The sequence below is a fragment of the Arachis ipaensis genome, chromosome B6 (genome assembly GCF_059453495.1).
Source record: "Arachis ipaensis isolate K30076 ecotype BB chromosome B6, ASM5945349v1, whole genome shotgun sequence".
Lineage (NCBI taxonomy): Eukaryota > Viridiplantae > Streptophyta > Magnoliopsida > Fabales > Fabaceae > Arachis > Arachis ipaensis.
Window position 1 is genome coordinate 139,796,819 of NC_142441.1, and position 72,089 is coordinate 139,868,907.

A 72,089-nucleotide genomic window follows, 5' to 3' on the forward strand; every position below is an offset into this window, starting at 1 on the left:
ATTTGATGCCATTTCAATAGAAAGTCCACATATTATTTGGGTACTGCATGCATTGCTAAGTGTGTCTTTGGTGTAAGTCAGCTTCATTGGTGGATTGTTATTTTCCTTATTCTCTTGTGTACTACATCTTGGTGTCTAGTTATGTCCTATACTCATGCCTACACCAGAGTTTGTATTAATCGAGACTTTATGTATACTCAGTGGTAAAATAATAATCCATAAACATGTAGACTCACCTGAATATTGACTATCCTGGTTAGGCTAGTCATCAGTTGCTCTGCTTTGCATATTTCTCTGAAATAGATTTGGTGGACGACCTTGCTCTTCATTGTAACAATAATCCTCAACATCCCTTTTATTTTTAGCACATTTCCATCCGTGGTGACCTGTGACCAAAGAAAGAAGCATCGATTTTATAGACTTTTTTTTAGTGTAATGCGTTCTTTTATGCTTTAAACATTGACTTAGACCAATGTTTCTTCTAATGCTAATTCTTTCAATGAATATATAGCTTGTTGTCAAACACTTACCTGTAGTTATAGAGTATGAGTTGGGGTCAATCTGAATCAGCGATGCTCGTTCAGACGCGGAACTACTCATTTCATCATTTGAGTTTGTAACCTTTTTCCTCTTTTGGTCTAAAATGAGTTTTCTTTGACTTCTTGCAAAAAATGCTCTATCTTGGTCCATTTCTTGAAGAGTTTTGGTAATGTTGGCTTGACTAAGGCAGTAGATCAATATAAACATCTTTCATAAACTTTTTTTCATTGGCAAAAAACTTGTAGCAATTTGTGTATTTTTTTTTATAAGAGAACTTATTATTTTTATATTTCATACCAACACATTATTCTTTCATTAACTCTACTTTTAGAAGATGAATATATTTTAATCATTGTATTACTTTCCACGTCATATAAGCTCCTTAGTTTTAAGTAATATATATTTTTATTACTTTAATCTCATAGATTATTTTTCTTACAAATAATTTACTTGTAAAAGGCATCATTATCAACTCTTTTTTTATGGATTACTTCTTTTATTAAGACCTACTGCCATATATAACCTTGTTTTAATTTACATCACCATTAATATTACTTATCTTAATAGCTTTTATTGTGGTTTTTTATTTAATTATGCAACAAAACTATCTATGTGTACATTGCACAATGACTCATGTACTCTCCCTCTTATCATTTCAGATTTGCTCTCCATGTTTAGCCATTTAAATTTCCTTCACTCATGATATTGTAACTCTTGTTAATAATTGGATAATCACACTAAATATTACTTTAAAGATATCAGTCGGTCTATTATGAATATTGGCTTCCCACCCATTATTTATAATTTGTTATCTAATCCATGGTTTTGAATTTGTATCTTATATCAGAAATAACTACATTCTAAAAGCATAAATATTCATTTTTCTGAGCTTATTCACATATTAACATAAGATGTTCTATCTAGAAATTCTGATTCTTTTTTATCGCTTATTGGTATAAATATTCATTCTATCTTCTGCTTTTTATATAAAATCTATACATCTCATGTTTTACCTAAATATATTTGTTCATTTCGTTCTATAGTTCATATGTTTGGCTATAATTGTTATCCTTGAATAACTTCTATCACAACAAACATACTCACATATATTCCATAAACAAACCATAACATACAACTAAACTTGGACTTTAGTTCCCTACATAGACTTTCAAAAAATATTTAGTTGATAGTAGATACTATCCTACTATGACATTTCCTACATTGAACATTAGACACCACACTAATCAGTACTCAACATAAACTGATACATGCTAGTATAAACAACTTGGCCCTAAACATTATAATAATGCAAAACAAACATACTAAAAAACAACAATTATCCTGAAAACAGACCAACAATCATTAGAAGCTAATTTCTTAGCAAAACAAAAGAATCCTAAACTCCCACTGAATGCTTCAAATCTTCACACCATATAGAGCCCTTCAGAATGCAAAGTTACTATTTTGACATAGACATTGTCATCCCAGGCATGGTGCAACAGGTTTTTCCTCCTAATTACCTTGTATTTCAGCCTTGAGACCAAGACATCTATTTGATCAGGTTCATTTGCATCCCTGCAACTACTCCTAGATTCTATGACAGAAATGATATCCCTTCCAACTAACATTGTAGGTTGTACGGGATCCCGAGACCCGATAGTTTAATCATTTTGTCCCTTGTTAAATCCGTCGCGGCTAAACTCCCAAACGACAACCTCACGTGTTAATCCAAAGTCCTAATAGAATATGAATCCAACACCATCCTGATAATGTGTTAGTGAGTGGTACGTTGATTCAACTTTCGTTGGAATTTTTCCCACATAAAACAACTTCTCCCACATATTGAATGCAACAATTGATGTTAAATTCTGATAATTGTCTCCTCCCCAGCCAACCCAATACACAACCCTATTGTGAACCATGGATTTGGGTCCTAACTTTTGAACAGTGCTTCCAAACATTTCAGAGTCACTCTAATCCTTATCCTATGAAGTGTAGAGACTCCACAACATGGACCTATTGGCGTAATGCTTCTTGTAGACATGTATTTGATACTCCATAGTATCTTACACATATCCAAATGCATAGAGAGACCCAACATGACAACAATGTTTTCTAGCCTCATCGGAGACAAAATTCATCTTCTTGGTGAGTGTGTTTCATATGAGAAGTATAGAGTTAAGACCCCATTTAGAGAACCTTAAACAAACTAAGCCATTTTCAGAACCTATCAGTGTATAGAATCCGAAATGGTTGATATTAATGGGTATATTGAGTTGAGACTGCCCACCATCATCTAAATTGGTCATTAGAAACCAATGACATCTCTCGTCATTTGGGGGATACCCAGTTCCAACAATGATACCCTTGTGCTTATTCTTATTCACTTGAAAATTCTGCTTGATAAACAATGGCGTTGAGAGTCGGTGGCACCATATCTTGCTCAAAGTTCTGCACTTGCCAACTGTTTTAGGGTCTGTCTTGACAAAAAATTTTCAGACAATGTCATCATTGAGGTGTGGGAGAGGAATTCTTTTGAGAGATATGTCACTCATTTTTGAATGCAACACGCAACAACTTTCCTTAAGTGTTTGAGAAATGAAGGTTTATGTTTTGGGTCTAATGCTTGCATAATATGTTTTTATAAATTTCTTTACATGTTTTGACAATGTTCTCTACCTTTATAGAATTAGTTTGTTGATAACTTGCACATTACCAAATAATATAATTGTTTATTTACTATACAATAAAAGAACTATGATGTGTATTTGACTATTGAATAACTTAAAATATTTGTATGGTCTATCATAATTAACTATTGAATTAGCTGTAAGTTAAAGGCCTATTTTGCCATTGGTTACCATGCATGTTTATTTTGGTTGTTCCTATCTTGATCGTCGTGTAGATTTTTAAAATTGTAGTATGATATTGGTAATACTCCCCCATTTTATGTTAACTGTATGCTCTTATATTAGTGAGATATTGCTACTTTTCCTGACATGACACAAAACTTGTTGAAACAATAGTTTCAGAACACCAATATTTCTCATTAGCATTTCTATCTTACATGTCAATTTCATTAGAGTTGTATCAGACCTATTATATTTCTATATATGCATCCCTCTTAAAACCATTAGTGGTAAAGTCTCTACATAGTATTTCCTTCTGTAATCAAAATATTAGCTTTTTTCTTGCACAACTATCCACGTTCTACATTATGATATATAAGATTTATTTGTTTTTAATAATCAATGTAAAGTTCTATCTTTATAATACTATTCATACTTTTTGCAGAGTTTCACGCTTGATGGACAACATATTAAAAAATCTGGTATATCTCACACTCATATATATCATATAAATATCACTTGTAAAAACAATGTTTTGATCTGGTGGAATTCTTTTGTCTTATTAATTCTGATATATTTCAAAAGCACTCCTTAATTTATCAAATAAAAAATACACTTACCTTACTAATCAAATGCTTGTTTAATCTAACCATATCTTAAAGAATACAGACCATTGTATAACATGAAGTTAATAGATTTAAATACGTTGTTGAATGATGGACAATTATAAAATTGTTAACATTACATTCTTTAGATGGTGAAACCTATCTTGGAGAGGTATATCTAATTATATGCCAAATATCTTTACAAAAACTATCTTTTTATTAGATGCTGAATTTCAGTCACTCAGCATAACTATTCTATTCGAAGTTTTATTTACGAATGGTAATATATACTTAGTCACTTAAAATATACATTTGGTCCAGTGGAATTGTTTTAATTAGTTTTTTTATTTTTGCCAATATTCCATATATGTATATCATATCTATGTCATAGTATAGACTTAGTTCTATTTCTTTGAGATATATAAAATTTTCTACATATATATCGGCTATATATAACATTTTTAAAGGGATTTAAAATGACAATGACCATTATAACCAATTTATAGTTGTACTACACCAACTTCTATTTTTGTATTCTTATTGTCTTATTAAGTTTCAGCTGCTAGGCTCCCATAATGAGATCCTTTCTATTTCTTAGAAGTATCCTGCCCAGCTCTATTATTAGCTTTTTTATTTATCACTTGTATCTAAAATTTATTCAACTTAATCCTTAGAGTTTATTGACATACTTGACTAGACACAAATTCATACGTATGACCATCAAATCAATTCCAATAATTCTAATGGAAAACACCAACTTTTTCTTTTTGTTCGTCACATTGTTTCCATTATAAGCTAATATCCTATAGGCCTATACAATACCCCAAAACTGTATCTATAATAATGTAAAGTCTTGAATAGCTTTGCAAGTAATGCCTATCTTCAAATCATTGTGATATAACAAATTTCGACAGGATCCTCCTGGCTCATGTTGTCTTCAGTTGATATCTTCCCTATTATAGTAGTTCAACTTTGAATTAAACAAAATTAATAGAGTAACCATAATGTAACAATACCTAAGTTTATCTTTTGGCGTGGCGAAAAAGTCTTTAAATATTTTTTAAGTATTTTTTAATTATTTGACATAAAATTTTGATGGTATGAAAATTATATAGTAACTATAAAATGAAAATAGTTAAGTATAACTTTAGTTAATTATAAATATTTTCAATAATTTTTTCACAGTTATTTAAATTTTTTTAAGTATTTGCCTGTACACTCATAAATATATTGGCATTATATAATGTCAACGTTTCATATTTAAACTTCTAATTTTATATATCACCTAATTTTCAAAAACATATTTATTTGGTTTGGTTTGACTTTTTCATTTCTTATCTAATGTTTTTAAATTAGTTTAAATATTTATTTTGATATTGTCTTTTATTGCTGGTCATCAAACAATTCCCATACTTCTATTGGGACACACATTATACGTCTTTATGTGATTATATAGTTTCTATTATAAGCCATTGAAAAAAATTTATGTACAATAACCCAAAATGTGCACCTTCACTCATATATATTTTGTTCAAAATTAATCAATTTTTCTCTCATAAAAATGTAACATGTTTCCACAATGGCATTGTTAAGTTCAATCTTTTTCATTTCAGAACTGTCCGGTTTTCAATATAAGCTTTCTTTTTACCTTTCTCTTGACTTTAGGATTTATGTCTCCTATAATTTAAGTTGAAAAAAAATTTCAAAATCATATTTAGAGGATCAGCTTGTTGGTAATATTTTGACCAAATTTATTTGAATCGTTTTTGAGTCTCTCAACATGTGCGGTATTTTTTCCTAATGTTTAGACCTTAATTCTCCCATTGTTTTTTAATTTACCAATAATGACAAAAATACCCTTCTGATCTGGCCCAGTCTATGTTATCACATTTGGCTCTATATTAATAACTAAACGCGACCATGATCATTTCAAAAGACAGACAATCTGTAACACCTCAATTAACCCAAGCCTTACCTCTAGCCATAAGGCAAGGGTTAATCAAAAGTTACGACAATTCTAAGGATTATACATATTTATATAGAAAGAATAATATAATGTAGAAGCCCGATGAAGGAATAAAGCTCAAAAACAGGATTTGAAAAGCGCAAAACGCGTAAACAGAGCAACTAACTTAAAGCACAAGAAATAGATACAATTTATATCAAAATATCATAGTATAATAGCATAAGGATCTAGCCACGACTCGCGGAGTTTAAGCCGGCTAGCCGTATACAGACCATACATGAAACCAGACAGTAAAAACAGCTTATACAAATTTTGTTCTCTCAAATAAAAGCCTCTAGGCAAAACAAAATACAAAAGTGAGAGTACAAGTTAAAAATAACCAAGATGACAACAAAATAGAATAAGATCCTCCGCTCTGCTACCATCACCCAACTCACTGCGGTGGGTCGCGACCTGCATCTGAAAAACAACAACGTATGGAATGAGAACCGGAGGTTCTTAGTATGGTAACAGTACCCAATGATGTAAGATGTAAGGCTCCGGGACGCCGAAGGCAATCCTAGAACTTCACATCACATACTGATATTCAAGCTTAGAACAAAATACATACAAGAACTTAAACCATAAAACAGGGTTATCTAATCTTAAGGGAATTCTAACTAAACTAGTCACACCGCTGTATCCCACAACCCTCGTCAACCTACCCTCCGCGTGATCCCATCGTCACCGCCTACCTAACCTCCTCAGCACCAGACAATCACAATATAAATGCAAGCAAGCTAAGTAAAACACAAGTAGAAGCATATAGAGCAAGTAGTTTAAGTAAGCAAATAGGCATGTTATTCATTTAGGCATACAATTACAAGTCGGCAAAGCATACAAACAGATAGAAAATGCACATGATGAATGTCTATCCTATTGGCTCGTGATATCACTTGTCGGTCCATAAATGCCAACCCGACACATCCTTTCAGATGTTGCTTTTCTGCCGCACCCACGAATATAGTGTCGGGCACACTCTATTGACCCACGGATATAGTGCCGAGCACACGCTATTCACCCACGGATACAGTGCCAGGCACACTTGCATGCATAACCCAAGGATATAGTGCATGGCACACTCTTGCAGCAGAAAAGATTATCAATCATAAGTTAATCTCAGGGACATAATTCCCTGCACACTGTCATTAGGGGTGGCAAAGCGGGCCGGCCCGCCCCAATCCGCCCCGCCCCGCCTAGGCCCGCCACATAAACGGGGCGGACCGGCCCGCCCCGCCAACTAAAATGGGTTCAAAATGCTAGCCCGCCCCGCTTTATGGCAAATTGGCGGGCTAGCCCGCTTGACTCTTTTTTTTTTTTTTGAAAAATAAAATTTATTAAAATTAACCAAAAAATAATAATTAAAAATCAAATACAAATAAAAAATAGTCAAATTATAATATAATTTTTTTACTATTTTTTTTAATTTTTAACTTCAATAAAATTGTTCAAAATAATATTTGTCAATAGAATCATCTTTATTTTAAAAAATAAGTCACATAATTTGAGCATATATACGAAATTGTAAAATAAAATAAATAAAGTTAATAACTCAAAAAAGAATAAAAACAAAAAATGAAAAAAAGTGTTTAAAAATTCTATAATTATTAATTTTATAATAGTAATCACTCTTTTATTTAATTAAAAAAAGAAAAGTAAAAATCTTCGACCCGGCGGACCAGCCCGCCCCGCCCCGCCAAAACCCACCAATTTGGTGGTGCGGGTTTGGCGGGTTTTTTTAATTTGGCGGGCTCCAATTCCTAGCCCGACCCGTCTTTTTTAGCGGATTTAGCGGATCGGCCCGACGGGCTCAACCCGTTTTGCCACCCCTAACTGTCATATTCAACCTAAGGATATAGTGTCTGGCACACTCTCATTATTCAACAAGATCATCATCCCAAGGATATAGTGTCTGGCACACTTTCCACATTCAACAAATCCATCAACAACCCCAAATCATCACCAGTCATTACCATTCCTCATCTCACATCTCCTTCAATTATCCATTTTCAACATTCCAAGGATATAGTGCCTGGCATACTTTACCTCAATAAACATCAAGCTCATAATACCCATCATCAGTTCTTAATTCCATTCCGAACTCATTAGTTCCTCAATTTCTCAATTCATTGTCAGTACTCGTCAAGTTCACTACTCTTCCTTCTCTCGCAACCACACTCATCATCCATACCCCAGAAACCTAGACCTCCATCTGCTAACTTTTCAAAATAATCACCAACTAAAACCCTTAGCTTATCTTTCATACTCCCATACTCAAAATTATACCCAAAAGCCTTAAAATGGTGTTATATAAGATTACAACCTTGTTGGAAAGGTGAAATAGTTGAAAACAAAGTTTAAAATTATGAAACAGGATGTGTGCGTGCGCACAGAGGTGTGCGTGCACACGCCCAGGAAGATTTTGAAAGTGTGCGTACGCATAGGGGTGTGCGTACGCACAGGTACGAAATTCACAAGCCTGTTCACTCGCACAAGCTGTGCGAGCGCCCCCAACAGACGACCCTTCCCGACTTGTGCGTGCGCACAGGGTTATGCGTCCGCACAGGTCGTAATTCTTCATTGATGTGCGCGTGCACAACCTAGGCTAGCGCTGCCACCAGAGCCCTTTTTCCTGCCTGTGCGTACGCACAGGTCTGTACGTCCGCACAGAATAACATTTTTACAGGGTTGTGCGAGCGCACAAGGCTGTGCGTGCGCACATATCAGAAAATCTTAAAATTCTGCAACTTAGCAGAATTTCAGATTTTCTACACCAACTTCGAATGTTCATAACTTCCTCTACAAAATTCCAAATTTCACAAACTTTATATCGATTAAAAGGATTTTCAAAGATCTTTAATTCTAGATTAGTTTCATCAGATTTTGAAAACCGAGGCAAAAGTTATTATCAGACAAAGTTCACCAAAAACCCACTTTTATCAAGAATCTCAAAACCTCAACATTACCAACATTTCCAACCAAAACCACTTAAAAAACCTAATTTCTATCATCACCTACCCTTTATAGCATATTATACCATTTCCAACCGCCAAACCTCAACTATATGATACCAAAGTCAATCCTCCACCAACACTTTCCTCAATCATAATTCAATCATTATCCAATATCAAAATCAACCCCATTTCATCCCAATTTCAATCTCTCACACCATCCTTACCAATTTCAACATCATAAATTCATCAACATATTCCAAACTCATCAACTCATCATAATTTACATCATGTATCAACAATCTTAACACTCACCTTCATTATACCAACAACATCACTAATCACCATCAATTACCAACCACATCAACAACAATAAATTACATATCCAATATCAAATATCATAATCCCTCAATACCACCCATCATTATCAAATTCACATATTTCTCATCAACTTTCATAATCATTAAATACCAACAACCTCATCAAATCATATAATTAATATTACTAGTATTTGAATTCGTTTCACACAACACCACCACTTCATTTATCAATCCTCATTAACAGCACCAATCATCAACACTCAATAACACCAACAATTTCCAATAATCATCATCAACCACAATAATCCAATACAACCCACAATTATCATCCATTCACATATAAATATTCATACACCAACAATATTCAATCCTATCTTAGGGTCAACTAACCTAAGTGTCCATGAACATTACATATTACATAAAGGAAACTGAAACCATACCTTGGCGATTTCCAAACGCACTAAACACCAAATAGAAGCCACCAAGCTTGATCCAAGGCCTCAACCAACACCAAAGCTCAAACTAACAATACATATATATACCAACATCAAAATCTAAGATACATAAAACAACTAAACACAAGGGTTTAGTGAAACCTTATCTTATCCAATGTAAGTAGGGGTAAAATCCAACAATTACCCGCTACTAGAGATCACCTAAACAACCAAAACTACAAAATCTACTCAAAATCATAACCCCAAAACGCAGAATTCTAGGGCTGGAAACTAGAAAGTGAGACGCGATTTCTTACCAGGTTTGATTATAGAGAAACGTAGAGCTCGACGAGAGCTTCGCGTGGCCATAAACGGTTCGTCAATCGGAGCTCCGTAGCTCAAGTTATGACTTCCGGAAGTGGAGGATGAATAGTGCTCACATGGCTTCTCTTCTCTCTTCTCTCATAACCGAACTCTCTCTCTCTCTCTTTAATGAAAATGAGCTGAAAGCTCATTAAAGGAGACTTATATAAGTTGGACTTGGGCCCAACTTCAGCCCGGTCCAATCTGTTAGCGTTTTTAGCCCGTTTGACCCAACTTTAGGCCAAACCTTTAACACTAACGCCCGGTTTTCCATTCCTAATATTTTTTTAAGGTTTTCGACTGTTTTTCACTTTTTCTCGCACAGTACCGGGCAGACTTGAATCGGTTCAACCGATTTAACTGCCGATTTGCAGTTTTTTACGGTTTTCGCAGAAAACACATTTTCTGACTCGGAAAGACCTACTGAGTCCAAAAATCATATTTAAATCCCCAAATTCTCATTTAACTTTCCGGAACTTAATTTGGGTATTTAAATTATTTTATTCGTGAAAAACCCGATTCTTACACAATCCATCCTTTCGCACATTAGACACAACAAAATTACTTTTTCAACTGGTCATTTGACGGTTTTCATTGCACTCTGATTGAGTATTTTCACATAAAACAACCCCAATACACCCTTTTAATCATCTATGCTACTACTTTTATTTTGCAAGTAATCCCTGCTCCAATACTATTATAGTATAAAAGTTGTATAGCCTCCTTAGACCATATCCAGTAGGAAACTCGTCCCAATTTCTATTTATGGCCCACATGTCATAAAAAGTAACTACACATCAGTTTTTGCATCATAAACAGTAAATAGGAACTCAAAGTATCTCTCTTTTTTTCATGACGAGAAACTAATTTTAGTCCCTATTATGACTCTACTTAATTAATTAATTAAAATAATTAAAATGAATGTAGTTACTATTTTTTTATAATAATATTATTAAAATTTATAAATTCAAAAATAATTTACTATTAAAAAAATATTAATATTAAAAAAAATTAATAACTTCGTATATAACAATAATACACAACATATAACTCGAGATTAAACGAATTTATAAAATTACTTACTATAAAAAAATATAATGGAGATCTATAGTTGACGACAAATATTATGAAATTAACATATGCGTTCAATCAAGTCTTTTTTTATGTAAACAAAAATAATTAATTATAATTTAATATAACAATATAAATAATATTTAATATTAATTTATCATAATTATTTATATTAATTATAATTTAAATAATTAAATTATATTTAATTAAATAAAGATATAATTATCTAATATAATTTAATTATTATTTTAATATATATGTTATATATTTTAATTTATTTCTTTAATTAATTTGTCATGTGTCAAAGCTCAATTAGATTGCAAGAATTCCTCTGAAGAGGGACTTTCCTCCTTGAACTCAATTCCTTTCTACTCAAATGCTTCAAAGTCCTTGTATGTTAGAAAAGGGACTACACTTTTACACTATTAGAATTGCTCTTAGGACTCATCCTTGCTTTAGCTTTTATCTTTCCTAGGTTGAATACTTCTTACTTATACTAAATAAGAAAATTTGTCTTGTATCCATAATGACATTGTTAATTTCAACCTTTTTGAACTAAAAAATGTCTAGATTTTAAAATAAGTTTTCTCTCTCGTACCTTCTCTTGCACTCAGCGATTATCTCTCCTATGATTTAAAATATTATACAATTCAAATGCATCTATAGAGATTCGATTATGATCCATATTTTTTCAATAACTCAATTATTTCTTACCTCTCCTGCATCTTGTCTTACACATTCTTGTTTGCTTTTTTTTTTTTTTATCACCTTTGCTTATCTACATAGACATTTATGTGAGAGTAGACTCTCTTTAAGGAACTTCATATTTAGACCCTAATTCTCATTGTTTTTCAATTTGTCAATAATGACAAAAGTATCCCTTTGATCTAGCTCAATATATATTATTACATTTGGTTCTATATTAATAACCAAACGTGATAATGATCTTTTTAAAGATAGATAATCCATCTTTTCACATTAGACAACAAAATGAGTTTTTTAATTGGTCATTTGATAGTTTTCATTGCAATCTAGTTAAGTATTTTCATATAAAACAACCCCAAATGTACACATCTAATCATTTATAGTATTTACTCGTATTTCAGAAGTAATTCTTGCTCCAATAATATAAATGTATAACCAATTTTATAGCCTCCTTAGAACTCATCCTTGCTTTAGACTTTATCTTTCCCAGGTTGAATACTCCTTGCTTATATTGAATAAAAAAATTTGTCTTGTATCCATAATGACATTGTCAACTTCAACCTTTTTAAAATCTGAAATTTTAAGATTTCAAAATAAGCTTTCTCTGTTGCATTTAGCGATTATATCTCCTATAATTCAAACTATTATACAATTCAAACATATCTTTAAAGGCTCAATAATGATCCACTTTTTTCAATAACTCTCTTAAATATATATTTCTTTCCTCTTCTGCACTATGTCTTGCATACTCTTGTTTGCTTTTTTTTTTTTTATCACTTTTGTTTATCTATACAAACATCTAATAAAACATTTTTTTTTATTGTTAGCAAATGTAATCCATATTTAGACCTATAATCATATTTTATTTTGTTTTACAACATTTGCAAGTAATGCCCACTCCCACGCTATTATGATACACCGAATTCTCTAGTCTCTTCACGACTCGTTTTGGCTATTGAAATTTTTCCTCCAACGTAACATTTCTTCATCACCAAATACAGTCACTATCGTATCCTAGATGTCAAAGTTTCTATTACATATCTGTCTCTTATACACTCTGTTGTTTTGAGGTCTCATAAAATTTTTTCAGGATAATATTTGATTTTTTTCTAACTCTCTAACATATCCAATATAATTTGTCAATGCATATCATCAGAATAATTAGCTAGGATTGGCTTAGAAGAAGTTAGAGCTCCATAACGACTCAAGACATACTTTCTTCCACTCATATTTAAACTTTTTTATATATAAATGCACATTGATTTTAATCTTTAGCTGATCCCATGCAACTGTATATCACCCTGAGTTCATAACATAGAAAGAAGTGTATAAAACATATTTTAATTTAATGCAAATTGAATTCATTCCTTTCAAAGTGATTTTACCTCTTCTATGTTCGTGAATAATATCAGTTCACTACCAAAATATCACAATCATATAATTAGTTGTTCATGTAATAATCAATAGGGATGATATTCCAAGGCAACACGTTTAATACCAAAACACTAATCCGAAACATAGACAATATGCAAAGCTTTCTAGCCTTAGTAGCTAACAAATGAAATCCAAATACATACCATAAACATCAACAAATTTGTTGCTTCCATCGCTTCTTGCTGAATTTGTTAATTGATAACTGACCATCTTCATCAATCTCATTCCCAGATTGGGAGCCACACTTTAAGCCATTGGAAGGTCTTTTCGCTGGTGTTTTACATTTGAGGCTTGAAATAAATTTATCCATAGCATCCTAGATAAAGATAGATAAAATAGAGCATAGACATTAACAAATACATGCATACTTTTTATGCAAACATATCATGAAAGCATAAGCTATTTTTGAAAAACGACGAATAATCCACCACATACCAGATTATACTTAGGATCACAATCATTCTTGAGATTAACAACATTCCCTGAAACATGCACCGAGTTGCTACACCCACCTTCCTACACAATATCCATCATATTTTTTGGTTATAGATTATAAGCATCATCTTAAATGGAAAGCAATATAAATTAGTTTAGCAAATAAACAATAATTGGACATACAATGTTGTTAGTGGATGGTTCAGTTGATAGCACACTTTACATGTTCTTTTCAATAATCTCTTCATCATCACATATTTTCATCATGGTATAAATCTGATTAAACTGTTTTATATTCGCAGACTTTACATTTAGCTTAAGTAGCAATTTCCTGTCCATTATGTTATTGAGAGTGGATGGATACTCATCATCAACCTCGGGTTGCACAAATATACATTACTCAGCCAAACTTGTTATATACTATTTTGACTAACTATTTTGAATTAAGCAAAACGTACCTCTTGCTCCTTAATCTGCTCTGCTCGCTTACCGCACAACTGTACAATTTTTCTATCCCAAAGTAGTAGACTGATGCTTCCAGTACCATTATACACCATCACTTCAACCTTGAACCTGTTATTCAACAAGAAAGAAACAAATAATATATGATTTAAGTTAGCCATCATTTGCTTGAATCTGATTATATATTCATAATTAATTAAATACTGTTAGGCTGAGAATGGTTTGTAGGAATATAGCCGTAAATGTCACCTGAGTGCAGCACTTTCATGAGTATGGCCATACCTGCCACACTCATATCTATCCCCAATGGGAGTATCTACTTTCTTCGGATAGTTTTTACATGACTTGTAATACCAGTCTTTTTTATTAGTGTTAATAGTAATAATGGTTCCAACAATTCAAACAGGTCCTTCCTACAAAAGATTAATTTATTAAAAAAAAAAACTATCTTTCTAAATCTTGAAATTTGCATCACATGGTGAAAGTGTTTACCTTTTCACAGTGAATCACTTGTTCAATAGTTTTCACTGCTACATTACCTTGTGTTAGTTCATCAATAATAGTCCATCCGCTTTGTGATGAGATCTGGCTAATCCTGACTGAAGAAGTTGCTGGTGCATCACTAGAAACCTAGAACAGATTTAAAAAATTAGTTTTCTTGATTTAATTATTTTATTATAAGAAATTGAATATTCCAGTAACTAATTATTATATGTATATGCATATAATTTTTAACATTGATGGAACTTTTTAATTCACTTTATCTATCTATCAATCGATCCACAAATGTATATACAAACCCTTTTGGTACAATTCATGCTTATAAACTTGCAGATAGTTTCTTTTTTTTTTATGAGCATCAAGCACTACAAAAAAATGCCAATCACTATAAATACATAATAGAATTATGTCTCTACCAACTTGCTTCTAAAAGCCTCAATCTCTTTTAGATGTGAATCTTTGACACCTCAAAGTGACTCTGTGAAGAAGTTTTTCCTACATTTTGACATTATGATATGTTGGTCAAAAACATACTTGAACAAATATTTCATAACACAGATTAATGAAAAACAATCATGCAGGATATACCATTCTATCGTATAGCCTTGACGAATTGTAGCAGAACAATCATAGGTTCCCTAGTTCCATCCTCAAGGTGTGGGAGTATTTGATCAACCATCTTTTCAAACAAAATGCAGTCAATTTTATTGTGCCTACAAAAATTACCAAATCAGGTGAGAGATGCGTCCCAAGTGTTTTGCAGATAGAAAAAATCACCAAAAAAATTGTAATAAGAAAATATTAAAGTTAATGTATTGAATACATACTCTAAGTCTTCTAAAACAACTGCCAAACGTTTAGTCTCTTTTCCCTTAGTGGTAACTAAGTCTCTGGGGTCCTCCTTACCAACCACCTCCGCAATCACATCTTCAGAAAAAAAAAAAGGAACATTAAAATGTACCCTAAACATCCCAGCTGTATAAATAGAAAGATTATTTATATCGATTAGGAGTGGAACATACCAAACAAATCACTCGGGTGATTCTTATCAACGTTGAGAAGCTCAACTATGGTTCTAAATCTAAAGGCTTCCAGTGGAAAGCTTGGTTCTTGAATATAATTTACTGTTGTCCTATGTGAAAATGTCAGTATCCACTGACTTGGAATTGTTTGTGTTATTCTGGTGTTCTTCACAACAATAAAATTGCTCATGGCATACATTTGGAAATGAACAATCAAACTACTCCACTTTTGGACCAGTGCCTTAGGTATTGAAGCAATCATCCTATTTCATTGGCATTTTACAAAAATACAAAAATTGTACGAGTAAGACATTATAGGTAAATGATTTTTATCCTTTTTAAATGCTCTACATATGTAAAATGCTCACCTTACTATCTTGTGGGATCATCTCAATGCTTTGCACTTCTTTCTCATTAAACTTGCTTAGAAGTTCCCATATCCTAATGATATAAACTTTGAAACTCCACCAAAACTTCTTTGTATTAATATCACCTAGATAGTTATAAGATTTTGCCATCTTAATGAGATTTTTGTTTTTAGATCACCAAATGATATACTCTCTCTTACTCCGACAGGAGATCTAATTTTTTTGTGAACAAATCAAAGTAGATGTATGCCTGTGTATATATAAGCACATTTGAAAGAAAATGTTGTTAACAGCAGGTAATTTTTTATCCATTAGGTTCTGTGTTAGTTGTCCTTATTTAGGTATATTTGAGATATAAAGAAAAAGTATAGGTAGACAATGAGAATACTAAATAATGTAAATAATGTTCAATTCAATAGGTATGCAGATAATTATGTTCATTATTTTTAATTGGATGGTTATTTTTTTTTATTCGATTTACTCATGCACAGTTAATAATGACTTGATGTTCAATTCACTAGGTGTGCAGATGGTTACCTTAATGTTAAGGTTTAGGAGGTAATTTGAGGGTAGAGTAGTTTTTTACTTTATTGGATCAATTCTAGAGCTCTTTGTTCACATTGTTTACAAAAGTCATTATCTACCTAGCAAAACCATAGGTAGACAATGAGAATATTAAACAATGTGAACAATGGATATGTCGGATGTTCAATTTAATAGGTTTGCAGATGATTATGTTTATTATTTTTAATTAGATGGTTATTTCTTTTGATTCGATTTACTCATGTACAGTTAACAATGACTGGATGTTTAATTTATTAAGTGTGCATATGGTTATCCTAATGTTAAGATTTAGGAAATAATTTGGAGTATAATATTTTTTTACTTTATTAGATTAATTTTAGAATTTATTATTCATATTATTTACAAAAGTCATTATCTACTTAATAAAACTGAAAAAAAAAAAATTTGTACACGTATCAACCATGGCACTTGTCGATTATTGGGATTCCAACCGTTATCCTTTTATATATTTATTATATATTTATATATAAAGGAGATTTGTTTTTGTGGTTATAGACTAAACGACGACGCCGTTTCAACAAACGACCGACTCAAATGATTAACTGTAGTCTTACTATCCCCTTGGCACGGCATCAGTAAAGAAAAAAAAAATTTGATAGTTGAGACTTTTGACACAAATTAATCACAGCAGAGGGAATTTGAGACTAAGCACAGCAGTAAGCAGAAGCAGAAGCGTCTGCCGCAAGACAATGGGTGTCCACGGTCTCTGGGAACTACTCGCCCCCGTCGGCCGCCGCGTCTCCGTCGAGACCCTCGCCGGAAAAACCCTTGCAGTCGGTACGTCCTCGTAAAACCCTGTCTCCTATTTTTCGCTACTTCTTTTTCCCGTTGTTCGCTCCATTATTGAACGAATAAACAACGCCACGACCCTTCGCTCTTTCTTCTGCAGATGCGAGCATATGGATGGTGCAATTTATGAAGGCGATGCGCGATGAGAAGGGCGAAATGGTTCGAAACGCTCACTTGCTGGGCTTCTTTCGTCGAATTTGCAAGCTCTTGTTCCTCAGGACAAAGCCAGTGTTATGGCAAGGATTCCTTGCTCCCACTTTTGTGTGGGAGTATGATTAACCTACAGTAAAATAATTACAAAATGTACCCCATTTTTTTTTTTTAAAAATTTATTAATTAAATTTTGATCCCTTAACTTTTGTTATTTACACTTTTTCCCTTTATCTCTTAGTTTCAGATTCAGTTTCACATTCAACGAAGAAGAGAGGTCTGCTAGGGTAACGCCATTTTCTCATCTTCTTCTCTCTTCTCTCTGGTTCGCCTATCCTCGCCGCCACAACACGCATCGTCCGCCGCCCCTCCCTGCGTCCGCCGCCAAGAGAGATCTGCTAGGGTAACGCCATTTTCTGATCTTCTTCTCTCTGGTTCGCCTACCCTCGCCGCCACAACACGCATCGTCCTCCGCCGCTCCCTGCGTCCGCCGCCACTCCCTGCGTCCGCCGCCAAGAGAGGTCTGCTAGGGTAACGCCATTTTATCATCTTCTTCTCTCTGGTTCGCCTACCCTCGCCGCCACAACACGCATCGTCCGCCGCCGCTCCCTGCGTCCGCCGCCGCTCCCTGATGACACTGAAATAGGACAACTTTCCTCAACCCCACTTCTTGTTGAGGACGACAAACCCAACAAGGTATACTTTTTCCTCTGCCTTCTTCTCAGTTCGGTTTGATTCTTTTAGAATAGTCAAGATGATGAATTTTGAATCCTTAGGTTAGATTCATCAAAGCCTCCATAAATGCCTAGAATGTTACCATTTTGGTTCTCAAAAGAATGGCTTCTGCCATTGGTGCCATGTTCATAAGAAATACTGCCCCCTTCTGGTTTACTAATATTGTCACTGTCTATGGAAGAAATTAGTTTCTTTCTTTCTGAAATCTGCAATTGATGAGTTGAGATTGGCCATGTAAACATTTGCTATGAAGCACAACATAAGCATAGTTACAGTAGCCTTCTAGATGAACAAACAAGCATATATAGTACTCTTGGTACATCCATACTAAATATATCTAGATACATTGAATTGTGAGTGTACTGAGTTTTCAAGGTGACAGATATTTTGAAACGGATAGAGTAAATACAACACTACTTTAGGATAAAGCAGAATATACCTGTTGATGTAGGTCCCTTTGCAAAGCAAGAACCTTCTTCCTCTTTTTCAAATAGATCAAGCATCATGCATTGCTATTGTTGTTATTATTTTGCAGGAAAAAGCTATCACGGTGATTTCTCTTCACTTATTTTTATGAATGTTAAATAAGGGAAAACTTCAGATGTTGAGTAATAGAATTACCAAGAAATAGTGTGACAAAAAAGGAAGTAAACAGAATATACTTTCATAAATTTTATTTTGTAGCAGTGGAAACTCAAGTTTCTCTCTTTTTTGTTTCTTTTGCAGGAAAAAGTTTCAGGCCCTTCTTCTCGCCTTGCTGCTGCTCCATCCGATGTTGCCTCATCAGTGCCAGGAATGCCTTACAAAGGTCAGTTTCCATATCATTTTTCATTTTATTTACCTCTAAAAATATTGTGTATCTGCATTTCCTTGCTTTAGTGTTCAAGCATAAAGAACCTCCTCTGAACTTTGCAGTGTGTTTTTTTGCAGCAATTGGAGGTCTAATAGGTACACTCATGGAGCAAAATGCACAGGCCTTCAACCAAATCTAAAAAAATCTTGCTTCTCATATGGTGAGTCAAGAGTGTTTGTAACTTGTTGAACAATCAGATTCCTTTTATAAGTTTATTATTATTATTATCATCTAATCAAGCTTTCTCATCATTTGCCTCCTGTAATGGGTGACAGATATCTGAGGTTGTCAATACTCAATTCCACGAAAGATCTGATAGATATCTGTCGGAAGCACAAAATTGGGGCAATTGGTAAATTTTAAATTGCTTTTGTTACTATATTACCCTATTGGGACCAAATGGATGGATCGTTTGTGCCTAGAAACAACATTGAAGAGGCTATACTTCTTTTAATGATTTTGCTAAGAAAAGTCACTCTAAATAGAATTGAGTGGGATCCTTCAATTTTGGTTTCTGGAGATTTGATGATTTTAGCCAATCAATTGGAAGAATTGCTTCCTGGAACTATCCATCGAAAGGAGAGGTTCTATGCTTTAGCTCTTTGTTATTACGGAGCAGGGAAGAACGTGGAAGCGCTGGATCTTCTTAGAAAACTGCTGAGTAATAGAGAGGACCCAAGACATGTTCCAAGTTTGTTAATGGCTTCTAAGATTTGTTGCGAGAACTTCAGTGTTACAAAAGACCCTGGGGTAAGCTTTGCTCGGATGGCACTTGAGAACTTGGATGGAAGATGTAATCAGTTAGAAAATATGGCCAATTTCTTACTTGGTGTTACACTTTCTGCATACTCGAAATTGGCCATTTCTGATGCTGAGAGGGTTAAGAGACAATCTGAGGCACTTCATACCCTTGAAACTGCCTGCAAATTGAGCAGAATGGAAGACCCTGTTGTATTATACCATCTGAGTTTAGAATACGCTGAGCAACGGAAGTTGGATGCTACACTTCATTATGCTAAGTGCATTGTAAAACTTGAAGTTGGCTCTAATGTTAAAGGTTGGTTACTGTTATCTAGGGTATTATCCGCACAAAAGCGGTTCTTAGATGCTGAATCTATTATCAATGCTGCTTTGGATCAGACTGGGAAATGGGATCAAGGTGATTTGTTACGAACAAAGGCGAAACTTCAGATCGCTCAGGGCCAGTTAAAGAGTGCCATTGAGACATACACTCAGCTTCTTGCTGTTCTTCAAGTTCATAGTAAAAGTTTTGGTTCTCGGAATAAGCTATTTAAGGTTTGTTTTCTTAATTTTTCCAGTCCCAAAATACTTTTTCATAGTCATATTGCTTTAAGGTCCTTACCCTTTTCCATACCATTGGTGACAGGACAAAAGAGATCAGATTAGGAATTTGGAAGTTGAAGTATGGCATGATCTTGCTTATGTATACATCAGCCTTTCACAGTGGCGTGACGCAGAGGCCTGCCTTTCAAAATCTCGGGCCATCAAACTATACTCTTCTACTAGATGTTATGCAATAGGGTAATATAGTAACAAAAGCTTATTTGGGACAAGGATTCTGAACTTGGGTAGGATAATATTTATGCAGATGATGCCACTTTCATTGTCTTGTAATGGTCGAATTGCTTATTAATATACAGATCAAACCTGTTCTCACTTCTCATTTCACTTTTTTATATATTGCACTCACCTTCTCTGTTTTTTAATAAGAAAATAGAAACACATTTTCTTCTCTGTATATATCATCGTTATTTACAGAAATAAAATATATAGGTTATGAATAATTTATATTAACCGATAAAGTAAAAGAAATTAGTAATATAGAATTGTAATATATAGAAAGATAAATTAGTGTAAAAACTAATAAACATAGCTTAATAATTTGTCTTTCAAAAAAAAATATTAAAAATATTTAAAAAGATAATTCCTCATTTCTAAATGTCTTCATGCTCTGCTTCCACCTTGGTCCTATATTGCCAAGCATTTTCTTGTATTATGCGACACAAATCGTTGTACTCCTCTAAAACCAGATCCACGGCAAGTCTCATTCGTGTGGAGTCGTTAATCTACTTAGAGCACCAACAATATAATTCTAATTAGAAGTGTGTTGAAAAAATTATGTTAAAAATATTTTGTTATAAATCTGACCTGAATATTGAAGTCATCTGGTAAAGTACATTCTCTCATCCAACTAGTCACCCAAACTCCGCTATCATTCCTAAGATATAAAGCATTCCACAAATAGTTATTATATCCATATAAGATATAAACTATTGAACGTAATGATATTTAAAAGAAAAAATTAAATAGTAGACTTACGATCTATTTTTTTGAGTGGGTAGGCCAAAAGGTGTGATAGGCCAAAAGGTGGAGCAATCTATAACTTTAGACTTATCATCATTAAAAATATGATTATCTAACATCGCTTCTAAATAAGTTGCCTGTACAAGAGTAAATTCATGACAAAAAAAAAAGTGAATTGTAAAACAGTTAAATTGACTAAGAGTATTAGTTATAACAAATGGTTATTTAAATTGTTAAGTTGTTAAGTGATTCTAAATCATTGAGTACTGATTTAGAACAAATAATTACCACTTTAATTGCGTTCCTTTTGCGTTGTTGATGTTTTTCGACAGAAGGCAGTGAATCCAATATGATTAGGCGACGACTCGTAAAGTCAACAATAACCAAATACCAATGTAGTTCCTCACAGATAGGGATAAACACCTGCGATAAACCTTAAACCATTATAAACACTAAAAAAATATTGATAGTACATTAATGGAAAACAAATTGGTCACTCGTACCCTCTTGACGTGACTAATTTTCAGTGACATATATGCTCCAAGGAAATCAAAAATAACCTCTGACGGTGTATATTTGTCGCTTAAAGCATATCGCTGCATACAAATAAATATTGTTAAATGAAAATATGCTTTCAATTTAACAACTATTTTTGAACTGCTAATTTAATTATACACTTTAACGTGTGAGTACATAGCATGGTTTAGTCTAGAAAAAAGAACTTCTTTTAAATTAGTATATCCACTCAAAGACCAAAATATTAACTAAGAATTTAGAAATATTATAGGGATAACTTTACTGCAAAATGTGCAGGCATGAACCAGCAAATTGGATCTTCATTCCTACGTCGAAATATACTTGTCATCATAAGTGCCACCAGGTTTATAACCTACAATATGTTAGAATTATATGTAAAACATGTTTATAGGTAAATAGAGGCTTAAAAATATAATTACAAGAAAAAGAATAATATGCATTTACTCGTGATTCGACACATCTCTCTGGCACAAGACATCTAAATGTACTTCTGTAACCCTTTTCATCTGAGATTACCAACTCTTCAGAACTGCCAAATTCATAAAGTGGTTAGCTGGGAGAAGCATAGAATTTTTACACCATTACATTATACACATAATCATTAACCACACGTACGGATCTAATGTATCCGAAAAAATATAGGCTGCAATAGCTACTTGAGAATCGGTTAACATCATCGAAGCAGTAGGCTCAAATGCAATAAGTGTCCACCACTGCAGATGAAAAAATAGTTTCAATGTTACACTAAAAAATAAAGAAAAAAGAATAAATAAACGAAAGAAGAAAAAAATTAAAGTTACCTTTGGCAGTACAGCTCCTACTCTAACATGTGATTGTCCATTAGGTGGAGTTGTAGCTTCACGAGTAATATCCAAGTGGAATAAATTCTTGGGTTGAATTGGCATGATACCAGTAAGATCACTAGTTTTTGTACTTTCCGAAGAATGAGTAGGATCCAACATCGAACTATTTGTGGAAGTTTTCTGTTGTGCCATGATCAAATCAATTTTTTGTTGTAGAACATGAATGACCGATTCTAAATTTTCTATCCTTTTTGTTATATCGTTAAACATACTCTTGAACTGCATATTTTTCGGTGGAGCCATCTTCTACTACTCACTCAGATAGTAGTATATTGTCTTGTACGGTATCATATAACCCCTTGAGAAGAATATATAGCAAATTCGGTTACAAAAGATAAGCCAAGATAAAAATAATACAAATTTTAAGATATTTTATTTTCATCATTTTTTTTAAAACTTATATAACTAGAGTAAGAAGATAAGAAGTTAAGAATAATAAGATTGCATAAAAAAATCTAATATTATCTTTTTTCAAAAAGATAATATTAGAATTATGAAACAAAAATTTATTATTAATTTAATACAAGATAAAGGCTGGGTAATTTATGCCGTGGAAACTATTTTAATTTTGGGTATATATTTTTTTTAATTTAAAGTATAATGACAATTTTTTGTTATCAAATTTAATTTTAAATTTTAAAAGAGAATTAGATGTGTTAAACATAATCTTGTTCCTATATATAAACGCTCAAGCATAGAACACTATTAACTTTCTCTACTAAAACTAAAATTACAATCTAATAGAGCAATGGAAGAAAAAGTAGTAGACGATCACATTGGATCTTCTTCGATGGAAATTATTGAAAATTCTCCGTTGAAACAAATACTACATGCCATAGAGGTAATATATCCAACTCATGATAATATTGCAATGTTATTTATACATACCAATGCTAATTTTCTATTTTATACTGTAGTCTTTATCCAAGAGAGTTGATGAGATGGAGAAGGCAATGTGGATGGCGAAGAAGTCACTTGATAAATTAACCGCCCTTCAATGTAAAACCGATGAGAAGCATGAGAAATTCGACAATACGGACCTATATGAGATGAAGAATAAACCCTGTGATGATGTAACGAAGAAAAACTCTAGCCCGTTGCAAGTAAAGTCCGAAAATTGTGTGTTTACGGATTTATCCGACGAGAATAAGGACGTTGAGATTTTGCACAATCTGCCATCATCGTTCTACAAAGGCATGCAAACATGCTTGGATGGAGAAGAAAAATCGAAGCCAAAGTCAAGATTCGGTATTCATAGAAATAGCAAAACTAATAAAACTGTGCAAGAACTTCCGAGTACGTGTCTAAGGCAAAAGGACAAATTGGCAAGATTTAATAATCCATCATCTATCCAAAATATGGCGTTTGCACGACCAGCTAAAATGCCAAAAATTGAGCACAAAGGTCAACTATCAAGCAAGATGGCAGAAACTAGAGTACGCAAAGGGCCTTTAACTTTCACCATAGACAAAGAACGGTTAACGACCACTGCGAAACAAAAAAAAATGGCTTTCAAGAACACTTCTATCCCAAAGGTATTTGATTTAGATAAAAAAATTTACTGGCATAGTATTTAAATATGTATATTGTGGATAACCTTTACGTTTTGTGCAGAATCTTAACTGTTCATTCAAACCACCACAAGATATGAGGTTGAGTGAGGATTTGGTCAACATGGCTATATACATCTTTGCTGCTGATAATGATATAGCGTGAGCATTTTTTTTAATCTTTTATTTTTAATTTTAGTTCTCTCTGTGGCTAACGTGTTGGCTTTGTGTTAGAGAGGATTTGGTTCATATTCACGATACAACTGTAACTAGAGAAGATCTGTTCTGTCTCGTACCTGGAAAGCAAGTGTCTGAACTGGTAATAAAGCTGATGGCATTGAAGATAACATCAAATATCAGCATGTCCAAATTAAAAAATGTTTGGTCCCTTCCACCATCATTTGCAGTAAGTCAAAATCTTGATTTTCTGGATATTAACTAAGTAAAATAAATAACCATTGTGCTCAAACATTCCCAGGATGACATTACGTTACATATGGAAGATCATGACCTACTAGAAAAATATGCACATTATATGCCACCAACCCGTGACCTTCAATTTGTAAGTTTTCATTAATTATTGGAATATTTTTATTATAATAAAAAGTACTCAAACTTGGACTTATACATATTACATCGTATTTGTTATACAGATATATGTCCCAATCAAGGATAATGATCACTGGTATCTAATGGTAATGAGCATCCCTGACAAAATACTTTATCATTTAGACTCTCACTGTAAGGTTGAAGATGATGAACCACGCAAGCATCATATTAGAAATATAGTAAGTTCTCCTACTATAGAAACAAAGTTAATAATAACATTACCTCGAATAATAAAGCACACTATTCTTATTTCAGGGAGTGGCTCTTTCTGAGATAATATTTTCAGAAAAGTATGCAAAATGTGGTATACAAGAAATAGTGAGTTTTGAGGGTTGGGAAGTCCGTAAAGCAATAGGTATTCCTAGGTGCTCAAATAGGTAATTATTCAAATTGTTGGTTATTTAATTTAATATTATATATATACTGTTTTTGACTTCCTTATGTTGTTCTGCATGATACGTTTTCACACAGCAATGATTCAGCTGTATGGGTTATGCAGTGGATGGATTTACAACAGGAATTCACTCCTGTGGTCCCTCCAAAGGTAACTTTTAACATAGACAATTTTCATCTTTAATTACACTAATACATGTGTTAACGTTTGGTAAAATAAATTACAGCTGCATGAAGAAAGGAGTAGAATGTATTTAGCATTAGATTTCGTCACCGGAGATTGGAATAAGATACGGTCAGATGTTAACGAGAGGTTTCAGTTATGGTGGCTTATGATACACCCATAACATCTTTATTTAAATTGAAAAGAATTATTTATATCTTCTTCTTAGACTTACTAAAATAGACGAATTTATTTATTAGATATTTTTTATCACTCTTGTTGTGTACTACCTTTTCCTTCTCCTGTTAAGAACTTAAAAAAAAATTTGGAATACTTTAGCTATTTTTTTTCTTTTTTATATTTATCTCCCAGCATTAATTTTATTGAAAGCACCTTTAGACATGCACCGAATTCATTGGGCTTGTTTACTTGTTATAGGATTTGAGAATAATAAAAACTATTAGATAAATTTCTCTTATCAAAGTTGTTAACACTTTAATGAGTTGCATCGTAACACTGGTACTTGATTGTGTATTAAGAGAATGATGCAATTGCTTTCAAGTGCGCGGTTGTACTTATAATGCAAGAAGAACTAAATCTTTTTATAAAGAAATAAATATATTTTTAATTATTTTTTTATTTAACTTTTATAATCTTTATCTTGATAAATTTTATTTCTCTTAAAATTTTATTAATTTTTATTAATTATTTATTTATTTATATTTATTTTTTATTTTTGTAATTTTTACCCAATGAAAAAAAAGACAAAAGATTGGAAAAGTAAAAAAATAAATAAATAAATAATATAAATTACTATAATTTTATTTTGTTAATATAAAAATTATAAAAAGTAAATAAAAAATAATTAAAGATATATTTGTTTTTTATAAAAAAATTCAGTTCTTCTTTTTAAATATTATAAAGAAATTTAGTCCTTTTTAATAATTTTAATATTAAAGGTCTTTTTTAATAATTGAATCTTTCTAACGATCCTTTACAATAATTTTTCTTAACTTTTTTAATGTGAAATATAAAAATATTTGATTATTTTAGTGTTTTATATGGTTGTGATAGTAGCACAAAACATCATTGACGTTTTATAATAAAAAAATTAATTATAAAAAGCAAAACATCACTGACAATTTGTAACAACAAATATTATTTTATAAATGAAAGTAGCAATGTTTAACATATAGTTTGGTTTATTATAAAGAATTTCACACCTAATAATACAATATAAAAAAGAAAAAATTCAGTATAATTCATCAAGTCCGAAAAAATAAAAAAGTGGTATAATTCATAAATAAATGTTATGAAACAACATTTTTCAAATTTATTTATGATTAGACTATTTTTGACAAAGGTTATTTATCATTTTAAAATTTCTTTTTAGAATTTGTTTTTGGTGGTTAACTCTATTTTGTTTAGTGTAAAGAATAAAAAATTGTTTTCAAAGTTATTTGATGTCATAAAAAAATGGTCAAATAGATTAGAGGTGTCACATTTTTTATGAACTGATTTCATGCCATAAATATGTTTGGAAATTAGGGTGATGTTACTTATAATATTTGATGGATTGAGTTGATATTACAAATTTTTCGAGAATTAAACTGACATTACATATATTTTTGAGAAACTAAATACTTTAGATTATAATTTATTAATCTATGGAATAAACATAATTTCATTTTTTGACATAGATTTACAAAGGGAGCGTAAATCTTAATTAACAATGTAGCTAAAAAAATAATTAAACTTTTAAAAAAATGCAAACCTATACTAGCCAGTGACGCCAGTGTTTGGTTCAGTTTTTTTTTTTTAATTTATTTATCAAAGACAGAAGTTTACTCATTGAGAAGAAAATTAATAATCAAAGGTTTTTGGTTGACAGCCAACTGAGCTGGTAGTTGGTGATTTGTGTTTTTATCTTTCATGAATGCCTTGCAATATCCATGTTTAAAATTTTAGGGTTCTGGGTCTTTAATGCTGCTTAGATGTATATTTCATATAATATTATATTATATGAACTATTATTTTAAAGTTATATCAGTGTTGTTCACTTGTTTGATCCTAATTATACAATACCTTATAAAAACTTTTTGAAATGTTAAAATTGCATTAAGTTACTACCAAAACAAAAGATTACATGAAATCAATTAAAATACCCAAAAAAAAAAAATTACATCACTCTCCGAAATTACCCATTCAAGTCCCCCAGTTACCCATTCTAAGTTGGCTATCTTAAGAATCAGCAGTTGAAAAAAGGTAAATGTTCAAAAGGGTGAGCTCCCCTGTACTCCTGTTCTGCTAAGAGCAAAGAAAATAACAAATGAGAATAAGAATGTAGAAACAAGTCTCAACTTAGATAATTGACAAGCATTATAGATTAATATTTTAAATACTATGACAAGCATTATAGATTAAACAATACTATGACAAGCGCAGAAGTGTAAAGTGAAAATCATATCATCAGAGATGAAAACATCCTAGCCTAGAAATAGTAAAAGCATATAATTTTCCTCAAGCATATGGTTCACCTTGGATCAACAGAAACAACAGTTACTTTTAAGTCATCATTTACTAGAAAACACAAAATCCAACAGCAAATCAAGTTCCATTTATTTTGACAGATCATCGGAGATATGATCTCCACATATATCAACCAAGATACCTTTTTCTTTTTTCATTTCTATGATGGAATAAAAAAGCAAATGCTTCACATTTCTATGATGCCATAACAAGAGTACGAACCTCAGCCTTTAGTTATAAACACGAACAACATCAACCATCGCAAAAGCTGAATTCGAATAAGATTAAATATAACAGAAATAAATTAAAAATTACACCAATCCCAAATCAACTAAAAATTAGAGGATACCATAAAATTAAAGCATTAACCATACCTTATTACAGCACCTCATTGCTACTGTAGGAAGCACTCTCATCATATACCTATAATATCAGCAATATAATATCATTAGTACTAGCTAATAAGCAGCAAATAAAACTTTGTCATACCTCATTGGTAAAGATACTTACAAATGAGTCATCTTCAATGTTCATGTGGTCATCCGAGTCATTATCAAATGTGTCATTTCCAAGGCCTTCTGACTGTGAGATGCCACGACGAACACGACAAGTTGTTCGATTGTGGCCCTCCATGCCACAATGTCCACATCGATGTTTTCTTTTATTGGACTGTGAAGCCCCCCCTTTTGTCCTACATTTTCTTGGGTCCCTTGGCATGCTATGTCCGAGATCATTGGTTGCGAGCCCAGCTCCAGAAGCATCCACTTGCACACCATCTCTTACACTATCTGCATCATTGACCCCCCCTTTTTGTGCAGCATCTTCCTCCTTAAATTGTTTCAACAAATTCATAGCCATTTCCCGTGTAAAGATAAATCTCTCGTTATCTCGGCAAGCAAAGTTGGCTAGTTGTCTAAACCAATCCATCAAACAACCGTACTGACTTAGCATCAAAGAATCCCAATGAAGCCCAACCGCATTTTGCAAACCCACTTTGGCAGTCTTGGTCCACCGAGGCAAGACTAATGACCTTGGCAACTCCTCTATATCTTCATGCACCAAGACGCAAACTATGTGTTCACAAGGTATGCCAAATGATTCCATTCTCATACATGAACAATTGAATTCCATCTCAATGTCACAACAGAATACACGCCACATCTCATTTGGCGTTTGGTCCAAACCGACAGAGTAAATCACATAAGAGCCAGTTTGCCTCATATTTATTACCTTCATTGATGCAGCCCGTACAAGGATTGGTTGGAACATATGAAATATTGATAGGGTGTAAACATTCGCAGCACTCCTCTCTAACTGTTGAAAACAGGTTTGCATAATGGGTCTCCCATTCACAGAGGCGAGGTCAGCCTGGACCTCTTTCCACCTTATATGGTCGACACAACGATTAAAGTGTTGTAGGAACTCAACCAGATTGTACCTTGAGTTGACATACTTTGCAATGATCGAGTTTAATCCCTCGCACCGAGAAGTAGTCCGAAAACCAGCAAAAAACTTCCCTCTTATATGTGCAGTTGCCCATGAATGTCTCTTTTTATACATATCTAGGACCCAATTCTTGTTTTCGACACCAAATCTCTCAACCATTTCAAACCACTTTTGACGAAATACATCAATTTCATAGTCGCCTAGCATACACTTTCTAAACATGGATGTAAACTGGGGCTTGCCAATGTTACTTGTTGCGTTGCGAATCAGATGCCATGCACATAATCTATGATGTGCATTAGGAAACTCTTTCTCAATGGCGAACTTCATTGATAGATCACCATCCGTGATCACCGAAACAGGTGCTTTCCCATTCATTGCTACCTTCAGTTGTTGTAGCAACCACCTGTATGTGTCTTTTTCCTCATCGCAAATTAAAGCAGCAGCAAAGATAATTGTTTGATTGTGATGATTGACACCAGAAAATACCACCAGTGGACACATATATTTATTCCTCTTATAGGTAGCATCAAACGCCAGCACATCGCCAAATAATGAGTAGTCGGCCCTGCTGAGACCATCGCACCAGAATAAATTGCGCAAAGTACCATCGGCATCCATGTGATGATTAAAATAGAGAGAAGGGTCATTTGTTGCTTGATCTTCTAAATACTTCAAAGCTGCATATGCATCACCGGGTAATTGGCGCCTCTGCTTTGCTATTTTATTGTACATGTCCCTTTGCGTGAAAGAGAGATACTCGTAGCCACCTGCCTGATTTGCTAATGCCCGATATATCTGCCCAACACTAATCCCACCCTTTTTCATGTTAACCATGTGGCCAATATCAGCCTCGGACATGAATCTATGCCCAGGGAGCAATCCAGTCAACCAAGGATCCAGAAGCGGATGATTGTGTTCATCAGAAAAATAAGAAATAAACCAACGACCGCTAGGTGCATCTACACGAATCTCCATCATTGCACTGCAGCCACACCTTGTCTCGGGTGTAGGTTTTCTCTTAAGGTTTCCGATGCCGTAATTATTTGGCGGTCTAAATCCTTCACGATGACATACAAAATTCTTCAACTTAAGTGCGCCCGCACGACTCTTCCTAGTCCTGTTCTTCCGAGCACTAAAGCCTCTTGTCCTTGCATATCTATTGTAGAACTCAAATGCAATGTCGACATCAGAAAAGTGAAAATGACATACATCTTCATCCCTGATGTTCCAAAATTCAATCATCCCAATGTCTTCGAGTGAGTCAATGTTATACCCTTCATCGAAGCCGTGATAATCGAACATTGGTTCCACATTTGTGTCGTCCTCATCCATATAATCCACATCAACTTCCTCATGTTTTCCTTCCTCCTGCTCATACTGATCATATGATGTATGCTCGCTATTAACCCCTTCATGAGAAAATTCCTGACCCATAACTTCCTAAACACCAATACACAATTCAAAATGAAACTTAAGTTTGTAAATAAATTGCCAAACACCGAGTACCAGCCATCACAAATCACAATCTTTTAAAATTGAAATCAATCCAATAGTGTCAATCTTAGGAATCATGGAATTGGACACGAGTTTCATTTATTGTATTAAGGGAAAATGAAGAAGCGTGAATCCAAAATCTAATGGTGAAACTATAAGAAAAAAAACAGAAAGACAAGAACAATTGGCAATGCCAGCTATGCATGCGGTGGGTGCAAAGGACAACAAAATATTAAAGAGTATATATCCTCTATCTATAATCTATCTATATTTCTGATCCCATGTCACAAAATCCCCGCCGCTCGTGGCCACTGAAGAACACATTGTTTTCCCTTTGAGAACCCCGCAAAGTTTGCTTGGCTGCCACCTCAATCCATAGAAATAGATTGTTCGCAAGATTAGATATGCATATGCCATTCCTGCTGAAATAATGACTTGGAACAACATGACAACTAACTTGGACAAACCATGTTCAGTGGCACCATTAAATACAACAACAGTACAATCCTTATAATAATTAATAACTATTCATTATTTCAGTCCTTTCATTCAAACTGTAAAATCTGCATATGTTTTAAGTTTTCAAACTTGTATCATGTCATTAAGATAGAAGGCCAGAGGACCATTTTGTGACACATGATTTTCTCTATAAGCATACGTATGGATTTAGATAGGTTGTTTGTAACTATACATTTTAAGAATACTGGGCCAAGTTGAATGAATAATATAAAACAATGGTGAGGTCAATTTTACATTAATCTACATATATGCTTACAAATTACAAGAACATAAGAAAAACACCTACTTGTAACATAGGATGGTATTGAAGTCACAAGATATGGAAGCTGTGATATGTTTAAGAACTAATAACCAGAGCAGAAATGAACTAGATATGTCACATATATGGTATACAATAAATCAAGTGCTACTTCATCCTAACCTTTTGATGTTATCAAATAGTGATATGCTAGAGTGAAGACTCAAAGAATCCAGATGAAGTATGATTGGCCCTGATTCATCACCTTTATCCGGGATACAAATAATGATCAAGCTCTAATTAAGACTGAATACATGAAACACTACAAGAAAAAAAAAATCCAGAAATGAGAGAATAGACAAGAGAGATTAAAATATAACAATAAAAATGACCCTGCTGCCAATATAAAATTGAGCATGAAGTGCATTCATAGGAGCACAGAAAACATAACTATAAAAATTTACAGTTAAATAACCCATTCTTCATTTGTTTTTTCTTACCAGTTTTTCTTCTCCCACTATTTCTTCTAATATGGAAAACTCATAAGGCAGAAGAGACTTAAAATATATCAAAGAAAAAAACTTTTTCGAAAATGGAATTAAGAGTCTGACAATTTTAAATAGCCATATATTAACAGATGAAAAATCAGTACAAATTTTGAAAAATAATATTCATCATTTAGAAGGTATTAAAGGATAAAACATGCACGCACGCACACACACACACTCACATCTTACACTAAAGTCTAAGCTGGGATAAAAGTAATAATATCAAAATTTAAAACACTCATGGAAGAGAAAGCTGTCGAAACTATTCCATTTGATTGACCAACAGATTCAATGTGGTTAGAATATGGGGGAATTTAGGACAACTTTCACAAACCAAAGAAATTTCAATTATAAGATAGCATTAACAGCTTTCACTAACCAATTACTAGAACGCGTGAACCAGAAAAAAGGGATAATAAACAAAAATTCAGTATCAGCATAGGAACTGAACAGGAAAGACATCAACATCTTGTCAAATGAGGAATGACTAGCATTTTTTTTAGGATAAGACATGAAAACAATGACATGCAGCCAAATAGGGTAATATAGTAACAAAAGCAATTTAAAATTTACCAATTGCCCCAATTTTGTGCTCCCGACAGATATCTATCAGATTTTTCATGGAATCACGCACACACACTCACATCTTACACTAAAGTCTAAGCTGGGATAAAAGTAATAATATCAAAATTTAAAACACTCATGGAAGAGAAAGCTGTCGAAACTATTCCATTTGATTGACCAACAGATTCAATGTGGTTAGAATATGGGGGAATTTAGGACAACTTTCACAAACCAAAGAAATTTCAATTATAAGATAGCATTAACAGCTTTCACTAACCAATTACTAGAACGCGTGAACCAGAAAAAAGGGATAATAAACAAAAATTCAGTATCAGCATAGGAACTGAACAGGAAAGACATCAACATCTTGTCAAATGAGGAATGACTAGCATTTTTTTAGGATAAGACATGAAAACAATGACATGCAGCCAAATAGGGTAATATAGTAACAAAAGCAATTTAAAATTTACCAATTGCCCCAATTTTGTGCTTCCGACAGATATCTATCAGATCTTTCGTGGAATTGAGTATTGACAACCTCAGATATCTGTCACCCATTACAGGAGGCAAATGATGAGAAAGCTTGATTAGATGATAATAATAATAATAAACTTATAAAAGGAATCTGATTGTTCAACAAGTTACAAACACTCTTGACTCACCATATGAGAAGCAAGATTTTTTTAGATTTGGTTGAAGGCCTGTGCATTTTGCTCCATGAGTGTACCTATTAGACCTCCAATTGCTGCAAAAAAACACACTGCAAAGTTCAGAGGAGGTTCTTTATGCTTGAACACTAAAGCAAGGAAATGCAGATACACAATATTTTTAGAGGTAAATAAAATGAAAAATGATATGGAAACTGACCTTTGTAAGGCATTCCTAGCACTGATGAGGCAACATCGGATGGAGCAGCAGCAAGGCGAGAAGAAGGGCCTGAAACTTTTTCCTGCAAAAGAAACAAAAAAGAGAGAAACTTGAGTTTCCACTGCTACAAAATAAAATTTATGAAAGTATATTCTGTTTACTTCCTTTTTTGTCACACTATTTCTTGGTAATTCTATTACTCAACATCTGAAGTTTTCCCTTATTTAACATTCATAAAAATAAGTGAAGAGAAATCACCGTGATAGCTTTTTCCTGCAAAATAATAACAACAATAGCAATGCATGATGCTTGATCTATTTGAAAAAGAGGAAGAAGGTTCTTGCTTTGCAAAGGGACCTACATCAACAGGTATATTCTGCTTTATCCTAAAGTAGTGTTGTATTTACTCTATCCGTTTCAAAATATCTGTCACCTTGAAAACTCAGTACACTCACAATTCAATGTATCTAGATATATTTAGTATGGATGTACCAAGAGTACTATATATGCTTGTTTGTTCATCTAGAAGGCTACTGTAACTATGCTTATGTTGTGCTTCATAGCAAATGTTTACATGGCCAATCTCAACTCATCAATTGCAGATTTCAGAAAGAAAGAAACTAATTTCTTCCATAGACAGTGACAATATTAGTAAACCAGAAGGGGGCAGTATTTCTTATGAACATGGCACCAATGGCAGAAGCCATTCTTTTGAGAACCAAAATGGTAACATTCTAGGCATTTATGGAGGCTTTGATGAATCTAACCTAAGGATTCAAAATTCATCATCTTGACTATTCTAAAAGAATCAAACCGAACTGAGAAGAAGGCAGAGGAAAAAGTATACCTTGCTGGGTTTGTCGTCCTCAACAAGAAGTGGGGTTGAGGAAAGTTGTCCTATTTCAGTGTCATCAGGGAGCGGCGGCGGACGCAGGGAGCGGCGGCGGACGATGCGTGTTGTGGCGGCGAGGGTAGGCGAACCAGAGAGAAGAAGATGATAAAATGGCGTTACCCTAGCAGACCTCTCTTGGCGGCGGACGCAGGGAGTGGCGGCGGACGCAGGGAGCGGCGGAGGACGATGCGTGTTGTGGCGGCGAGGGTAGGCGAACCAGAGAGAAGAAGATCAGAAAATGGCGTTACCCTAGCAGATCTCTCTTGGCGGCGGACGCAGGGAGGGGCGGCGGACGATGCGTGTTGTGGCGGCGAGGATAGGCGAACCAGAGAGAAGAGAGAAGAAGATGAGAAAATGGCGTTACCCTAGCAGACCTCTCTTCTTCGTTGAATGTGAAACTGAATCTGAAACTAAGAGATAAAGGGAAAAAGTGTAAATAACAAAAGTTAAGGGATCAAAATTTAATTAATAAATTTTTTAAAAAAAAAAAAACGGGGTACATTTTGTAATTATTTTACTGTAGGTTAATCATACTCCCACACAAAAGTGGGAGCAAGGAATCCTTCGCCTATATTTATATATAAAGGAGATTTGTTTTTGTGGTTATAGACTAAACGACGACGCCGTTTCAACAAACGACCGACTCAAATGATTAACTGTAGTCTTACTATCCCCTTGGCACGGCATCAGTAAAGAAAAAAAAAAAAAAAATTTGATAGTTGAGACTTTTGACACAAATTAATCACGGCAGAGGGAATTTGAGACTAAGCACAGCAGTAAGCAGAAGCAGAAGCGTCTGCCGCAAGACAATGGGTGTCCACGGTCTCTGGGAACTACTCGCCCCCGTCGGCCGCCGCGTCTCCGTCGAGACCCTCGCCGGAAAAACCCTTGCAGTCGGTACGTCCTCGTAAAACCCTGTCTCCTATTTTTCGCTACTTCTTTTTCCCGTTGTTCGCTCCATTATTGAACGAATAAACAACGCCACGACCCTTCGCTCTTTCTTCTGCAGATGCGAGCATATGGATGGTGCAATTTATGAAGGCGATGCGCGATGAGAAGGGCGAAATGGTTCGAAACGCTCACTTGCTGGGCTTCTTTCGTCGAATTTGCAAGCTCTTGTTCCTCAGGACAAAGCCAGTGTTTGTCTTCGACGGCGGAACCCCCGCCCTAAAGCGCCGCACCGTCATCGCCCGCCGCAGGCAGCGTGAGAACGCCCAGGCCAAAGTCCGCAAGACTGCAGAGAAATTACTTCTCAATCACGTAAGGCTTCTAAAAAATTATAATAAAATGCGAGCTTTGATAGTGAAGTCAATTTTTGTTTCCACCCTTGGGCTAAACCACTTTTACTCCCTGCTGTGTAGTGTCGAAGTTATTTGGATCTTGACAGTGATTGTTTTCAGGCTTTGCTATGCCTCAGTTATTGAATCAAATGCTTTTCACCTTGATCCTTTACGGCGTCCTGTATACATTGAGTTTTGTTAGGACACTTGAACTCAATTATGTCTCGGCTAGCAAAGTATTGAAATTGAAAATTTAATTACGTTGAAAAAGTTGAAAATATGTAAATTTTTACTTCAAAAAGGTTAAAAATAAGTCATCTCTAATTCTATACAGATGGGGTCCTAGTGTTGGATTGAAATTTTTCCTGATTTTATGCATTACGAATGTCTGAGAATTGTGGGCTGAGTCTTGCTGTGTGCTGTGCTTGTAGTTAGTTTAAAATTTAGACACATAAATACAGGTCATTTGTTCTAATGGCTGAGTAGGTAAAGAATTAATGGTGCATTTTGTCTAAGTTACTGGCTTCATGTATTCCGTCAGCCTCACCTTCTGTTTTTTCGTTTTTCCTTTTCAACTTTGCTCTATAGTTAAAGGCATTGAGGTTGAAAGAAGTTGCTGATGACATTAAGAACCAGAGGCTGCAGCAGAAGAGTGATGCCAAGGGATGCAAAAAACCTGATCGGATGGACTTTGTCGATAGTGATCCAGGAAAAAGTAACATGAAAGAGATAAATGAAATGTAAGCAACATCTGTTGTTGTAAATCGTTAAAGCTTTCTTTTGTGTGAGGTATGCTTGCCTCATTATTTAAAATTATTCATTTAGGTCTTCAGCTAAACTTGCAGCTACAGAGGCAGGAAATTTCTTGCAAGAAGTTGTGTCAAGAAGTCGCAACCAGGAGGAACTTGATGAAATGTAATCCATGTATATAACATATTTACTGAAATGAAGGGGGCAAATCGTGAATGCCACTGTTAAACGTTTTGATATTTGCATGACTTAATTTAGGTTGGCAGCATCTATATCTGCAGAGGAGAATGGAATGCTAGCCGGGAAAGAAGTGCCATCTACTGTACCTAATACTTCAGAGGAGAAATTTGACACAGATGGAGAAATGATACTGGTAAATTTTGCAAATTTAGAAGATGGATTGATTAGAAGTAGCCCTTACTATCATATGGCCCATTCTTGATTGTAGCTTGTATTGTACCTTTCGTAGTGTTAGACACTGGAATAAGAAGACAATTTAAAGAAAAGGTACTGCATTATTATTGGTGGGGCCCAACAATGTGTTTGAGAAACCCATGAATCATTTGTATGACACGGGACTTTTAATAGTTCCTTGACCTCTTCCAAAACTCATGAAGTGACTAGACCTTCCCTCTTCTGTTTCCAGCCGAATGTAATGACGAAACTTACTTCCCAACATGCTCTATAATAACCTCTAATTGACTATTTGAATTCCCAATCTTCTACTCTCTAGCTACCTCCTTCTCTGATCCTATTTACAGTTGCCCTTGGGGATTATGTTTTATTGTGGCCCTCTTTGTTTTCTCCTGGCATGAACTTGCTTCACTCCTAAACACCTTTAAAGTAAATATCAGAGCTATAATGGGTAATAAGGCCATATTTGTTCTTCTATATTAGTTGTGACATCCTAAAGTGGTATATTTGTCAATGTTTATCCTTTTGCACTTCTTGCTGTCTGATCTATATTGTTTTTTTCTTCTCCTGCAGCCTTGTGACAATGAAGTAGATTTAGCTGTTTTAGCTGCTTTACCAGAGTCAATGCAACTTGATATTCTTGCACAGGTCAGTTTTTTACATATATATAGGATGATGATACAAGGAAGGAGGGAAAATGATCCTCCCAACAAAAAATTAAAACAAAAGATTAGTGAAGTGTAGCTTTCCAATCTCTCAACATGTTTGAGGGAAGTCCTCTAAAGAGATCATGAGCTTTACACCATATAGAGGCCAGTGTCTAATTGTATCCTTAAAAATGAATTATCTGAAAATCTAAAATTAGAAGTGCGAGAATTGCACATGCTCAAATACTCCTGAAAGTGGCATATACTGCCCAATGCCACAAAGATTTGCTTCTTACCTGCCACCAAAACTTGTGAACCTTGTTAATAGAACTTATCTAAGGATGCTCACCCAAGAATCTTTGAAGATGCTAATAGGGGTGCACATAACCCGGCCCGGCCCGGTCCCGAACACTTTAGGAACTAATTTGGTGTGATTTCATCGGGTTTAGGACCGGGTAAGGGTCTCAAAAATAGACCCGGTCATTATTTCGGGTCGGGTCCGGGCCATAACTCGGGTCACCCGAAGTCGGCCCGGTGGTCCGGTCATCATACACAATTAATATTTTGTGTTATTAGTGATGAATCATGACTATTCTTATGTGAAATTTAAGTATTGTAAACCTTAATATTTTGTGTTATTAGTCATTATAAGACTATAAGTTAATGTTTTATGTTTAGAATGCATAAGACTTTAGACAAATGCATAATATTGTGTTATTTGTATTGATTTAAATATTTGGTATTATTAGACAATATTAGTATTGATTGTGGTTATGCTTTAGTATTGATTGTGGTTATGCTTTAATTTTGAAGAAGGGTTGGTTCTTGTTATATTTTTTTAAGTGAATTTTACCATGTTAAATAATGGTTGAAGTCTTGGAAATTTGGATATTTTTACATGCTAGCTTACAAGAAGGTATCAACGTAATGTAATGTTAACAGTCCGGTTTTCACCCTGTTTTTACCCGGTATAATTGTGGCCCGAAAGTGTATTGGTTTCATCGGGTCTAGGGTCGGGTTCGGGTCTAATAAATAGACCATGTGTATATTTCGGGTCGGGTCTGGGTCACATCAAACCCGGCTTCACCCGGCCCATGTGCACCCCTAGATGCTAAAGTATCCAGAGAGTTAGCCATTGAACAACATTTTGGATGATATTCTTAATCTTTACAGCTTGTATTTTTATATTTTTTCTTATTTATTATATTGCAATGAAGGAACTGATAAAACATTTCAAAGATTATTCTCTCGTAGAATGTGTGTGCTTGTGCACTCTATCTTGAAAATATCATCTTCCTTTTACTTGCTTGTGCATTTTTTCTTTTTATGTATTGCATTTCTTTCATCAGGTTTAAATGTAACCTTTCAGCATTTATGCTTGTAACAGCTTAAAGGAAAGAAAACAAAAGCACCAGTGGAAGATGAACTGCAGAACCAATGTGAGGTCAATGATAGGGGCAAGGGTAAGGGGATTCTGTTCAGAGAAAGTGACTTGGGTGGTTGTAGCTCAAAATGTGACAATGTGATATCAACAAATGACAATCAAGACAAAATTGATGAAATGTAAGATCCATGATTTGTCAAAATTTTGACACAGTAGCATTTTAGCTTGGTTATAAAGTATTTTGTCTTGGAGTTTATTAGGTTAGCAGCCTCTGTTGCTGCGGAGGGAATTGCAAAGTCTATGAGTAATGCATCAACTTTTTTTGGGGCTTCAGCCATTGAGGAAGAGGATGGTGACTATGATGAAGATGAAGAGATGATACTGGTCAGCTTATATTTCTGTGCGTCAATTATGATATTTCATGTGTGTTTTATTCTCATAGTTCAGGCAACTGCTCTTAGTCATTACCCAATTTGGCAATGTTAACATATCTACAAGGATTTAAAACTTCATGCATGCACAAGTGAAGAAGCTGTTCCTAAAAATCTAGTGATGTTTGGGGAAAAAATTAAAGATTGCTAGCTAAAGAATGGTTTTAAGTGAATGCACTACTTAACAATAACTTTTAAGTGGATCCATCCAAACATAAACTGATTTTCATATACTTGATTATTTAAAAAAGTTATGTTGATAATTAATTATTGAAATAATTTGAATCTCAGGGTTTCCAAACGCATACTAAGAGTAACGTTTGTGTGAATCATATGCTTGGATGTTGTTTTTGCAGCCTGCAATGCATGGTGGAGTTGATCCAGCTGTTCTGGCCTCTTTACCTCCATCAATGCAACTGGATCTCCTAGTTCAGGTAATTGAGCTCATAAAGTATTGTCTATAGCCTAAGTACCGTTACATTAATTCTGATGTCGTTGTTGAATAATTATTCTGCAGATAAGAGAGCGATTAATTGCAGAGAATCGACAAAAGTATCAAAAAGTAAAGAAGGTTGGTAAAGAATTCATATTTATTTTTTCATGCATTGAAATAAATGTAAATGCCCATGCCCAAAATTAAAGTTGCAATTGTCATGAATAGTGTTGTGTACTTTTAGACACTGTTCCTGTTCGACTTATGTCGGTATATCTTGGGTAAAATGTGGCTACTGTTTGATTGGAGACCTGGTATTATTTAGGGTTGTATTCGATTTGGACTGATTTTGAAGCAGATAATCGCATATGGATGGGCATAGTGCAAGTGCCTGATGGGGTGATTTTATTTTCTGCCTATGGCAACTGTTATTAACTCTTTTCATTTTGGTAGAATCCCTCATTGCCTAGAGATAAGTCCTAGATGGCCTTTGTAAGAGCTTGTACATTTGTCACCTCATGAGCTAACTTTCTGGAGTTTAGTTAGGCTTACTCAATTCAAGTAGAAGTAACTTTCCTCATTACCATGTGCTTATTGTATGTGATCTGACTGGCCCTTTCAGGATCCTGCAAAATTTTCTGAGCTACAAATAGAAGCTTACCTTAAAACAGTTGCTTTTCGACGAGAGATAGACGAAGTGCAAAAAGCTGCTGCTGGAAGAGGAGTAGGGGGTATCCAAACTTCACGGATTGCATCTGAAGCCAACAGGGAGTACATATTCTCATCATCTTTTACTGGTGACAAACAGTGAGTAATCTTATTTTCAGTATTTGGTAGTGCTTCTCCTATGAATTGAATATGATGTCTGGTGGAGTTTTCATGTAAAGAACTTCCTTAATCTTTGCATTCTTAAATATCACAGAGAACTTGCATCAAGCAGATCAGAGAAAAATGATGATGCTCATCGAAAGGCTCAAGGAACACATCCTGTGGAGAACCTTGCTAATATTATTGCATCAGCTGGTTCTAATACTACAAGTGGATTGGTTTGCAATGAACCTAGTGAATCTGTTGATGAAAGAATTCAGACCTTCCTAGATGAGAGGGGTCAATTTCGAGTTAGCAGATCAAGAGCTATGGGGATGCGTATGACCCGAGATTTGCAAAGAAATTTGGACTTGATGAAGGAGATTGAGCTGGAAAGAACACACATCAACAAGGCTTCAAATATTGATGCAATTTTGAGTGCAGAGAATAATGGTCCATCAAAAAGTTCTGGGACCAATTCTGTTGGTAAATTAAAAACTATGAATGTTGATCTAGTTGGTGAGTGTGTGCAAAATGAGCAAGTGCAAAATGAGCAATCTGTCTTTGACAAGGATACTTCTATAGAGGTATCCTTTGAATATGATAGCAAGAATGCACTCATTGATGCTGAAGATGAAATATTTGCTAATTTAGTAGGAGGAAATTCAGGGACAGTATTTCATGCTGATGGTATTCCAGCAAAAGAACAACCTTCTAATTCAGATTCAGATTGTGACTGGGAAGAAGGAATTGTTGAAGGGAAGAGTACCTTCATTCCTGGAAATAATAAAGTGGAATGGAATTCTTCTGTTGCTGAAGGGGATAATAATGATGAGAGTGAAGTAGAATGGGAGGAAGGAGATTGTGATGGTGATAAAAGTACCATATGTTGCCCATCTGAGTCTGGGAAAAAGCCAACTCGAGGTCAATTGGAGGAGGAGTCTAATTTGCAGGAAGCAATTAGGAGAAGTCTTGAGACTATAGGAGATGGAGAGCTTAAGCACCTATCATCTGTAGATGAGCATTCAAATGCTGATGAGAAAAAATTGGATTATGGATTAACCCATGGTGATTATTTGGATGTTTCTGGTGCAATGAATTTAAATGGTGAAGATGCATTTGTGAAGATAAAAAATAGTATGGCTGTTTCATCTTCTCCTAGGGAAGATGGTTCTAAACAAAATATATTTCATGGAAATGTGGATGGCGATGGTTATGTCAACTCCCAAACTTCTGATTTTCCTAGGGGTCAGTCAAAGTCATATGTAGCATCTATTTCGAGTAACCTGGATATTTTGATTGAAAAGCCTAATGTACTGAATAGATGCTCTCATTCTGAATATTCGACTTCAGTTGCAAATATGATGAAGGACAATGACCATATGGCTGCAGAACAATTGTTGGATAAACATTGTGATGATACTAAGATGTCTTCCGATGGCAAAAATGTTTCCAAGGATAATCCACTTGGTTCCACTGGTAAGGAGAAACCTAACTATAATAATGAATCTCAGCCATTGATTAATTCTGATGATAATACCAAGTTTGCCACTCCTTTGACAGAATCATCCTTGAAGGGATCAACAGAAAATGTTGATATTGGGCCAAAGTTAGCTGCAGTGGACAATGATGGAAGTTTCAGAGGAGAAAGAAATATTGATCTTGTGAAAAATGCAGTTAACACCTCAGGAGATTTTCCAGCACATGTAGATGAGGTTAGATTGGAGGAGGAAATGCGAATACTTGGTCAAGAATATATAAACCTTGAAAATGAGCAGAAGAAACTTGAAAGAAATGCAGAATCTGTGAACAGTGAATTGTTCACAGAATGTCAGGTGTGTACTGAAACTTATGCATACAAGAGCAATATATTTTCATGACTTGAATATTGCTTTGTCAAAATGGCTACTGTTGTGTTTTCCACTCTTCACTTAAATTTGGTATTCTGCTATGGACTCGGATATCCACTAAACTCTTGAATGATGATTTTGGTGTAAACTGTGTATGAAGTATCACTGAGGTATAATTTGTATTTTGTACTTTGTATTTGCATCTTGTGGTGCAATTTGATATACACACTTTTGTATTTATAGGTTTTTTTTTTAACTTCAAAAAAAAAAATTCCAAGAATAAGTTGATAAGTTATCAGTATTGATAAAACTAGGATTCTTATGTTTCGGAGAAGAAATGTTTCTGGCATATAATTGGAGCAATTAAGTTAAAATAGCCAGTGAATAGATCAATTTCTAGTCTCTTTGAAGTCCCTGCATGGTTTGTTGAATTATAATGCTATAAGCTAAATATCAGTTTAATGTGTTTCCTTTTTTATGCTATTCAAACATCATTTCATCAATGCAGGTAAAGTACATTAGTTGGCCATGTCATTATACTTTGTATATAATTGTTAAAATGTTTAACATTTGCTTCTCCTCTCATTTTGTTTACTCATTCCGTATATGTGTATCTTTCTCCAAGTTTCTTGTGATCTCTTATGACTCTAATGAATCTATTACATTGTAGGAATTACTGCAAATGTTTGGATTGCCATATATTATTGCCCCAATGGAAGCTGAGGCACAGTGTGCTTTCTTGGAAACTACAAAACTGGTTGATGGTGTTATAACTGATGATTCTGATGTCCTTCTATTTGGAGCTCGTAATGTTTACAAGAATATATTTGATGACCGCAAATATGTAGAGACATACTTCATGGAGGTATGGATTTGTGCAGTGCTCTTAAATAAACTTATATTGCAAACAATCTTATTTTAACGTTTTTTATCATTTCTGGTTCAGGACATTGAGAAGGAACTTGGATTGAGCAGGGAAAAATTAGTACGCATGGCACTACTACTTGGGAGTGATTATACTGAAGGTGTAAGGTACGACAACTAGAACCTTGCCATTTCTAGAGCATAGTTATGCCTAGTTGTTGCAGTGCCTTTCTTCATGAGATGTTTTTAAAGGTCTATATTTGATTTGTTTCTATTATTTACTTCATATTAGAGTGAGAAGTACTAGATGACACTACAGAAAAAAAAAAGAAATTTATGATACTTTATGTATAGATATCCCTTGTATCTTGTAGTAGGTTTTCGGCGGCGTGCTTGGTGTAGATTCCACTTTTTTGCAGTTTACCAGATCAGTGTTTAATGTTAATGTAGTGGCATTGGGATTGTCAATGCTATTGAGGTTGTGAATGCGTTCCCTGAGAAAGATGGCTTCTTGAAATTCCGCCAGTGGGTTGAGTCACCAGATCCCACCATTCTTGGATGGTTGAATACAAAAGGTGGATCAAATACAAGAAAGAAAGGATCAAAAGAGCCTTCGTCGGATCAAATTAATAGTCATATTAAGGAACAAGAGGATTCGCTGGATTATGACCAAGAAATCAAGCAAACATTTTTTGAGAAACATGTAATTGATTTCCTGCTTACATGGTTTTTTTGGTTTAAATAATATATTGAAGGACAATTTCACCTTTATTGTTTTGACTTTGTATGGGAGTATGTGACTATTTTCATCTTCTTGTTTTGCTTTAAATAGAGAAATGTTAGCAAGAATTGGCATATTCCATCTTCTTTTCCAAGTGAAACAGTTATATCTGCTTATTATTCTCCACAAGTTGACAAGTCAACCGAGCCTTTCACCTGGGGAAAGCCAGATCATCTTGTTCTTCGAAAGTAAGTTTATATTCCTTATTGCTATACCTCTTACATCATCCAAATGAGCATTTGTTTCACTGTTGATTATATATGACTTTGGATGAGCCTTGAAAGGAGAGTATATGATAGAATAATATCTCATTTTTTATCATTCTGAGCTATTAACAGTACTTTCCTTCAAATGTTCACAATTTCAACAGGGTGTTTTGGTGTATTTTTCACATGCCCATTAGCCTGTTGAACTTCCCTAAAGAAAGGGCTATTCTTTATTTTATTTCTCCATACAGATAAAATGCCTAATTCTGGCTGTGTATTCAGGGGAGTTCAGATTACGAATATTATATGGACCAGGCATTCTGAGAGTTCTAAGTTATTTCGAATATGCATTGTGTATTCCTTGAATTCTGAGTTCTGTTCTCTATACAGATTGTGCTGGGAGAAATTTGGGTGGACTAGCCAGAAAGCAGATGAATTACTATTACCTGTTTTAAAGGAATATAACAAACACGAGGTTAGAGGCTTGCATTGACACCCCCGTCCTCTTCTCTTTCCCTTTTTCCTCATCTATTCTAGGTTCTCCATGGTTGCCAAGACTAAATTGTTATTTGGGTTTTATTAATGTGTTATAGCATATGTTAAGGCACAAAAGATAAAAGTGCTATAAAATGAGTAATACGAGGTAATAAAGATGCAAAAGCATTTAGTATTTTTCTCTTTAATTCAATTGAGTACTTAATATTATGAATTTTTTTCCTTTTGCATGTGTCATTAGGCTACACATAAAGAAAACCCCTTTCATTTTCTTTGTAATAAAGGATGACACTAATTGGCCATTAAAGGCAAGCGATCTAATTATCAATTATCTATTGTCATGTTTATATTCCGTCTAATAGATACCTTATATTAGTTGAACCTTTTAATACAGACTCAACTGCGTTTGGAAGCGTTTTATAGTTTCAATGAACGATTTGCAAAAATTCGAAGCAAGAGAATTAAGAAAGCTGTAAAAGGGATTACTGGTAAGCAGCCTTCAGAATTGAAAGATGATTTCAACAGTGGCAAGAGTAGGAGAGGAAATCATCTAGAATCTGAGGACAAAAATTTTGAGAATCTAAAGGGGACAAAGGAAAGTCTTGAAAGTTTGAAGAAACCTAAAGTGAAACAATCAAGGAAAAGGAAGAATGACGGGGACACTCTTGGGAAGGCAATGTCAAAGAGAAAGACAATCACTGATGGTCCTTCAGCTTCTGCTATGTCTGCAGTGGAGAATATACAGCCAGGTACTGAGTCTGAAAAAGACCAAAGTGATAGTAATCCATTGATTTCAAATAGAAGTGGGAGGGGCAGAGGAAGAGGCAGAAGTTTGGCAGTAAAACATGGAAGGAAAAAGGAAAGTCTCATTTATCAATCATCTGAAACATCATCTTCTAGTAGCGACACTGATGATCATGTTGATATGTCAAAAGTTCCTCAAGAGGTTCGAAGGGTAAGATTCATGCTCGCCCTTCAAATTTATGATATACAAATATATTATTGATCGTTCATTCTGAGTTGTTTCTTTGTTGGAGGCCTTATAGTTAATTGTTAGTTAACGTAAAGAAAAAAAGAAAAATAATTATTTTTTGGTGCTTCTAAATCCTGTGATGCCTGTAACCAGATTGTTAGCTGGGTCTGGTGGTAGATGAAAATGACCAAGAAAGGAACTTTACAAACCTTGATGGAACTTTATTTGAATAAATTGTCAATATCTATCTTAATTTGGTTCTAGATGTTAGTGTTTCCATTTGGCCATTTTACTTCTTCTGATAATGTTAGAATATTTCTTAGGTGATTTAAACATATGTGGAGGTCTTTAAAGACAGAGTTGAATAGAGACAGAGATAAAGAGAGAAATAGAAAAACCATAGGTAAAATTATAAAAAAAATGCTTTAGACTTTAGTGGTTTGAATGGAAACATTATTTACAGCATGACATTGAATCAGTTGATTTATCTAGCTGACTCCACAACCCACTAGTAGTGTAGTGGTGAGGGGTTTGAATAGTATGCGTGAGGTTGTTCAAACTTTGTTTTCAATGTTCCTAAAAAACTTGGCCAACTCCGCGGGACGCGGCATAATTGCTGTTATTTCTTTTACATATCCTGGTTTCATCTACAAAATGAAAGACACTTATCTTTTATTTTATGGAAAGTAAAGTGAAGGGAGTCTTCTATTTAAGCGATACTCTTAGGTTTTCAATGTGATTTAATCAAATGGAATTAAAAGGTTCCACTTACATTTTGTGCAATTTACAGTCCTCACGTTCCAGAAAACCTGTCAGTTATTCACTTGAGAACCTAGAAGATGAAGAACTCAATGAGTCATTTGATACGAGGAATCAATCATCCTTGTGTGAAGATCCATTAGAAGAAAATTTATCTGATATTCCTGGTGCATGTGGGGATTCTGCAACTGGTTTAAGCAGAGGTAAAGAGAGTGATATGATAAGTAGTGCTCCAACCAGGAACTTCCCTAGAGACGATCTTGGGTGGGAAGGTCAAATTTTCACAGATGCTGATGAAACTACTCATCCAGATCCAGGAATTGGTGATGGTGATATTACTGTTAATGCTGACTCTTGTGATGACTACCTTAAACTAGGAGGTGGTTTTTGTTTAGATGATAGTGATGAACCTAGCAATCAGAATGCAGTTGATGGTGTCAATACTGCTGATACTGAAGGATTTCTGCACTGTTCTGTTATGATGGATGAGACTGACCATCATAAAAATGGTTCTGAGATATTATTTTCTGGCACCGATAAAGCTCCCAGCGAGATGCAAGAGGGACGCAATGCCTACAATGTTGACAACGAGCCAAATGATAACCTTCCAAATGTTAGTGCCAATGATCAAAATGAAATGGGGGTCTCTGTACCTGAGAATGTTAATCATAATAATGGAAACTACAATGGGGCATTTAGTGCAATGCCATTTTTGAGGAAAAGAAGGAAGAAGTAGAATCTTTCTAGCTTTGAATGTCGTAGGTTTTTGTGAATATTTCTAGATTACTGACTATACTAAATTTTACCCTCCAAGTTGTTCCTTATAAATTATTTATGTTCTATTTTACTTGCTGGGGGAAGAGTTCTTGAAAACGCTGGCTTCATATCTCATGCCTCTTATGTTATGCTGAAAGTTATTGCTATTTAATTTATGTCATCATCGCCAGAGAAAGGGCAGTGCTTTATGAACACCATTGTCTCAACCACTATAAGTCACTACAAATGTGATTATAAATGTGAATTTGATTTGATCTTGATTATTAACGTGATTTGATTACACTAAGTTGTAAGCATTGGAATATTGGAATGCAATGTATTAAAGTTGCATTCGCGTAGTATATGCCTATCAGTCCAATCCACCATTTAATTTTCTATTTGGTTTCAGATTTAATACACATTTTATAAATAATAAAAAGAAAACAGCTGACTTATATACTAATTTTTTTGACATTCTATTAATATTTATACACATATACGTATATATTTTTTTGGTGACTTATTTATCGTTCTTTTTGGTGACTACACATATACGTATATATAAATTAGTATAATTAACACTTATATTTACCAAAATCCATATATAGGTTGACAAAGAGTTTGAGTACATGAGTTATTATATTATGTCGATGGTTTTCGGTAACTAAGAGAAAGGAGTTGAATCTTAGCCCTTTTTTTTACTTTAGTAATATTTAAGGACGGACCCAAGCATAACAATGAGGGGGCACTTGCCCTCATGATGTTTTTAATTTTTGTTTTAAAAAATATAATTATATATAATATGTTCCCACTTCAAATTTTAAATGATCCCATTACAAATAAAATAAATTCAATTTGCTAAAGTTTTAAATTTATTTTTTTATTATTTTGACTATTATTTAATCTAATCAAATTTAATTATTGTACCGTCAATTCTTTATTCTCTTAAACCCTCTTCTTATTTTTATATTTTCAACTTTCTTTTTCTATTCCTTGTCTAATGACCATCTTCTCTTCATCAAAAAGTAGATTCTAAATTCTCCAATTTTTTTATATAATTCTCCATGACTCTATGTATCTTTCAATTTCATTATTTTTGTTTTTTGATATTTTCAATTGCAATTTTTAATTCAAACAATTATAGTTTAGGTATCAATCTAATATTTTATTTTTTTCGTGACTTTATATATTTTATTTTATTCTCGATTTATTCATCCTTATTATTTATTTTTTATCTTTTGTTCTATTATATGTACCTATGTTGCATATAAAATTTTAAAATGAACGGATTAATTTACTAATTTAGAATATATTTTTTATTTTTAAAAATAATGATAAAAAATATTTTAATTATAATATATAATTAAACAGATACATAAAATATTTTATCTAACATTATATCAAAATTAAATTAAAAAATATATAACAAATTTAATTATTTAAAAAAATAAAAAATTGTAAAAATTATGTTTTTATTATTTTATATAAACATACTTTTTATATAAAGATTTAATTTTTCTAGTATTTATATATAATTCTAATTTCAAATTATAAATACTAATGTATCATTAGGCGCTAATATGCCAGTTAGTTCAGTCTTTTATTATTAAATGTGTATAAAAAGATTAGTTAGGATAATAAGTTATCTATAATTTAATTAAAATATTTTAATTTTAAATTTTAGAAATAAAAAAAATATTTTTTTATAAATTATATATAATAAATAGTATTTTAAGAATAAAAGTGTTCACTAACTCTTTTTAATTTTTATATCTCCATATAATTAATAATATTTAACAAAATTTATTTAATAGTATATTTTTTTTTGCCCCCACTCCTAAAATTTTCTGGGTCCGTCACTGGTATTATTTGTTGGTTTTTGATACAACTTCTAGAGACTTTTTGCCTTTTTGTCTCGTAGCCAGCCACGAGACTTTTTCTTTTGTCTTGTACCCAGTCACGAGACTTTTCTTTTTTGTCTCGTCGATTAGCACGAGATATTTTTCAGTTTTATCTCCTGTTCAGCAGAAACAGAAATGGAGTAGAAGAGAGAGAAAATTACACCCAGATATATCCTGATTCAGCTGCTAAGTGCAGTGCAGCCTACATCCAGTCTCCATCACAAAGATGATGGAATTTCACTATAATCATTCTTGATTACAAGCACCAATTCTCCTTAGGAACAACCCTTCCTATCTGGGATAAGTCCAGAATCTAAAACCCAATCTTGAACTTGACTTGGTCACTGCCAAGTTTTCCAACTGCTAAGTGCTAACCCAACTTACAAGGGGATTCCCACAAAATCATGAAACAAAACACAGATGTACAAAGGACCTTTAAGGACATCTATGACTTTTTTTTTTTAATTTTGCACTCTCTGCCTTTTCCGCTCTATGGCTTTTTCTTACAAACCTCACTGTTTGCCTTTTTTCATGAGATTCAAGACAGACAAAATTAAACAGAAAAATTACAAAATGAAGAACATTGAAGGAGAAGAACTTCTGTTAGCTTAGGTAGCTATGAGAACTCTGTGCCTTGCATTCTCACTCCTTACTTCAAGCCCTGGCTGTTCACCCTTATATATAGGGGGAAGCCTCCACGGTTGAAACCAAACAAACCAAGCTAATCTTCTTCTTCTTCAAACCAGAACAGGTTCGGCCAGAGAGAGAGAAGAGATAACCAATACAAAACCCAACATGCAATTACCTCTAGTCCTTCCTTGGTCACCAATTTTCATCAATCCGAGCCCTCCATTCTTGCCTTACTCTCCAAGATGGATTTTTTGCCCTTGATGCATGCTTGATGATGACAGTTTTATTTGCTCCAATCTCTGCCTCTTCCATCACGTAGCCACTGTAGCTACCTCCTGTGGTGGTTGAGCAGAATCAGAGTCAAGCCATCCCTCCAAGGATCTTCTTTTCTGACTGAGATCTTCTCTTCCATTTTTGGGTATGGAGAAGTCAAGATCTCTTCACTAAATCTTACCATAAGTGATGAGAATCTTAGCCACAGCATACTTTTAGTTTTCTTTTTTTTGCCATCATTGTAATGGTCTTGCTACTAGCTTCTTCTTCTTTCTGGTAGCTTGCTTTAGCTTCCATATTTCTTCTGTGAAATGACCGGAAGCTTGAAGAAAGAAGAGAGAGAAGAGAGAAATTGAAATGCTTTTAGTTGAATTAAGAGAGAGAAATGAAGTGAATTAAATTTCTGGATACCCATGCCTAGAAATGTGTAACACACTTAAGACAATCAAATCACTTTTTCACTTTCTCTTTCCTATTTTCAACGTCTGCATTAACTCCACTTGATAAAATTTGAATTCCACCAAATGAAAGAGGTGGTATCCGTGGAAGCATGCATGTTTCCCTCTTTCTCATTTTTTCAATTTGGACCAAGCTAGTAGATCTCTTTAAAGAGGATTTTGGGCTAATAGTAATCAATTTTGGCCCAACTTGTGTAATAATAATTCAGCCATATATCATAAATATTTTCTTGCACAAGGCTAATTTTACTGGGCTTGTTTACCAAGATATTGGCCCAATTAACAAAACTTTATTTCAGCCACCATAATCACAATAATTTAACACCAAGGCTGAAAATTAGCATCTCATTTGGCTTGTTATTTTTTTTCTTTTCGGCCCAACACAAATCTGCACAACAAAATTATTAATTTAGCAATTGTAACTATGAAGATCAAATTAATAATTTTGTGATTAATTGTTTTAATAATGTTTGATCATCATTAATTTAATTTTGAGTTTTCCAAACTCATCAATCTCCCCCTTGATGACAAACATTATTAAAAATTAAAATGGAAAGAAATTAAAGATTAGAGTACTCCCTTTTGTAGATTAGGATTCCTCCTCATTTCAAGTGATACCTAGCTCCCCCTAGATATATGCCATTTTTTCAAGGGAAACATTTTCTGTAACAATTTTATCAAGTCTAAGGCAACTATGTTATTCAATATATGGAATTTGAGATGTTGAATGACTTGATTTATGAGCAGAAGTAAAGTGATAAACAAAACTCATTTGTTATCATATAAATAATTTTCTGCTCAATAACAATAAAAAATGCTTTGAGTACATAGTACATGAAAAACAATTGATAATTTCCAAATAATTTGATTAAGTGAACAACATTTTCCAGCCATCATATCAGAGCAAAAATTATCAGTTTATAGTAAAAAAAACATTTTCATCTAAACAGAATCATATCAGAGCATAAGGAATATATCAATGTATCAAAGCTTAAAGAGATTATCAAGTCACAACCAAGTTCCAATCACAACAAATATTTCAACAATTCAAAAAGAATTATTCCAAATACAGCAAGCATTTCAACAAAACAGATCATAATCATTGGAATATAGAGTTTATGTACAGGGGTGATCATGAATCAAAAATAATTTCAGCCTCTGTTCTTTCAATTTTCCATCTTTTTCTCCCTCTTTTGTCATCAATGGGTCCTGCAAAATAAATGAAAACAACATACTAAACAGCAAAATATTTGTTTTCCACCAAAACACAATGGTCCAAAGTATCCAAGTACAATATCAAAACAAAAAAGCTAAAACTGTGTACAAAAGAATTCCTAAAAGATGAAAATTTCAAGGATTTTGATCCTTTAAGACTGAATCATATTTTCACAAGACAATGTTTTTCAAAACACCTTAATAAAATTCCATATCACACATGCATTTGAGCAAATAAATTTATCAATGATAATCAAAGTTCAAGTCGAAATTAATCCATAAAATGCTCAAAACAGAGCCAGATCAAAGCAAAACAAAACAGGACAACAAATCAATGAAACATAACAAAACATCAAATATACAGAGAGTAAAATAACAGAGCATTCAGCAGTAGTAGCAGCAACAGGGAGTATTAAATGCTGAGTGGAGAGAGAAGATTAGGTAGTTAATGACCATTAAGTTGAAATGGAGAGAGAGAGGGTTATGTGCGATTGTCAACAAAGAAAGATTTTCAAATCAAAAACTAAAAGGTTAGCTCCTAGAATTAAGGGATGAGGAAAGGAAAAGATTTGATTTGACAATATCCTCTTTCAATAAGATTTGATGAGACAATAAAAGAGATTGTGATTTACACAAGGAGAATCTAACAAAACGGTCAGAGTGGGGTCAAAGAGATTTGGTGGGACCCAAAAGAATTAAAATCTGCGCAGTCTCCCCCTTGATCATAGCCCTTTCAACACATCCTGATTTTTATCTCGTGCTTTCCTACAAGACAAAACTGAACAGAATAAAAAATTTCACAAGTTATCAACAGAGTTTAATTCTATCATTCCCAAACTTTTTCTCAAAGAGTAGAGTCTGTCTTCACATAGGGATTTTGTAAAAATGTCAGCAAGTTGATCTTCAAATTTTACAAATTGAATATCAATAGTATCCTTTTGCACATGTTTCCTAATAAAGTGATATTTAATTTTAATGTGCTTGGTTCTTGAGTGCAGAACAGGATTTTTAGAAATATTTATAGTACTCATATTATCACAAAATAAGAGTATACTATTGATCTTTAATTTGTAATCTTCCAACTGCGTTTTTAACCAAATTAATTGTGAACAACATGCAGATGCAGAAATATATTCAGCTTCAGCAGTGGATAGAGCCACTGTGGCTTGCTTTTTGCTTGACCACATGTTGAGTGAGCTTCCAAGGAAGCAACACATGCCGGAGGTGCTTGATGAGACGCAGAAGCTGGTGAATTAAAAATTATTAAAATGGTTACGTTGCAAGTATAGTTCTTAACTCACCGAAAATCTGCCTATCAATTTAGAAGTATGTCACAGAGAGTTTGAATTAAAAATTACTGGGAGTTTTAAGTCCCAGGTCGTCTCCCAACGAGTTGCAGAAAAGTGTGCTATCTTATTAATCAGATGTTCCAAGAAGTTGAGCTAAGTAAATTGGAATGTAAATTGAAGAAATTTAAATAATATGAATAAAAGCCTTGAGTGGGAGTTGATCGGTTGGAATTTCTACTATTGATGGAGTGATTGTAAGATTAATTTATAATTAATGGTTGTTCTGTTTGGTTATCCTTTACTAGGTAAGGGAAAGTCAAACAAGTTGGAATGCCAGATCTGTTCACAAGTTGTAACCCACTTAGTTCAAAGGGATTGGCGTTGGTGACAGGATAGCAATCCAACATTTAACCCAATTACAAATTTTTCCTTCAATCCTTCCAACTCACGAGTTCCTTTTAATCAACTCCCCATCAAGTAAAGAAACTACTCACGCATTGTAAATAATAAATCCATAACACATGAAAGGGGATTAAAAGAAGACATAATTATTGGAATTGAAATTGAATTAAAAAGAAATAATCCTTGCATTAAATAATCATAAAAGTATCTAAATGACAAAATTGAACAAAGCAAAGGATATGGAAGAATGAAATCAAGTTGAAAAAATGAACTAGAATGACGAAGTCTTGATGAGGAAATAACTCTTCTCAATGTTCCAATGCTAAGACCAATTGAAAATTAAAATTCTAAAACCTAGAGAGAAAAACCTAAGAGAGTAAAACTAGGTCTAAAACTGTCTCTGAATGAATATGTTATTTGTTTCTGCATGTTCTCTGACTCTAGTCTGCTGTTCCGGGCCGAAAACTGGGTCGAAATAGGGTTCAAAATCGTCCCCAATGAATTCTGCAGATTATGCAGATCGCACATGTCATGCGATCGCGTCATCCATGCAGACGCGTCATTCGCGCTTTTCCTTGCCATGCGTTCGCGTCGTCCATGCTACCGCGTGAGCCATGCGACCGCGTCACTTTTCGCTGGTTATCTCCTCAAATTCTTGTGTTCCTTCCATTTTTGCTAGCTTCCTTTCCAATCTCCAACTCATTTATGCCCTGTAAAGTCTAAAACACTTAACACACAGATCACGGCATCGAATAGAATAGAGGAGAATTAAAAATAAATAATTAAAGTCTCTAGGAAGCAGTTTTCAAACATGTAATAAATTCAGGAAGGAAATCTAAATGCATGCTAATTTAATGAATAAGTGGGTAAGGATCATGATAAAACCACACAATTAAACACAATATAAATCATAAAATAGTGGTTTATCAACCTCCCAACACTTAAACATCAGCATGTCCTCATGCTTAATTGAAGGAGATAAGGAAATAAGTATGAACATGTGGAAACTCATGAAATGCAATGCAAACCCATATATATATATATATATAAATGCAACTATATGATTCTTGTCTACTTGATCAAAAGTAAATAAGCTCTTCAAAACAATTACAATTCAAATTTCACTAATTTTATCATTACACAATAAAATGGATAAAAATGCGAGAAGATAGCTCATGAAAGCAGGGAATTTGAAAATTCAAGTATTGAACCCTCACTGATAATGTATGTACGCTCTAATCTCTAGTGTATAGGGTGGTCACTCTATCCTTCTCTAATCATACTTTCTAACTTTTGTTCTTCTCCTAACCAATCAACAATAGTTAATATACCAATGCAAACATCATGAGGTCTTTTCAAGGTTGTAGTGGGGCTAAGGTATAGGTAGGGGTGTATATTTGGTCAAGTGAGCTAATAAATTGAATCTTTAATTAACCCAAGCTCTAACATAACTTGTATACACTTAATGTAATCTTTAAAGTTCATACCTAGCTACCCAGAATTCCCTTTTTCAATCCATACTCATGTATTAACTTATATTTTGGTTCTATTATATGTGCACTGATCTTTGAATTCTGAATTTAACATTGGGGTAATTTTGTCCCCTTATTTATTGATTTTTCATTTTTTTTAAATAAATAAAGCTTATCAATGCACATAGATTTTTCATTCTTATATTTTCACATGAATAGGTATCCAAATTCCCCTTAAATTTTTATGACACATTCCCTTAACAACTTTTGTTCCCACAATTTCCCATACTTAACTAGCACACACAATTCTATCTTAAGCTAACCAAAGATTCAAATTGGGATATACAATTGTTTTTCGGCTTAAGGTTAGTAATGTGGTAAAATATCGAACAAATGGGAATTAAAGGCTCAAAGTGGTTAACAAAGGTAATTGAAAAGGGTAGGCTTAATTTGGATGAGTGAGTTTAAACAAATAATGGCCTCAATCATGTGCAAGCATGCAAATATAATAACTATTGGACATATAAGATAAAACAAAATATAGATTACAATCGTAGAGAAGTAAACACACAAGAATGAAATAATTATGGTTAAATAATGTAACCATTCATAAAGGCTCAAATCTTTCACAGGTTGTGTGTTCTTTAACTCAAATATCATGTTCCAAATACAACTCAAGCAAATTTATCATAAGAATATTTGAAAAATTAGTGAAATTTTGTTCCAAAGATAGATTTTTAAAAGAAACTTATTGTCTTTTCAATCAAGTAGAACATGCATGCAACTATCCTAACCTATGCAATTTATTCTATTCTATAAAGGAAAGAAAATCTAACTAAAATATCCTAATTATTGGTGCTAGAGAAGAGAAATTACCTCCGGAAGTCAGGTACTGACCGACCTCCCCATACTTAAGACTTTGCACCGTCCTCGGTGCCATCTGTCAGGAACAGGGGTGGGCTGGTAGCAGTATCTCTACAGTCGGGGCCGTCATGGCTCCCTGTGCTTGTAAAGGAAGTGGAGTCTGGGGTGTCTGAGTCTTTGAAGTGTCCCTTGAGTAGCTCCTTGAGGTGTTTGAATCGGCGCTCTCTCATCTTTGCTTTCTGTTCTTGCCGATCCAACCGTTTGATTATCTGCTGGAGTAATTTCTCAGTTGTAGATGCTTGTGGTGTTGAAGAAGGATTATCTTCAACTGGAGCTGTAGGAAGGCTTGTAGTGGCTGCTGAGAGTCTGAGGTATTTCCCGTTAGGGACATACTGATCATTCCGTGGAAGCACGGCTTTGGTGTCCCCAGCTCTGTAGGAGACTCCGGCTGCTGAGACAATATCTGAGACCAAGACGGGGAAAGGTAAGTTGCTCGCAATTTGTACGTGTTCCATAGCATGCCGGATATGTCTTGAGAGATTCAGAGGTTGGTCTGTAAGGATGCACCATAGTAGAACAGCCATGTCTGCAATGAAGGAGGACTCATGAGTGCTCGGAAAGACGTAATGGGACATGATCTGCGCCCATACGCGAGCCTCCTAGGTAAGTGCTGAAGCCAAGATTCCCTTAGGGCAGGTACGGTGGTATCTGTAGATCCAACGGCTGCCAGGTAATGCGATGACTCCGAGAACGGAGTCCCAGTCGAATTGGTATCTCTGGCGCTAAAGGGCGGCTTCTTGAAAAGCGTCCATTCCTGCTGGAATAGGGGGAAGACTCAGAGCTTGCTGAATGGCCTCTTCTGTGATGGGGACTTGCTTCTGCCGAACATAAACAGACTGCAGGTCGGCATGTAGAAGTTGGAGTAGAACTCAACTACCCAAGAAAGATTGACCTGCCTTGGCTGTCTCCGTAGGAAACCCCATTGTCTTCGCTCAATTTGCGGCTCAACAAAGGTGGCAATATTGGACGGGAGGATAAGAAGGTATTCATTGTTATAATTTCTTTCTGCCATGATAGGGAACATCTGCTCACAGTAGCGATTGGGAAATCGCGCAGTGTCCTTTGCTGGAAAGGCTTTCTCCTTTTTGTCAACCTTTATTATCCGCTTAACTCTTTTTGTTGAGGGCTTGACGGCGGTTGAAGAAGGCTCTGCCACTAATGCTCTTTTAGTTCCTCTTCTTGCTGGTGGTTTGGAAGTTGCTTTCTCCTTTCCTTTCTTGGTGGCCATCCTGAAAGAAGGGAAGAGAAAGAAAATTAAATTTAAAGAGATATAAGAGGGTGATGGATGCACATTAAGATATGCTGACATTATCACATGCTCGCGAGTACGTGTGAGAAGCCAACAATGGAAAATAGCTAGTGCATATAAAGACAAATGAATGCAAGTTGTTTATTGGCATGCTGGCAAAGGGCATGAGTAGCATAGACCAAGCAATACTTTATAACAAACCATCACGTTTGTATTGACAATTAAATTCAATTAATATAATAATAAGGAGAATTTGTGAAAAGCAAGCATTGAATAGTAGAGTAAAGTGATGTAGAAAAGTGCATAGGGCTATATAGGCTTTTTCACAAACACATGGCATGCATGGTAAATAAGATATAAAAGTATGAAATTGAACATGCAAGCAATCCCTTAAAAATAATAATAATTGTCAAATAAATTATAACAAGTCACAAGCATATAATGAGGGATAATGACTCAAAAAATTTCTAGCACCATGTAAAAAGGGAAAGAAGAAGATGAAAAATTCATTGAAAAAAAATGAAAAGAAAAAGAAAAGAAAAAGAAAATAAAAATATATATAATATAATAAGAATGATGGAAAAGAGAAGAAGGAAGAAGAAAGTAAAACCTTGTTAATGGTGGTGAGAGGGATAGAGAGTGAAAGGTGAGATAGAAGGGGGAAGGAGGAAGGAGGAAGGAAGAAATAAGGAGGAAAAAGAAAAATTAGGATTTGGGGGAGAGAAAGATAAGATAATTTGGCAATTTAGGTTGAGCTGTGCGGCGCATGCGACGCGGCCGCGTGGGGCACGCGTTCGCGTGGGTGCGCGTCAGGTAAGGGGACGCGATCATGTCGGTCACGCGGTCGCGTGACCCGTGTTACGCTGCTGGCGCGAGTGCAGCCTTGCTCCAGCACAACTCTCTGTTCATTTTAATTTAATTGCCAAATTGGGGTGACGCGATCGCGTGGGTCACGCGATCGCGTGAGTGTGCGTTATAAAATGGGTGACACGGCCGCGTCGGCGACGCGGTCGCGTGACAAGGATTGTGCTTCCAGCACCAATCCAGCATCACTCTCGCACAAAATGTTACTGTGCACCCTTTTACGTCGAAAACTCAGGGCACGCGGCCGCGTGGGGCACGCGGTCGCGTGGAAGGCCATGATTCCCATGCGACGCGAACGCGTCAGAGACGCAGTCGCGTGGGCCGATTTGTGCCATTGGCACGCCTCCAGCCACGCTTCAGCCGGACTCTCTGTTCATTAATTTTTTTCTCCACCCCTTTTGCGACGCGGACGCATCGCTGATGCGATCGCGTCGCGTGGCGAAAAAACCTTTTTTTTTTAAGGAAATATAAAGACATGTAAATGAAAGAGCACGAAGGCACTAATAAAGAGAAGAGTTATTAAAGAAGAAAAACTAAAAGTGAAGAAAAGAACGATCATACCGCGGTGGGTTGTCTCCCACCAAGCACTTTGCTTTAACGTCCGTAAGTTGGACACTCCACTAGCTCAATCTGCTGCGATGTGGGGATCTTCCAAGCGGAAGATCCTAAGCTCCTTATTTTTCTGCACCTTCTCACCATGGTACAGCTTCAGGCGTTGTCCATTAACCTTAATAAGTTTAGAGCTTGAAGGATGGCTTAGGTGATAAACTCCGTACGGTTCAGCCTTCTCTACTCTGTATGGACCTTCCCATTTTGATCTCAACTTACCGGGCATGAGCCTTAGTCGAGATTTGTAAAGGAGGACAAAATCTCCAGGTTGGAACTCTTTCTTTTTGATGTTTTGATCATGCATAGCCTTCATCTTTTCCTTGTATATTCTGGAGTTCTCATAAGCTTCTAGGCGAAGGTTCTCCAGTTCCTGCAGTTGCAACTTCCTTTCAGCTCCGGCATTCTCAATTCCCATGTTGCACTCCTTAACTGCCCAGAAGGCTCTGTGTTCTATTTCAACTGGGAGATGACAAGCTTTTCCGTAAACTAAGCGGAAGGGGCTCATCCCAATGGGTGTCTTGTAAGCTGTTTTGTATGTCCACAGTGCATCTTGTAGTCTGGTGCTCCAGTCTTTTCTATGAGGCTTTACTATCTTTTGTAAGATACGCTTAATTTCTCTGTTTGACACCTCGGCTTGCCCATTAGTTTGGGGATGGTAAGCAGTTGCAACTTTATGGATTATCCCATGCTTCTTCATCAATCCTGTTAGTCTCCTGTTACAAAAATGGGTGCCTTGATCGCTCACGATCGCTCGTGGTGATCCAAAGCGACATATAATATGGTTTCTCACAAAGGAAACAACAGTGTTAGCATCATCAGTGCGGGTAGGAATTGCTTCCACCCATTTGGAAACATAATCCATAGCTAACAATATATAACAATATCCATTAGAATTTGGAAATGGACCCATGAAGTCAATGCCCCAAACATAAAAAATTTCACAAAAGAGCATATATTGTTGAGGCATCTCATCCCTCCTGGATATATTACCAAATTTCTGGCATGGGGGGCAAGATTTACAAAACTCAGCAGCGTCTCTAAAAAGAGTAGGCCACCAGAATCCGCAGTCTAAGATCTTTCTAGTTGTTCTTTGAGGGCCAAAATGCCCTCCACTCTCAGATGAGTGACGGGCCTCTAAAATGGACTGGAATTCTGATTGAGGCACACAACGTCTAATTATCTGGTCAGCGCCACATCTCCATAAATATGGGTAATCCCATATATAATATTTAGACTCGCTTTTCAGTTTGTCTCTTTGATGTTTAGAGAAATTTGGAGGAAATGTGCGGCTAACTAAATAATTAGCAACGGGTGCATACCAAGGGATTACCTCAGATACTGCTTGCAGGTTATCAAAAGGAAAATTATCATCTATAGGAGTAGAATCATCCTTAATATGTTCAAGGCGACTCAAGTGGTTTGCTACTAAATTCTGATTACCACTCCTATCCTTTATTTCTAAATCAAATTCTTGTCAGTAGTATCCAACATATAAGTCTTGGTTTGGATTCCTTTTTAGCTAATAGATACTTTAGAGCTGCATGGTCCGAATACACTACTACTCTAGTACCAAGTAAATAAGCTCGGAATTTATCCAGAGCAAAAACAATAGCAAGAAGCTCTTTCTCAGTAGTAGTATAATTGGACTGGGCAGTGTCTAAAGTCTTAGATGCATAGGCAATAACAAAAGGATCCTTACCTTCACGCTGAGCCAGCGCTACTCCTACTGCATGGTTGGAAGCATCGCACATGATTTCAAACGGCTGGCTCCAGTCTGGTCCTCTCACAATTGGGGCTTGAGTTAGAGCAGTCTTCAGCTTATCAAATGCTTGTTTGCAATCCTCACTGAACTCGAACTCAATATCCTTCTGCAGTAATCTGGATAAGGGAAGTGCCACCTTACTAAAGTCCTTAATAAATCTCCTGTAGAAACCTGCATGGCCAAGGAACGAACGGACTTCCCTCACAGAAGAGGGGTAAGGTAAACTAGAAATAACATTCACCTTTGCTGGGTCTACAGAAATGCCATTATTAGATACCACATGTCCTAATACAATCCCTTGTTTTACCATAAAGTGGCATTTTTCGAAATCCAATACAAGGTTTGTGTTAACACATCTATCTAATACTCTAGATAATCCCTTTAAGCAAAGGTTAAAAGAATCACCATAAACGCTAAAATCGTCCATAAAAACTTCCATACAGTCCTCAATAAGATCAGAGAAAAGACTCATCATGCACCTTTGGAAGGTAGCTGGTGCATTGCACAAGCCAAAGGGCATTCTCTTATAAGCATAGGTCCCAAAAAGACATGTAAAAGTAGTCTTTTTCTGATCCTTAGGAGCTATATGAATCTGGAAATAACCTGTGTAACCATCTAAAAAGCAATAATGTGATTTACCTGACAGGTGATCCAGCATTTGATCAATGAATAGAAGTGGGTAGTGATCCTTACGGGTAGCTTGGTTGAGACGCCTGTAATCAATGCAGACTCTCCAAGCATTCTGAACTCTAGTTGCTATGAGCTCTCCATGCTCACTCTTCACTGTAGTGACTCCAGATTTCTTGGGCACCACTTGTACTGGGCTTACCCATTCACTGTCTGAGATGGGATATATGATACCTGCTTCCAATAGTCTGGTCACTTCCTTTTTGACAACTTCCAAGATGGTGGGATTCAATCTTCTTTGGGGTTGACGGACATGTCTTGCTCCCTCTTCTAAAAATATTCTGTGCTCACATACTTGAGGGTTGATTCCAACTATGTCTGCCAAACTCCACCCAATTGCCTTCTTATGCTACCTCAGTACATCAAGTAACTACTCTTCTTGTTGAGAAGTCAGTTCCCTTGCAATAATAACCGGAAGCTTCTGCTCATCCTCAAGATAAGCATATTTGAGATGTGGAGGGAGAGGTTTCAATTCTAACTTTTGATCATAGGCAGGCTCTGGATTATCTGGGGCTTGTGAAAATGGCGAAGTGCTCCCATTGTCAGTTAAGAGGGTCCCCACACTTGGACCTTGTCCAGTGTGCCTCTCTTCAAACTCTTTCTTTTGAACTTCAGCCACACTTTCATCTATGATATCACACTGGAAGATAGAACGATCTTCTGGGGGGTTGTCAATGACTCCATTCAGATTGAAGATTACTATGCGGCCATCTATTTCAAAGGAGTATGTTCCTGAAAAAGCATCCAATTTGAATTTTGATGTCTTCAGGAATGGTCTTCCAAGTAGGATTGATGATGGTTTATCTGAATCATTGTGTGGCATCTCCAAGATATAAAAATCAGTGGGAAATGTGAGCCCTTTAATGTTCACCAAAACATCTTCAGCAACTCCAGCCACTGTAATAATGCTTTTATCTGCTAACACAAAATGAGCTGCCGACCTTTTTAAGGGATGGAGCCTCAAAACATCATATATAGACAAAGGTATTATACTGACACATGCTCCTAAATCACACATGCAATCATAAATTACTACACCACCAATAGTACAACTAACTATGCAAGGACCTGGATCACTACATTTTTCAGGTAATCCTCCCATTAAAGCAGATATAGAACTACCTAAAGGAATAGTTTCTAATTCATTAATTTTGTCTTTATGGATACATAAGTCTTTTAGAAACTTTGCATATTTAGGTACCTGCTGAATAACATCAAAAAGGGGAACAGTTACCTCAACCTTTTTGAATATCTCTACCATTTTAGGATCGGGTTCCAGCTGCTTCCTGGGCTTTCTTGCAAGTTGTGGAAATGGAATGGGAGTAGTGTTTTCTGTGGTGCCTGTGCTTTTTGGTGCTTCCTCCTGTGGTTGAGCTATCTCTTCTTCAGCTATGTCCTGCATATCCTCTTCCTCTTCAACATCTTCGATTTCTACCACCTCTTCAGCTGAGGCGTATTCTGGTGAGCTTGGTTCCTCCTGATTCCTCTCCTGTAGTGTGGTTCCGGACCTCAGGGTGATGGCATTAATGCCTCCCTTTGGGTTGGGTAATGGTTGAGAGGGGATTCCAGTGGTGCTTGAAGGTTGGTTATTGGAATTTTGTGCTGGTACAAACTGTGTCATAAAAGCTTGCATAGTAGAGGTGAGACCATTCAGACTGGCATTAATACTATTCATGATGTTACTTTCCATGGTCTGTTGTCTTTTCTCAAAAGATTGTAGTAGATCTTCAGTAGAAGATAAAGAAGAATGAGTAAATTGAGAGGTTTGCTGCTGATTGTTCTGTGGTCCTTGGTTTTGCCTCAGGTGAGGTGCTCTGTAAGGTTGATTTTGCTGCCTGTTGTTGTTATTATTCCACCTCTGATTTTCCTGATTATCTCTGCCTCCCCTGTTATTGTTGTCCCTCCAATTCTGGTTTGAATTGTCCTGCCATCCATGGTTATTATTTCCACCTTGATTGTACCCTTGGTTGGGGCGGTCATAGAAGTTGTGAATGGATGCCACCATGTTGTCTTCTTGTTGGAGCTGCGGGCATTCATCAGTGTAATGGCTATAATCAGCACAGATTCCATAAATTCTTTGTGGGACTAGTTGTTGGTTTTGCTGTGGTGGAGGAAGTTGAGCTTGCTGAGCTTGTTGATTCAACTGCATTTGCTTCAGTAAGTTGGTCATCTCACAGATGCTTTGAGTTAGAGCAGCAGTCTCTCTGCTAGAAGATACTTCTGCAACAGCTTTTGAGCGGCCTTGCTTCTGTCTGTGGTTCCTAGTGGATTCAGCTAAATCACTGATCAATTGCCAAGCTTCATCAGTGGTCTTGTACTTCTTCATAGACCCATTACTGGCACTTTCCAATTTGGTCTTATCTTGGGGCCTCATACCCTGTGTAATATAGCTAAGTAGCACGATCTTGTCAATCATGTGGTAGGGGCATGCTTCCAGAAGATTATTGAAGCGCTCCCAGTATTCAAAGAGAGTATCATTGTCATCCTAAACAATTGTGGAGATATCCTTCCTTAGCTTATCAGTAACTTCAGATGGAAAGAATTTCTCCAGAAACTCCTTTTTGAGTGTATCCCAGTTGGATACATTTGCTAGGGGTTGAGTGTAGTACCACTCTCTTGCTTTTCCCTCAAGAGAAAACAGAAAAGCTTTCAGCAGAATTGAAGTTTCATCAGTGCCATCAGGCCTGACAGTAGAACAGGCTGCCTGGAAATCTCTCAAGTGCTTGATAGGCTCTTGAGCAGGTAGGCCATGAAACTTGGGCATCAAATTTAGCAATGCGGGCTTTATTTCAAAATCTGTAGCTACCGCCGGATGATGCGCTTGAAACAGTTGCATTGTAAAATCAGGGGCTCCTTCCTCCTGGATGGTAACTCTCCTAGCTGCCATGTTTTCTGCATGTAAAACAACCGAATCAGTAGAACGGGGGCTGGTTTCTTCCTCAGATTCACTTTCAGATCTGCCCTCAGAGCGGGCTAACCGACGCTGTTCTCGCCTTATTCGTGAAATTGTCCTTTCAATTTCAGGATCGAATATTAGCAAGCGCGGATCAGGAAGTGAACGCGTCATTTGACGGAAGAAACATGCAACTCATAGTAGCAAAAAAAATAAAATAAAATGCAAATAAATAAATTCAAATTAATAAAATTAGCACTCTATTGCAACTCCCCGGCAACGGCGCCAAAAATTGATGAGACGCAGAAGCTGGTGAATTAAAAATTATTAAAATGGTTATGTTGCAAGTATAGTTCTTAACTCACCAAAAATCTGCCTATCAATTTAGAAGTATGTCACAGAGAGTTTGAATTAAAAATTACTGGGAGTTTTAAGTCCCAGGTCGTCTCCCAACGAGTTGCAGAAAAGTGTGCTATCTTATTAATCAGATGTTCCAAGAAGTTGAGCTAAGTAAATTGGAATGTAAATTGAGGAAATTTAAATAATATGAATAAAAGCCTTGAGTGGGAGTTGATCGGTTGGAATTTCTACTATTGATGGAGTGATTGTAAGATTAATTTATAATTAATGGTTGTTCTGTTTGGTTATCCTTTACTAGGTAAGGGAAAGTCAAACAAGTTGGAATGCCAGATCTGTTCACAAGTTGCAACCCACTTAGTTCAAAGGGATTGGCGTTGGTGACAGGATAGCAATCCAACATTTAACCCAATTACAAATTTTTCCTTCAATCCTTCCAACTCACGAGTTCCTTTTAATCAACTCCCCATCAAGTAAAGAAACTACTCACGCATTGTAAATAATAAATCCATAACACATGAAAGGGGATTAAAAAAAGACATAATTATTGGAATTGAAATTGAATTAAAAAGAAATAATCCTTGCATTAAATAATCATAAAAGTATCTAAATGACAAAATTGAACAAAGCAAAGGACATGGAAGAATGAAACCAAGTTGAGAAAACGAACTAGAATGACGAAGTCTTGATGAGGAAATGCTAAGACCAATTGAAAATTAAAATTCTAAAACCTAGAGAGAAAAACCTAAGAGAGTAAAACTAGGTCTAAAACTGTCTCTGAATGAATGTGTTATTTGTTTCTGCATGTTCTCTGACTCTAGTCTGCTTTTCCGGGCCGAAAACTGGGTCGAAATAGGGTCCAAAATCGTCTCCAACGAATTCTGCAGATTAAGCAGATCGCACATGTCACACGATCGCGTCATCCATGCGGACGCGTCATTCGCGCTTTTCCTTGCCACGCGTTCGCGTCGTCCACGCTACCGCGTCGCCTGAGCTTTTCCAATCCGCGCGGCCGCGTGAGCCATGCGACTGCGTCACCGCGATTTGCTCTCCTTCGCGCGGTCGCGTGAGCCATGCGACCGCGTCACTTCTCGCTGGTTATCTCCTCAAATTCTTGTGTTCCTTCCATTTTTGCTAGCTTCCTTTCCAATCTCCAACTCATTTATGCCCTGTAAAGTCTGAAACACTTAACACACAGATCACGGTATCGAATGGAATAGAGGAGAATTAAAAATAAATAATTAAAGTCTCTAGGAAGCAGTTTTCAAACATGTAATAAATTCAGGAAGGAAATCTAAATGCATGCTAATTTAATGAATAAGTGGGTAAGGATCATGATAAAACCACACAATTAAACACAATATAAATCATAAAATAGTAGTTTATCAGTGCTCCTTCTATCCACCCCATCTCCCGCATAATCTGCATCACAAAATCCTACTGCACAAAAGTCATCAGATTTAGGATACCACAAGCCATAATCACTAGTTCCCTTAATGTATCTAATGATGTGCTTAACGGCTGAAAGATGGGATTCTTTTGGGTGAGATTGAAATCTAAATCATACACCCACACTTTGAACAATATCCGGTCTAGAGGAGGTAAGGTACATAAGTGAACTTATCATTCCTCTATACCTTGTTTCATCCACATCTTTGTCATCATCATCCTTTTCAAGTTTTGTGTTTGGATGCATTGGTGTTCCCATTGGTTTGGAACTTTCTAGGCCAAATTTTTTTATTAGTTCTTGTGCATACTTTCATTGGTGAATGAAGGTACCACTAGGAGTTTGTTTAATTTGGAGGCCAAGAAAGAAAGTTAGCTCTCCCATTAAACTCATCTCAAACTCACTAGTCATGAGTTTTCCAAACTCTTCACACAAGGACTCATTGGCCGAACCAAACACAATGTCATCCACATAAACTTGAACTAGGAGAATATCATCATTAGATGCTTTAATGAATAAAGTAGTGTCGGTGGTTCCCCTTTGAAATTAATTTTCCAACAAGAAGGTACTAAGCCTTTCATACCAAGCTCTTGGAGCTTGTCTAAGGCCATAAAGAGCCTTTGAAAGTTTGAAAACATGATTTGAAAATTCTTTATCCTCAAAACCGAGGGGTTGTGCCACAAACACTTCTTTATCAATAAAGCCATTAAGAAAAATACATTTTGCATCCATTTGAAACATTTTAAAACCCTTGTGGGCAACATAGGCAAGAAGCAACCTAATTGCTTCTATTCTAGCTACTGGAGCAAAAGACTCATCAAAATCTATACCCTCTTCTTGATCGTAACATTGGGCCACTAGTCTAGCCTTGTTACGAACAATTTTTCCATCCTCACCTAGTTTATTTTTGAAAACCCACTTAGTACCTGTAACTTTCTTACCATCCGGATGAGGTACTAGTGTCCAAACCTCATTCTTGTTGAATTGAGGAAGCTCCTCTTGCATGGCTTTGACCCATATGGATCTTCAAGAGCTTGTTTTACATTGTTGGGCTCCATTTGTGACAAGAGAGCAAAATTGCTTGGTTCGGATTGCCTTTTGGATGAGAATCTTGTTGTTACACCTTGTGAGGGATCACCAACGATGAAGTCATGAGGCTAACCCCTCATGGACTTCCATTCTCTAGGCTTTCGGAGTGGTGTTGAGCTTTGATGAGTTTCTGTGGGTTGTTCTGTTCCAGTTTCTTCTGCTGGCTCAGGAGACAAAATGGAAATGTCTCCTCCATTCCGACGAGACAAAACTGAACTGGCAGATTCTTCATTTTGAGCAGACTTGGGTTTTTCTTCTCTTGTTCCCTTGTTGACAGCTTCTTCACCATCTGAATCATTATCTATCACAATACTGGGAATTAAATTAGAATCACAAAAAGTAACATGTATGGATTTCTCTATTGTCCTATGTTCCTTGAGATAAATTCTATAGGCCTTGCTAGTGGTGGAGTATCCAACAAACATCCCTTCATAGGATTTTGGATCAAATTTACCAAAGTTTTCTTTATTATTAAGTACAAAGCATTTGCATCCAAAAATATGAAAATACTTAAGATTTGGAGGGATCCCTTTCCATAGCTCATAAGGAGTTTTCTTCAACCCTTTTTTAATAATGGTCCTATTCAAAATCTAACAAGCTGTATTTACAGCTTCAGCCCATAAAAATTTTGGAATCTCATTCTCACAAAGCATGACTCTAGTCATCTCTTGAAGGCTTCTATTCCTTCTCTCAACCACCCCATTTTGTTGAGGGGTTCTAGGGCATGAAAAGTTATGAGCAATTCCAAAATCATCACAGAATTTTTCAAAGTCTTGGTTTTCAAATTCTCTTCCGTGATCACTTCTTAAATGGGCAATTTTTAAATCTTTTTCATTTTGAATTTTTTTTGCAAAGGGTGGAGAAAGCATGGAAAGCATCATTTTTATGAGCAAGAAAAAGTACCCAACCAAATCTAGAGTAATCATCTACCACCACTAGACCATAGTGTTTACCTCCTAAACTTTGAGTTCTTATTGGACCAAAAAGATCAATGTGTAACATCTCTAATGGCCTTTTAGTTGAAATTCCATCTTTTGGTTTAAAAGAGGATTTTACTTGTTTGCCTAATTGACAAGTATCACAAGTAAGATCCTTATCAAATTTGATATTTGGAATTTCTCTAACCAGATTTTTCTTAACTAGCTTAGAAATTTGGTACATGCTAGCATGACCCAACTTTTTATGCCATAGCCATTTTTCAGATTCAAGAGAAGTAAAACATGTTACATTTTATTCTTTCAAGTCCTCAAGAGTTAATCCATACACATTATTGCACCTCTTAGCCTCAAACAAAATATCCCCAGTTTTTTCACAAACAACTAAGCACACAAATTTTTTAAAAACAACTTCATATCCTAGATCACACAATTGGCTTACACTAAGTAAATTATGTTTCAAACCATTTACAAGGAGAACATCATTTATACAAGATGAAAAGCTTTTACCAACTTTCCCAACGGCTACTATCTTTTCTTTACCATCATAACCGAAAGTGACCAATCCTCCATCATACTCATCAAGCTTTATGAAGAAGGTTGTCTTTCCGGTCATATGCCTAGAACATCCGCTGTCCATGTACCACATATTCTCCTTCCGTTTGGATACTAGGAACACCTGTTCAATGTGGTCTGCCATAAGACATGGTTGAGACTTGGTTTCGGATTCTTCATCATCTTCAGAGTCGTTTTCTAAGTCCTCCCAAGAAGCCATCAACCCTTTCTTCTTTCCCTTCTTTGGCTTCTCTTCTTTCTTCAACTTAGGGCAATCTGACTTGAAATGCCTAATTTCTTTGCAATTGTAACATGTCACCTTGCTGAGATCTTTCCTTTGTTTCCTAGAGCTTCTTCCTTTGCTTCTCTCCTTGAACTTCACCATTTTCCAGAATTTTTTGGAAAACAACACAAACTCATTTTCAGAGGAATTATCACTAGATTCATCATCCAGGGGGTTAGTAACAGATGTAAAAGCAATTCCTTTCTTTTTTGAATCTTTTTTCAAATAAGTGTTTTCAAAAACAAGTAGGTTTCCTCTCAAGTCATCATATGTCATGGAATCTAAACCACTACTCTCAGAAATGATTAAGGCTTTGGTTTCCCACTCTTTAGTAAGACATCTTAGGACTCTTCTCACAAGCACAGAATCAGGATATTTAATCTCCATAGCATCCAAGCCAACTATGATGATGTTGAATCTTTCAAACATTTCATCTATTGATTCTCCTTCCTTCATTGAGAACATTTCATATTCTCTGTTCAACATGTCTATCCTTGTCTTCTTTACTATGGTGGTTCCTTCATGAGTGATTTGAAGTTTGTCCCAGATTTCCTTTGCTGTTGTGCATCGTGATACCCGTCGGTACTCCTCGAAGCTGATAGCACAGTTGAGCAAGTTGATAGCCTTGGCGTTGAGCTCCACCTTCTTTCTATCTTCTTCGGTCCAGCTTGCTTCGGGTTTAAGAGAAACAACTCCTTCAGCACTTGTGGTGGTTAGGAACTGAGGACCATCAACGATGATATTCCATAGTCTGTAATCTACTGCTTGCATAAAGATCTTCATTCTCTCCTTCCAATAGGTGTAGTTTTTTCCATTGAAAAGAGGAGGTCTGTTGCTTGACTGTCCTTTGGTCAGGTTATAGGATACCAGAGTTGAGCCACTGTTTTCTGCCATCTGGATCTTTTCTCTAAACTGCAAAGCTTGATCTCTTTGAGACCAAGCTCTGATACCAATTGATGGTTTTCAGTGGCTAAGAGAAGTGGGGGTTGAATCTTAGCCCCTTTTTTACTTTAGTAACATTTGCTGGTCTTTGAAACAACTTCTGGAGACTTTTTGCCTTTTTGTCTCGTAGCCAGCCACGAGAATTTTTCTTTTGTCTTGTACCCATCCACGAGACTTTTCTTTTTTGTCTCGTCGATCAGCATGAGATATTTTTCAGTTTTATCTCTTGTTCAGCAGAAACAGAAATGGAGTAGAAGAGAGAGAAAATTACACCCAGATATATCCTGGTTCAACTGCTAAGTGCAGTGCAGCCTACATCCAGTCTCCATCATAAAGATGATGGAATTTCACTATAATTATTCTTGATTATAAGCACCAATTCTCCCTAGGAACAACCCTTCCTATCTGGGATAAGTCCAGAATCTAAAACCCAATCCTGAACTTGACTTGGTCACTGCTAAGCTTTCCAACTGCTAAGTGCTAACCCAACTTGCAAGGGGATTCCCACAGAATCATGAAACACAACACAGATGTACAAAGGACCTCTAAGGACATCTATCGCTTTTTCTTTTAATTTTGTACTCTCTGCCTTTTTCCGCTCTATGGCTTTTTCTTACAAACCTCATTGTTTGTCTTTTTTCATGAGACTCAAGACAGACAAAATTAAACAGAAAAATTACAAAATGAAGAACATTGAAGGAGAAGAACTTCTGTTAGCTTAGGTAGCTATGAGAACTCTGTGCCTTGCACTCTCACTCCTTACTTCAAGCCCTGGTTGTTCACCCTTATATATAGGGGGAAGCCTCCATGGTTAAAACCAAACAAACCAAGCTAATCTTCTTCTTCTTCAAACCAGAACCGGTTCGGCCAGAGAGAGAAGAGATAACCAATGCAAAACCCAACATGCAATTACCTCTAGTCCTTCCTTGGTCACCAATCTTCATCAATCCGAGCCCTCCATCCTTGCCTTGCTCTCCAAGATAGATTTCTAGCCCTTGATGCATGCTTGATGATGATAGCTTCATCTGCTCCAATCTCTGCCTCTTCCATCACGTATCCACTGTAGCTACCTCCTGTGGTGGTTGAGCAGAGTCAGAGTCAAGCCATCTCTCCAAGGATCTTCTTTTCTGACCGAGATCTTCTTTTCCATTTTTGGGTATAGAAAAGTCAAGATCTCTTCACCAAATCTTACCATAAGTGATGAGAATCTTAGCCACAGCATACTTTTAGTTTTCTTTTTTTTGCCATCATTGTAATGGTCTTGCCACTAGCTTCTTCTTCTTTCTGATAGCTTGCTTTAGCTTCCATATTTCTTCTGTGAAATGACCGAAAGCTTGAAGAAAGAAGAGAGAGAAGAGAGAAATTGAAATGCTTTTAGTTGAATTAAGAGAGAGAAATGAAGTGAATTAAATTTCTGGATACCCATGCCTAGAAACGTGTAACACACTTAAGACAATCAAATCACTTTTTCACTTTCTCTTTCCTATTTCCAATGTCTGCATTAACTCCACTTGATAAAATTTGAATTCCACCAAATGAAAGAGGTGGTATCCGTGGAAGCATGCATGTTTCCCTCTTTCTCATTTTTTCAATTTGGACCAAGCTAGTAGATCTCTTTAAAGAGGATTTTGGGCTAACAGTAATCAATTTTGGCCCACCTTGTGTAATAATAATTTAGCCATATATTATAAATATTTTCTTGCACAAGGCTGATTTTACTGGGCTTGTTTACCAAGATATTGGCCCAATTAACAAAACTTTATTTCAGCCACCATAATCACAACAATTTAACACCAAGGCTGAAAATTAGCATCTCATTTGGCTTGTTATTTTTTTTTCTTTTCGGCCCAACACAAATCTATACAACAAAATTATTAATTTAGCAATTGTAACTATGAAGATCAAATTAAAAATTTTGTGATTAATTATTTTAATAATATTTGATCATCATTAATTTAATTTTGAATTTTCCAAACTCATTACATACATCTCTTCTATCAGCGTGGGCTATATGTATTATTTAACAAAAAAATATTGGCTACGATGAGAGTCAAAAGTATAAAAATGATTTTGGATTGATATAAAATAAAATTTTATAGATGATATTTACAGTATATAAGTTACTAATCTAACGATAGGTTTTATAAAAGAAAAAAGAAGGTTAAAGGATCATCAAAATTTATTATTTTTGGCTATTATTTATCTATTAGTATTTAAAAATATGGAACAAAATAGGTTGTTAGATTACTACTTTAACGGACTAATAGAATTAGACTAAAGGAATTGAGTTGATGGCTAAATGATGA

General features: G+C 35.2%; 3 protein-coding genes and 1 pseudogene across 11 annotated transcripts; 2 read left to right on the plus strand and 2 right to left on the minus strand.

The window, feature by feature from the left end:
• The first annotated feature begins 19,576 nt into the window (after window positions 1–19,576).
• On the plus strand, window positions 19,577–20,340 carry LOC148562949 (protein NPGR2 pseudogene; annotated as a pseudogene).
• A 93-nt stretch (window positions 20,341–20,433) lies between these two features.
• On the minus strand, window positions 20,434–23,034 carry LOC148562950 (uncharacterized). The gene is made up of 8 exons (XM_088491079.1): window positions 22,840–23,034; window positions 22,655–22,752; window positions 22,484–22,568; window positions 22,302–22,391; window positions 22,006–22,098; window positions 21,791–21,925; window positions 21,518–21,639; window positions 20,434–20,506 (listed from the first exon to the last, which is right to left on the minus strand). The coding sequence occupies exons 1-8, from the start codon at window positions 23,032–23,034 to the stop codon at window positions 20,434–20,436; spliced, it is 891 nt and encodes a 296-aa protein (XP_088347205.1).
• Window positions 23,035–28,524: 5,490 nt separating this feature from the next.
• LOC148562951 (protein FAR1-RELATED SEQUENCE 5-like) lies at window positions 28,525–31,029 on the minus strand. The gene is made up of 2 exons (XM_088491993.1): window positions 28,657–31,029; window positions 28,525–28,569 (listed from the first exon to the last, which is right to left on the minus strand). Exons 1-2 carry the CDS (start codon window positions 31,027–31,029, stop codon window positions 28,525–28,527), a joined length of 2,418 nt encoding a protein of 805 aa, XP_088348119.1.
• Window positions 31,030–35,358: 4,329 nt separating this feature from the next.
• Window positions 35,359–47,664, plus strand: UVH3 (5'-3' exonuclease family protein). 9 transcript variants are annotated; one of them, XM_088489696.1, is made up of 21 exons: window positions 35,359–35,614; window positions 35,727–35,977; window positions 36,586–36,737; window positions 36,823–36,912; window positions 37,006–37,120; window positions 37,735–37,809; window positions 39,196–39,371; window positions 39,453–39,576; window positions 39,980–40,057; window positions 40,141–40,194; window positions 40,679–40,863; window positions 40,979–42,111; window positions 42,217–42,342; window positions 42,427–42,698; window positions 43,384–43,578; window positions 43,660–43,745; window positions 44,028–44,280; window positions 44,410–44,546; window positions 44,955–45,039; window positions 45,454–46,014; window positions 46,823–47,664. In XM_088489696.1, the coding sequence occupies exons 1-21, from the start codon at window positions 35,527–35,529 to the stop codon at window positions 47,525–47,527; spliced, it is 4,941 nt and encodes a 1,646-aa protein (XP_088345822.1). In that variant the 5' UTR covers window positions 35,359–35,526; the 3' UTR covers window positions 47,528–47,664. The 9 variants fall into 9 exon arrangements, with proteins under 9 accessions (XP_088345822.1, XP_088345826.1, XP_088345823.1 ...); XM_088489700.1 differs by having other exon boundaries at window positions 36,831–36,912; XM_088489701.1 differs by having other exon boundaries at window positions 35,439–35,614; window positions 36,843–36,912.
• The last annotated feature ends 24,425 nt before the right edge of the window (window positions 47,665–72,089 follow it).

Coding starts and splice junctions, on each gene's coding strand:
- UVH3 (XM_088489694.1), top strand. CDS start 35,527: ATGGGTGTCCACGGTCTCTGGGAACTACTCGCCCCCGTCGGCCGCCGC. Junction 40,195..40,678: donor AGTATCAAAAAGTAAAGAAG/GTTGGTAAAGAA, acceptor TGGCCCTTTCAG/GATCCTGCAAAATTTTCTGA. Junction 46,015..46,822: donor TTCCTCAAGAGGTTCGAAGG/GTAAGATTCATG, acceptor TGCAATTTACAG/TCCTCACGTTCCAGAAAACC.
- LOC148562950 (XM_088491079.1), bottom strand. CDS start 23,034: ATGGCACAACAGAAAACTTCCACAAATAGTTCGATGTTGGATCCTACT. Junction 22,099..22,301: donor TCATGCCTGCACATTTTGCA/GTAAAGTTATCC, acceptor ATTTGTATGCAG/CGATATGCTTTAAGCGACAA. Junction 21,926..22,005: donor AAATTAGTCACGTCAAGAGG/GTACGAGTGACC, acceptor GGTTTATCGCAG/GTGTTTATCCCTATCTGTGA.
- LOC148562951 (XM_088491993.1), bottom strand. CDS start 31,029: ATGGGTCAGGAATTTTCTCATGAAGGGGTTAATAGCGAGCATACATCA. Junction 28,570..28,656: donor ACATTGAAGATGACTCATTT/GTAAGTATCTTT, acceptor CTGATATTATAG/GTATATGATGAGAGTGCTTC.